This window comes from Anas acuta, chromosome 1 (genome assembly GCF_963932015.1).
Source record: "Anas acuta chromosome 1, bAnaAcu1.1, whole genome shotgun sequence".
In the NCBI taxonomy this organism is placed as follows: domain Eukaryota; kingdom Metazoa; phylum Chordata; class Aves; order Anseriformes; family Anatidae; genus Anas; species Anas acuta.
This window is the reverse complement of record NC_088979.1, coordinates 113,505,620-113,577,708: the sequence shown is the minus strand read 5'-3', so window position 1 is coordinate 113,577,708 and position 72,089 is coordinate 113,505,620. Positions and strand designations below refer to the sequence as shown.

Below are 72,089 nucleotides of genomic sequence, written 5' to 3'. Positions count from 1 at the left end.
GCTGTACCCGTGCAAATTTACAGCCCGGTTACTGTGGTGAGTGCTATTGAATCACTAATGTCTTTTGTTACACATCCTTTAGCAACAGCCTCAGTTGTCCTGATGTCACCCATGCTCTTCTATTTCTTGTTTTGTGCTTCATTTTACAGCAATCTTTTCTGTCTTTTTTATTTTTTTTTTTTTCAGGTGTTTATGGAACAATCAAGGATTGCATTTGCTTCTTTACCTTGTTAACATGCTTAACAAGGACTTTTCTTGTACTTATTAATTAAAAACAAATAAATGAAAACCCCTACCAAACACAAAAACACCTGAGCTGTTAGTTTACGTCACAGCTTAAAAGGGGATCAAGAATTTGCTTGTGCAAGTCCATCTTTTCCAAACTGGAGCTCTGCTTTCTAGTACCATTTGCAATTGTTGTAATTTCTTTTTTATTGTCTATTAGCTGTCTCAGGACTGTCTGGCATTTTGTTCCTTAAATGGACTTTTGTGTTGCAGCTGTACAGCACGTATGGTTGCATTTGATGTCACATAATCAAACGTTGACCTTTGCTCTCTGGTATTACAAGCATAAGCCTCGGTCTGCTGGCCACATCCAGATCACACGTGACTCACCGAACCTCAGTGTGCACTGTGCTTCACGTACTGGATGGGCATATTCCCGACTGGTTGCAAGCATCCTGCCCACTTCTTGATCCAGAAAGTAGTCATATTCCACGTCTAAACCCCACGTAGGGGTTAGGAATGATCCCTTCACCTTCAAGAGGGAATAGACTTGCATGTTTTAGCATGACAGAGATTTAACTAAGAGGACTTATGTGGGATCTCAGTAATCAATTTCCCAAGAAAGAAGCTGTGAGATGGCCATCAAGCGATCAGAGCCTGTCAGAAATTTCTTTTGCAGTTCCATCTTAGTGTGGCTCAGAGATCTTAGCGTGACTTTCTAAAAGTTAATAAACAAATGATAAGCTTCATTGCCAAGTTGGATGCATGCACAAATTCCTGTCAGCCAGCTCGCCACCCCTTTGTACATTTGGCAAAACTGCCAGTAAGGCATATGCTGTAGCTCCCAAACACTGAAACCCCACAACCCCCACAAGAGAAATATCGCTCCTGTCCTTACCACAGACAAACAGCCAAAAGCAGCACTGACACCTCCTCCCTGACTGCCAGAGAGAAGGAATCCCAGGACAAAAGACTTATTTTCTCCTTCCCAAAGGCACCCCAGCCTCTGAGTGCGCTTTGGAGGAGGCAGGTATAGCTGGAGAAGCAGGGGGTGTGATGGCCTTCACCTGTACCCCACCCACAGCCAGTGAAGCTCTGATGAAAATGGCTCCAGCATGTCTGCTGCTCCTGCCTTCTGCCCTCTTCCCAGCCACAGGTGGCTTTTGGGGGTGCACAAGGTCAGCAGTCCTCCGCATTCCCACTGAGATTTTACCACCCTCCTTCCTCCTGTTTCTCACGCTTAGCTTGGAGCAACTTGTCTGCTGCAGGAGCATAAAGATGCCATGAGACACACCAAATGCTCACACTGCCACTTAGCTGGTTGCTTTCCTCTTGGAAGAGCTTTTCTCAGTTCCTGGCCTGTGCTTCAGGACTTCTGAGACTTGCAGAAATGCAGGGAATTCCTATCTGATCAAACACTACATCCTGCTCTTACAGAGGGAGCCATCAGAACAAGTTTGCTCTGACTGTACGCCGCTACCTACAGCACAGCTTAAGAGGCAGCTGGGCACCACTTGTTTTCCAGCCCGTTACTTCCATCACAAGCAGAGGAAATATCAACTTCAATTACAGCAGCAAAAAGAAGAAAGGCTTTGTGACTGCTCCAGTTGGCAATCCATAATTTAGTCATTAGATTTCTGCCAGTACAGAAATTCAGCCATAATGTGAGTCATTGCTAAGTGCAGAGAGGGATTCAATTTTCCTTTTATTCCACTGTAAGTCAGGAGGGAATCTGGGAGAATGGTGCAAAGCTGTAATAGGTGAAGGGACTCATGTTCAAAAACGTTTGTTCTCAGTAATTTTCTGCAATAACAAGGTAATTATTATTTTACAATTAACATATTTCATACTTCTAAGCTTGGTATAGACATCCACAATTGAGTGCCACCTATATGACAGTCAGTCCCACACATTTTATGGAATAGTAATTAATTATAAATCTCTATTTCTGGAGAATACTTGCCGTGGAATCAAAGTTTGGAAACTGGGTAATAGCATTGCTTTTCATTGCAGTAAGGACAAAGATCAAAGGCTCCATTTAAAAAAAGTTGTTCAATTTGCAGTGAATCCAGGTATGTTATAGTGCGATATTCAGGGAACAAACCCCCCCCCTTTTTTTTTTTTTTTTGTGTGCGTGCAGAGAGAACTTCTGTCTTGAATGTTAAATGAAGTTCTGTAATGAATTAAAAGGTCCACTTTCAAGCAATTATGATATTTTCTTAGAGAAATACAAACACGCATCAAACCAAGGATGCTGGGTAAAAAGCTGGATAGCTATTCTTAAACCACTTTGAGCAAAATACTTGGTGCTAATTTTATTTTGTAAGTACATAATTCAACAGCACACAATTAAAAATAAGGAGCTAAAACATTTTGGGTCTCTTCCCCAATTTCTCAAGCTAAGTATTATTTCAAATTTGAGAGTGTCTCTGTGACACTCTCAAGGCCAGGGGGGCCTTTCATAATGTCTTTGGCCTCTATGTATGACCTACCAGCCTTTGAAATACATTCTTTGTACTTGAATTGCCCTACATAGCCTCTGTTACATCACCAAGGTCAGAATGACTCTTGAATACTATACCGGTACTACCACCATATATTTTGAGACAAAGGAAGGGTCTTAAGTAGTAAGCAACAAACTACTAAAGCTAAATGGGTTTAAGTCAGCTGATAAATTCATCCCTTTCAGGCCTTACACAAGGCCATCTTGCTATACACTGTGAATACAAAACATTGACTTGAAAAATAGACACAGCTACTTCATGGAAATTTCTCAGACATGCTTGGGGCACAAAGACACCGCATTCAAAAGATTTCTTCTTTAAATCAGTGTATTAGTGCAACACTGTCTTAACGATCTTGCTCTGCCGGAGTCAGAAGTATGTTCCCCATTTTATATCCTAACCTTTCTACAGTTACCCCGAATGGCTTCATAGGTTGGCTATAGTTGTAAGCTCCAGATTTACAGGGAAGTGCAGATACTTTCTGGTCTGATAAGCACCATTTACTCTTCATGTAGCCTACCAGGCTGCCCATTTTATCTGTATATCTGTAGAAATGAACATGGACCACAAAATGAAATATAATTTCATATAGAGCAAAGAAGAGCAATAGAGCAGAAAACAATTTGTACAGTCACAAAACAGCTAAGGGTTCTCAATATCTTTTCATGTCTTATCCTTGCTTTTTAAAAAACGATGTTCAATTATACTCCAAAAAGTAATGCAGGTAAGCACTAGGGCACACATTAAAGAGGACATGCACATCCATGGCTTGAAATTGTCCTGTACTTTTGCTTTTGGAAAATAAACCTAAACCATTGGTCTCCTAAGACCATTCAGGAGAAGACTTAAACTTCTGTTTATATTTCATACATATACACTGGTTGGAGGAAGAACTCTGTGACACAGAATGTGGTGGGTAGCTCTTCACACATTGTTAGAGAACTCCTAAATTTAGAACTCCTAAAATTTAGCACTTTATTGTGCTATATCTTTCTTCTTAGGCCCCCAGAAGCCACTGAAGCAACTACTGAATACTGAGCTAATTGTTTTAGCTCAGTTCAGCATAGACAAGTCAAACATTTAAATGTCCTAAATAAAGCAGGATCATTTGAACACTTGTTCCTTGGTTTTGGGCTTATTCTGACAACAAATATTACAATTATTGGCAAAGCATAGAGTCTCAAAGAGTCTCTCAGAGGTCTCATAAATTCCAAGTAGTCAGCAGTATTAACTAAGTTGAAGACAGTACCTCTTACATTTGGTGAACACTTCATTTTTTAAAAATATTTTTTATTTTTTGGTCACCGGTCCACTGTAATTCCAAGCATTTCAATTTTCAGACTGAACAGCTTCCAACAAATAAGTGGTCTTGGGGATTAATGAGGTTTAGATGACTTGCACTAGTTCTTCTCTTCTCAACTTGCACTGGTTGCAAAGGGTCGTGTGTGATGCCCTGAACTGGAGGATTTTCCATGTTTAATATGCTAGTATAGGGTGTCTTCCTTAGAAACATGCTGTATTCTTACTGCAGCCATGCCAACCATCACACAGGTACTGCTTACAGGTAACTCTTCTGGATTGCTAAAACCTGGAAACAAATGGAAAAAGTTCTATAGTCTAAGCTCTTGAAGGAAAACAAAACAAGAAACAAGCAAACCATTAGAGCATGGTACTCAGTTATGTACTGGACCATAAAATCTTGTTTCAACAGGAAGGACAGAGTTACTTAGTGAGCTGCAATTGAAACAGAAAGTTTCACAAACAACAAAACCAGAACCTTTATATCACTTATGTTTTTCCTCACACCAAGACGCATCAGCTATACTTCACTGTGGTTTATCACACCAGTGCAAACATTTTAAAAACACAAGTTTTGATCAGCAGATTTTCTTTGCCTGCAGACTACTTTATGGAATCCATCTGAGAGATGGATTTGCTGATGCAGCTAGCTCATTCAATGTCTAAATGAAACATGATCTCCCTCAGGCTAGAGGTTGGTTGAAAATTATTTACCTACAGATGGGTTATATCCGTGGGCTTATTTCATTACTCTGCCGTTGTTCATTACAGTCCTCCCATCTCCTGTTCAATGTGGTATATGTAAACATTAAGAATAATAGGTTGTCTGGAAAGACTTCTTGATTTTTCACAGGATCTATAACATTAAAAAATAGGTATTAAATCTAAACAAGATTTTAAAGAATGGAGAAAGAATGTAATAGCTGATTAAAAAAACTTGCCTAATGTTTTGTCTGAAAAGCATTTCGCCTTTCACTTCCTTTCAAGGAAGAGAACAATTTTAGAATGAAGGAAATAATTTGCTATGAAACGAATGCAAGTCAGGAATAAAAGATCTAGAAATAAGCTTCACTGATTCCCCAACAAAGGCTGTCGAATGATTTCTTTAGGAGAAATGTGATTGGTGGTGGCAGGAGAGAATCTATCAACATTTACGTAAAGTGGCTTGATGGCATCTGCATTTGTGTGCGACCTGTTAATCTCAAGAAACTAGGGATTGTCAGTAGGTGGAAGTCTTTCTTTTGAAATGAACCTTTATCCTAGTGGTGTTTGAGACAGAATTAATGAGTTAGTCACATTGCACTATTCTGCACATACACAATCTTCTGTCTGTTAGTTACATATTTATAGCCCATCAGGAGAACTCATAACATGTAGGCAGGTAGATTTGGTGATTTCTGGACAGTAAAGCACTGCTTTCCAGTGTGAGCGGGGTGTTTCTTCCTGGAAGACCTGCCGTGTTTTTCACAGTAAGCAGGATCTTGACAGGTAAGGACTGGTATGAATCTCATCTGGCAGAGCGCTGTAATACATCCTTACCTTCAACGATGCAAATACCCTTGCTGAGTTCACTATATACATGCAAGACAAAACATATGCAAAACTAAGTGCCTTGCTGAATCCTAACCAGAATGCACAAAAACTGCAGGATTACCTCAGGCAAGATTATTATTTTTTTTTTTCCCCTCTCCATTGTATTCAGTGCTTCTACTGATGTTTATGGGAGTATCATTTTTAGGGTCATTACAGGCTGCAAAGTGTAACCCTTTACTCCAAGAAGTTAAGCAATTTAAAATTTCAACAGATGGTATATTGCATGTTTTGTCACTATGGGATGTATATAGAACCTGTGTTTAAAGAAAGGAGAATTTTACATTTTACAGCAAGGATCCTGGAAATAAAACTGTTTTACATGACCTGGATACTCTTCTAACTTTGCTGGGTAGAGGCGAATGTCAGTTTAAAAAAGACAGTGCAGATTAGATTAAGCAAATAGCGTGCTGATGGAATCTAACCCACATACGGTCATCTCTTCCCTATCACATAACCCTAACAAATCTTAAAAAAGGGAGGGAGATCAGCTAAAGAAGAGTCAATATACTGCAGGACATAATTTACAATTAGAATAAATCTTTGTTCTTTAGGAAGCCAGAGAAGTCTGCCCCAAATGATGACTGGAATTCATATCATAAATGCCATAGCCATCTATGAGAAGGCCCAAATGAGGAGCCAGGAGTCCCTTAGTCTTACTTCAGTCTCTGGGAACACCCCCATCCCTGGAAGTGTTCGAAGCCAGGTTGGATGGGGCTTTAAGCAACCTGGCTGGTGGAAGGTGTGCCTGCTTATGGCAGGGGGATTGGAATTAGATGATCTTTAAGATCCCTTCCAACACAATCTATTCTATGGTTCAGTGAAAGTAATCAAGAGTCCTCCTAGAAACCATTCTAAACCAAATCAAGCAGGTGACTGAGTGAAGCCAACGTGGGTTTACCAAAGGCACATCATGCCTGATTCACCTGATCACCCCTTCTACAACAAAATAACATTTTCTGTTGACTTGGGAAAGTAGTGGATATTTTTACCTGAACTTCAGCAAAGTGCTTGATGTTGTTTCCTACAACCTTCTCCTAGGTGAACAGGCAAGGTACAGGTTGGATAACTGGTCTTGCAAGATGGATAGGCTGGTTATTTCAAGCCCACAATCCTCAAAACATACTCTCATATCTCACTGAACCTATAAAGGTCTGAGGTTTCTCCCACAGCATTTCTTGAAAACAAAAAAGACAAACAAAAAACAACTTGAAAAATCTAAATTCACCCCCATCTTCTCATACACTCGCTGTATTGAGATGTGAGGTATAGGAAGGATGAACTCAGGCTTTGAAGACATTTGTTAATTGTGGGATGAGCAGACGACTATTCTTTGTTTCAGTTTCTGTCTATAAAATGGAAGTACTGGCTCTTCTCTGTGTCGTAGGAATACATGTAACTATATATGCACTTTAAGATCTGGATACCACAGTGCAAGTAGACCACGCAGAGTCCTTGGTATGTGTAAAACCACAGGAATTGTGAGGTAACCTGCTTCATGCATGTACTGTATCCTGTCCTTTTTACCCAGTTTGAAGAGCAGCTCCTGCCCTGGCTCTGAGCCATCTCCTTCACTTTCGGGAGTGGGACAGGACCCATTTCCAGTTAAGTCATACTTTCATAGCAGTTTATATAAAAGTAACATGTGAAACATAAAACACACGTCTTCTGATCAGCTTGCCTGTATATAGTAGGCAGAGGCTGCTCAAAGTCCGTACCAGCTTATTACTTTTTCTCCTTGATTTAGTAAAATGTGGGATGTATTAGTCTTCAGCTGGTTATGTTTCACTTGCTCTTACCTACACTCCCAAATCATCTTTCTACTTATCATGCATATAAAATAGAGCAAACCGATCTCTTCTGAATTAGAAATAACCTCTCTGTTAGCCTCACTTTTAAAAAAGCTATCATTTTCAACAACAGCTTTTTATGGCCTCAAACAGCCTGATACTGCATTTCAGTCTTCAGGGAATGTGCATATTTTTTCCTGTTGCATAGCTATGAGTCTTATGCTTTCTCCATTTCCAGACTTCAGATAAATAAAAATAATGTAGATATATATTTAATAGGAAACACTGACATTTTCTTCATGATCTTGACCAGACATTCAGGTTTGTAAGAGAGATGTGAAAATTTGGAATCTTTCCATAGTTTCACATACTAAAACAAGACTTCTTAGGGGCTTTAGGGTCTATTTAATAGTGTTCAGCTGGACTTTTGGTCTGTCTGCCTCTGAGGTAGAAGAAATACTTATTAAAACTGAATTCTGGATAAGAGTGCCTCCTTCAGGTCACTGCAGATGATAGTTTTGCTTGGTGAACCTCCAAGCTATTTCAGAGAATCTTAACAAGCTTCAAGAATTCTGACCACTTTGAAACACATTTTTCATAGTGTTTAACAGCTGCCCTTCCCACTTGTCATTTACTGTTCTCTAGTTCAGGAGAGCATTGTTATTCCATATCGGACTGATGCAGTGCAGTAGAGGAAGCCAAACACCAGAAATAGTAAATGATTTACAGACTACCAATGGGATGCAGATTCTTTCTTAACACCTAGGAAAATAAATGTTGACTTTTTTTTTTTTCTTTTCTTTTACAAGCTGTTTGCAACACCAGAGAAAATCCATGGCTTATAAGTCACAGCAAATGTTTATCAGCTCTTGGAACATCAAGTATTAGCTGTCTTCAGACACAGCACTTCAGTAATTAAAAACTTCATTTACTGGTTCAAAAGGTAATAAGGCATCACAAACTTCTATGACATAATTGCATACTGTATCCTTAACTGCTATGACAGGCCATACATTGTGTCAAATCTTTTAAGAACTCCATTTACACCCTATTCCAATAATGAGAATAAAACGCATTCAGATTTAAACCTGAGAGTCCAAGAGCTGGGAATCTTGGGCTAGATCTAAAGCTTTTATACTTCATTTCCTTCCCTGGAAGCAAGGCAATTTCTGTACACTTCAAATACTCACCAAGTACATCGTTTCTAGGGCACTGATTCAGTTCTGTCATAACATCTAAAATTATAGTTACAAGTTACATTCCAGATTTCATGTGAGAGTTTTTAAATTTGTGATGAATGCTTAACTCTATTTCACCAGCTTGTTTTTCAGAAAGAAAGGGAAGCAAAACCTTCTGCAACACTCCTCCTCAGGCACTCACAACAAAGTAATTTTCAGACATCTATAATAAGGGAGCATGGAAACAAAAAGCAATTGCAAACCAGCTGCTTTCCATAGAAGCCGAAACATTCAGACCCCTAACTTAAAAATCATTTTTCATTCATTGCAGTGATTACTCCAGATACTTCTGCAAAAAGACTTATTTCAGTCCCTTTATTTGGTTTTACATTCTCCCAACACACCCAAATTAGTCACCTCTAAGAGGAGGGATATCAGACACTTTTGTTGTCTCTCAACCTCTGGTGAAGAAATCTTTAGTTAGTTTTGACTAAAAAATATGCAGAAAAGGCACAGTTTTCTTGAATCAAGCAACTAGTAAGGATAGGACAGTTTTCAGCTGTAATATTTGAGCAGTTGAACGTGAATTTAAATTTTCAAAAATATTCAAGAGCTTAAGGAGCACAAGGATGTTTTCCTGATATAAAGTATCTCACAATACCTCAGGTGGCAAAAACCTCTCTGAACTAGTACTTGGAAGCACCCTTTGCAGCTCCACATTACATTTGGGAAACCATTAACTTACTTTGAAAATAATTCACTATAAAACCTCCTAGCCCTCAGATAGCTTGGAAAAATGCAATACTTCCCTCAGCATCCAGAGAAGCCAGGAAACATTCAAAGGACTTTCCCACAAAGATGCTCACTTGGAGTGAGGTCTCTCAAATCCTTCTCTAATATTAATCCAAACAGAGTAGTAATTTGTAATTTTATTATCTCATTATGATGAGCACATGTGTAACATCCCTCTGAGGCGTGACCATGAAGGTGGCAGCTGCTGCTTTGCCTGCAATTGTCAGTGCTAGTGGAAGTACTCCAAAAACCATCAAGTACTACTGCACTTGACTCTATGAAAAGGCAAGTTACACAATCTTCCTTCAATGGATGGAGCACAGAAAATGACTTTGAGTATCCAGCTCTGGTGTTTAATCTATATCAACTTCAATCCATTTCTGAATGTGGAAGGTTTAGTTTTTGTTACACTAGTTGTTGCTGTACAACAGTTGGACAACTATTTAACCTCAGTCTGCTCTCAGGTGGCTCTTGAGGCAGACAAGTGCTACACAATATTAATAGTGCTGCTTCCCCCATCCTAATAAGCAGGCTTCTAATCACAGCTATTTTAAAGCCACTAGAGAGTAACACTAGTGAGTGATGACACCAGGATATAAATGATGCTCTAACCTACGATGAAAACTTAGGACAATGAAACAGTATCTGAAGAGCTATAAAATCAGCATAACAACAAACCTGGACCTTTTAAGTGATATGTGCTTTGTATTTCTACAGACTATATGACAACACAGGCATTTCCCAGCACAGCCTATGTTAAATATGGTACATCTGCAATGCTTGCTTTATGTTTGATTTCATGTCTCCCTTTGAGGTCGAATTTGACATCTACTGGAACACGTTAAACAACATCTAGGAGAAACTAACCTTGTCACCTGAGCACATGCAGGCTGGCACTAAACACAACATATCCAATAGTAATGGGAAGTAAAGTCTGAAAGCAATCTTCTGAGTGGTGGGGTCTTCTTGGAAGTGAAGAATCCTCAGCCAAGGAAAAGGGCACTTCATGCTTGCCAGGTAGCACACCTAAAATCACCTTCATATCTGGAAGCAAACCACAATTACATATATGATAGGATTTTGCTAACCTCCATTTACAAGCTTTTCTCCTCAATATACAGTTAAAAAACAGGATGTTTACACAAGATGAAAAAAAAACAACAATTATTTGGCATCCAATGAATAAAAGCTAAATTCACCATAATATTAAATCTTCAAACTTGCAGGAGTAGCAATGCAAGTTTGAAATCCTGAAATACTGAAAACCTGTTTATCCACAGGCTGACACTCAGTGTGACCATGAATAATTCCCGAGTTTGCCCACATTCCCGTACAACTTTCCTGTTTTGGCACAAAGGTGTCCTCTAGTCATGGGTTTATAGCAGGTAGAAACTTTGCAGCTGCCGGAAGTCTTGCCACTGGCAGAGTTGTGAATAGACCATGTATTTCACATATCAGTTCACTGAAAGTAACTTCTTATTTACCAAAATAGCACAAGTTTACGTCTTGGAAAAAAAGTCCTATATTCCCTGCCACACTTGTGCTATACAGCTGGCAGGCGATGGTTGTACATGTACGGCTATGGGCTTAGAGTTCGCAAAGGTGTCCTAAGCCCTGGCAACACCTTTCCTTTTTAGTACTATAAGATTTTAGCAAGGTGCTCTGAAACAAAAACAAAAAACAAACAAAAAGACTTACAAAGAAAAAGTGCTTACAGTTGCTGCTTAGAGGTGTTGATTTTTTTGTAACATTTTTAACAAAGATGTGCATTTTCACTTCCTTCCCAAACTGTGGGTCTGATTTGCCACAAAGAAACCTTCCAACTGCTCTTTCTCTTTCCTCTCTGGTAACCTGGGTTTGTGTTCTGCTTGTAACTGGAGTCATAGCCTTCAGCTGCATCTGAATTTTCAGAAGTTCAGTTAGTTCACACAAGAATCTTTATTTTGGAAAATCTCTTAATACAGGTGTGATTTACAGGTATAGGTTTGCTGGTTTGGAGTTAGGCAGCTAGGAAACTCTTTATAGTTTGCATCTGAAAGGAACATTGTACTGCTTCAATGTGTTTCCCTCCACTAAAGGACAATTGACCTAGTCAGCTGGAAAAGAAGAGGATGGTACAAGTCACGAGACAGAAAAGATGTGGACTCAAATATAAATCATATTCCTATGCTGACATTGTTGTCTTGAGTGCAACTCATTTTTCTCTGTCTCAGTTTCCTATGTGGAATGGGAGGCAAATGCTATGTAGATACTTTGAGCTACACAAATATAGTCATTAGAATAAAAAGAAAAACGGCAAAACCCCAAAAGTTATTGGATGCACAGGATGCTTACCAGAAAATTCTGCTGCAAAGGAGTTCCGAGGAGGAGGGGCTCTGAGGTAACAGAAGTACCCCACAACCTCCTTGTTCTTAATAATTAAGTTGTAGGACACCTTGAAAAAGAGAGATATGCAATCAGAATCACATTATTTTAAAAAATATTCAAATTGCAGAGCCCAGATAGGCACCTTTCTTAGTTTAGCTGAGAAAGAAAGATCAAAATACTGAGAAAAGCAGAAATTCATAAGAACTTTCATGCAAGATGATACTGAAATCAAAGTCTCCGGTGGATTTAATACCACTGGGAGAATCTTCCCAAGTCTAAAACAGACACATCTGAGTGATGGCCATTATGAAGATGACTAGAGGCATTACATTCCTGGCTTCTTGTCAGACTTCCAGTGCTTTATACTTCTCTTCACCTCCGCTCCCCCCCACCTCCCTCATACTTCCAACAGTTCAAAAGCATTTATTTGGCTTTTGTTATTGTGCCAGCTACTTATTCATGGTGTTATCTAATAGGATTAGGAGGACACGAAAGGTGGAGATGCACTGCTCCTGTAATACTCTGTGAGAATCAATATTTTCTGTGTAACACCTTAGTGTTTTATTTCATTTTTACACCAATTTATAATGGAATGATTCCTCCTCTCCTTTCCTTCCTCACTTCCCCCTATGTCTAAAGAGCTGCATGTCACCTTGAAAAACAGAGTGTGGGATCTGACTGAGACAAGCAAGAGAGAAAAGCTTTCAGGAGCAGATTTGTGGTCACTGTGGGAATCAAAAGCATAAATCTGAAAAGCACAGGATTAACTACAGTCTCAGATTCTAATGTGAGAACTAATACAACTGTATGCTTTTCTAAATTCTTGTTAAAAGTAAAGCTAATTTTCTTCTTCAAAGTGGCAAAAATATCAGGTATTTATCATCGCATCTCAGAAACAATTTAAAACGAGCCTGGTATCTTTGCAAGAGTCTTGCAGTTCAAGTAGCTACTTCATTAATTCTAACAGTAAATAGTTCCTAAAAAGTTGAGTAGTCAGATACTTAAAAAAAAAAAAAAAAGCAAAAAAAAACAAAAACAAAACACAAAACAATGAAGCAACAACTAACAACAACACACAACACAAAAGACTGCACTGCCTTCTAGTTCATTAGAAACATCCCATGACAGAAACATACAGATCTATCTACACAACCCCCTAAAGAAATTAAGTCGTATTACCTAATAATGCTGTGACAGCCTTATTGATGTTCCCAAATGCAAACAAAATGACAATAGATATAAACTAGTGTTCTGGCTGAGTACACACCTTTACAACAGATAGGTCTGAAAGCCTTCATCCCTTCCCCCCCCAAGAGGATTTGGACACAGAACATTTGGAGGACAAGAAAAAGCAGGGAGTGTAATATTTTAAGAGATGCAAAGGTAATGGCAGGTGTGCTTCACAGGAGGCATTACTTACTTGATTTTTTTCTCAGCTGCTTTCAGATATAAAGCAGAGTACGTTGACTTAGGCAAGTGGCCAGGATTCAGTTGGCTTTTGCTCAGAGTAGCAACTAAATAGGCTTGACCTGATGTACTCAGGAGTCTCTTCCTGTCATACTTAACTACTCACACATGACACAAGTCAGTGCTATCAGGAGGCAGCCTTAGTCCCATGCTGCAGATATGTGCCAAGAGCTCTTAGAGAAGTGAAACCAAACTCCAGGTGCTCAGTCAGGGGAGTTCCAGCTTCAGGCTGTGGTTGAGAAGACTTAACTCACTAATTCACTGGGTCTGTTAACGTGCACGTGGATTACCATGAGACAGAAAGAGCAGCTTTCACTTATATTGGCTGGTTTGCATCTTAGCTTTAAATGTATCCTCCCGAGGCTTTTATGAATTCTGGCTTTTTCACCCTTTCCCATTCTCTACTCTGTTTTAAATCTCTTTTCACAGGTGCATGTTGCTGGATTTTCATCTCCTACTTTCCCAGCTATAATTTTGACCTACATACAGGGAAATGCAACGGTCAAGATGAGCAGCTAGTGAAATGCACAAGCTGCTAGAATAAGCTGAATTACACAAACTGAGTTAGGTAAGAAACCTGCCTTTTGCCTACTTAGTCTGGCAGCTCCCACATCAAACAGCTCAATTTTCTATCTGTAGTAAGATGCTTAGCATTGTTCTGAAGTAGATATTCCCATCCATCCTCCTCCCCCATTCTTTGGGAACAGTCGGCTTGAAAGAGTGATAACATCCTGCATCCATCTCCCTCAGCCTCTCCATTATGCCATTTTATTAGCATCTGTGATGTGACTGAAACATTCAGGGTTTCATTCATAACCTGTACAAAACCCAACTACAGACGTTGTTGATAAATGAAGCTCCAAGTTCTACTTGAAACATTATTACATAATACATCAGTTTTATGTCAAAGGTACTGATGTTTTTATGGCCTCTCCATTCAGAGTAATGGGTCTGTACTCACAAGGGCTTCATAATTTGAAATGCAAGCATCTCTTAGATTGACAAAGTCATTTATAAAACCTGCACCATGAGTCAAGGCTAGTTATGCAAATTGGAAGTTTTTCTTGAAGTGAGAATTGTTGTCGCTTTCCTTTGACAATTTGTGGTCTGTATGTTCTCTGGAGATACGCCTAATCCCTAACAGTATCATCAAAACAAAATTATGCTAACTATGGCATTTTTGATTTGTAATCCTACCAATTAAATTTGAGCAATGGCTTTTTGCATATGGACACATGTAGCTTAATTTCCTGAGCATTTCCTTTCTCATGTCTTAGCCAATATGAGATCCCACAAATTCTGAGGCACAGCACCTGCAACAGCTGTTCTGGGTTGTGCTTTAATGCAAGTTCCTTACTTGGCCCAAAATATTCTGAGAAAAAAGGATGAAATGATGTGAAGAGTCTTCAAATAGTATTTTTAAACCCCTCTAGTGCACCTGAACAACACTTTCTTAAGCTAAAGAAAATAAGTTAAATACTACTAAGGAGTAGGTTTTTTTTTGTTTTGTTTTTGTTTTTGTTTTTTTTTTTTGATCCAAAATGTGTTTTTAAATGTTTCTTATATAAATCTCTCTGGCAGGTAAAAAAATAAGGAACATTTTTCTAATTCATGAAGGTGACTGGTTGCAAGCAATGCAGGATTTGATGAATTAACTCAGACTCTGTATAAGTCCAGTTCCTGCTTCAGGTTCCTTCTTTTCTTCTGAATTTGTTTCTATTCTTGTCCTGTTGCTTTGCCAAAGTCCTAATAATCTGAACAAAGAGGCACCCTGGCAATGTTTATACCAGACATAATGCTGCTTTTTCTATTTCTGTCCTTGTTACCTAAATAATATAGAAGTACACTACAAAGTTAAAGTTGTGTCTTAAAAATTCAGTGTGAAAAAAGTGTTTTGCAATGCCATTCTGATCCTGAAAATGGGGAAAAACAGTTCAGACAGTTTATCAATATAAAACACTTGACCCTAAACCATTGGGCAGTACATTGCCTCCAGTTTCTCTATGATTCAGTTTTATCTTGTTAATCCTGTTATTCCAGTGTGCCACCAAAAGATGAAATAGAATTTTAAGACATTTCTAGAAAAATGGTTGGAAAGCTCTGAGTCCATCTGAAATCTTAAAATATCTGAATAAGAATGTTTCTGCTAATGATGAAAATAGGGAATAGATTCTCTTTTGACATGAAACTACTTGGAATGGCTCCAAATCAACCTTTCCTTCCTATCACTGAAGTGTGGAGGGTCTTACTAACAACACCTACAAAACTCAGCGTGCTCCCCTCCAAGTCTAATGCAATTTCTGGTCTATTAATGAGAGGAGCAACTTTCCATTATTTAAGCTTTTACCCTATTAAGTAGTATGTTTTGATCTTCTTTTACATGCAAAGGGAAGGAAGGTGAGCTTTCAAAATGCTTAGAGCTTTTATATTATCAGAAGATATTATCTAAGAAAAGTGGCTATAAGATTCAAACAACATCAAATGGCCATTTAGAGATTTAAGCACTTTTAGTGTTTTAATATTATTTGACTGTTGTAGAACTTGTTCAGTAGCCATGAGAATCCAGAAGACACGGTAAGAAGGTTATTAAGAGAATTCTAGTAGGCTGATGGAGATAAACTACTTACAACTTTCATTTGAGCATTTGAGTGTTTTATCTTGAGCTGATAGTTGCTTGCTAATGACACTATTCCACAGCATTTGCATTTTAAGTACTGGAAAGGGAAAGGAAAAGAAACCCACATCACCTTAAATGAAAAGGTTTTGACATTAGTATTTTCAAACTTTAAGAAAGGGTTAAAAGAGAAAACAAACAAATAAACAAACAAAACCCCTTTAACAAATTTTAAAGGGGGGGTGGGGGGGGGGGGGGGGAGGAGGGAAGGTACCATTTATAGTCTAGGTAGATGTGCTGCTGAAGAAGACAATGATAACTAAAGATACTTTAGCTTAGTGTTTTCCCAAAGAAGATGACCTGAAAATGGCTTAATAGATATTGTTTATGATCTCCACAATCCCCAAACCTTTACATACTAGAGGAACACAACACACAGGACCTATCAATTTTCAGTTTATTTTGAGCTCTACCTACCCTGTGTCTGACACTTTGCAACCACAGATAAGTAAACCTTCCTCCTCCAAGACGCTGTCTACCTTCAGACAAAGGAGACTACTGGGCAGGAAAAGCAATCAAATGCAACAAAGATCTTACTTAAATATAACAGTAGTTGTACATGTAAACAACTGAGTTACTTTGGGAGCTTGACAGGGAGAATCACAGTGCAAAGTATGTGTGTGTGTGTATATATATATATATGTATGTATGCATACACACACACATATGCATATAAGGAAACGTATACCAGTCCAAAACACTAAATGAAAAATAGTCACATAGGTACACTGTGTAATATTTAGACTACTCAAGATTCTTGTCCTTTATTCTTATTTCCATGCTTTTGGACTAATGTTTGGCAAACACTCTAATACTTAGATACAGCATCTATTTTTTAAAACAGCACTCCTATTTCTGGTGTCCTGGAAAATTCAACACCCTTGCCTAAACTTTGTATGTAATGACTTAGTTACAATAAAATCTTATTTCAGTTCTTTTAAGGTGTATCTTTGCCACTGCAAGTACAAGATTACACCCTAAATAACTTGATGTTTCCTAAAAATTATTTCCAGCTTCAAATAAAATCTCCATCTGGTAGATCACATTCACAGCCATCAAGAGATTTCTTGATATATGTGGAAATGAATTTTGCAGGACTGAGTAACATGAAGGAAAGATAAATGATCTTGAACTATAAAAGTCATAATATTCTCCTACTTTTCTTGTTCCTTACCAGGAAAGTTACAGATCTACTGCACTTTGTATGGAAAAACAAAACAAAACAACCCCCCCTTAATGATTTAACATTGCATACAAGTAGTGCAAGTCTTAGAATTTAATTTTGTATAGCAAGTTGCAAGCCAGGCTCAGAGTAAGTAACACAGTTCAGTTTCCTAGAATTAAGCTGGTGCCCAGGTCTTACAGATATAAAGGGAACAGTTATTTAACTGCAAAGGTTGACCTCCTTAAAAATATTATGTAGATTTCAGGCTGCTTTTGTTCTTTGTCCTCAACAAAGAAGTTGCCTTTCCTTTTAATTTTTCTAATGCTAAATAATCTTAACAAGCCATCAACATTTTTTTATATATTTTTTGTTTGTTTCAATCAAAATAACAAAATTCCAAGATGAACCCCCCAAACAACGCAAATGCAAATATGGCCTGCACACTGCACTGACCAGCCAGCTGACCCTGGCAGTAATTTTCAGAGCAGCATATATTTTTTTGACCTACCATCCAGGTCAAGTACTAGCTGGAGTTTTGCCTTCAAGTATGCCTCCATTCCTTAACATGTTTGATTAGATGCCCCATTCTTTTCCATTTGACTTCCAACAATATATAGTAGCTTTTTGAATTATTACTGCTGTTAGAGAGAGCTAAAAAGCAAGAGAAATACTCAGCAGTTACAGACCAAACTTAGCTCCTCTCAGGACAACCTATTAATATGTAACAGTCACTGAGCACCACAAATCACTGCTTTTCCTTTCCCCTTCTCTTAATAGAATGTGTTGTTATTTACTTGCACCAGAAATAACTACCAACTCCTATAATTCCTATTAGTTTCACATCAGCCAGCATTCATAAAAGTAGTCAGGAACCGGTGTAATTTACCTGGACTCAGTGGATTTACTCTGCATATTCCAAGGTACACGGGCTGTGCTTTGAACTATCATCTTCCATGCAAGTTTGCATTTGGATGTGACAGTACAATCGTCATTTCTCAGTCACTTGACTGGAGTCTTGACAGGCTAGACACGTTGCGCACCATCTAGCATGATAACAGCTAATTGACCAAGAAATTGAAAATTCTTGTGGATCTGTTTAATTTCTGTTCCTAAAATGAAGCAGAAATTGTGTCCCCTTTGGAAGGATTTAAAGTTAACACATAAAACAATTTACTGTTGCTAGCATGAGCAACCTACTGAAAAGTTAGCTGCAAATGGAATTTTTACTGCATTCTAAAAATTTGTTATTCAGGATAGGAAGACCTTCAGAAAACTCAAGGAGAACCAAAAACTCTAAGCAAATAAGAGAAAAAGTTTTTGTTTGTTAGTCCACAGAAGCTTCCCCAAAAACATTAATAAACTTCTAGTCCAAGGTAACAAAAACTTTGAAATAAATCAGTTTTGCACCAAGCTTTAAAACTTGAGTAAGAGTATGGATGTTGCTGGTATCTCCTCAACCATTAGTTAAGATTAGTACCCACCAGTCAACTCCCTAAATTTATGGAGCTCCTTGGTAACAAGTCTGAGCTTGCTTTACTCAGAGCTCTCACAGTTTTCTTCCTGACCTTCAGAGGTGGGTGGACTGCTCAGTTTCTTCCCTGGCTTAAATTACTCTTAGAAAGACTAAAGTGCAAGATAGTGGCTAAAGAGTTCTTAATGTGGGGCCTGTTCCACACAGGAACCATGCTGCCAAGATGGTTATTTTTCCAATACACTCTTATCTTCAGCCACACACTGCTTTCAGCATCAAAAGGACAGCTCAGGTAGTGTTACAAGCAGTCTGCACAACACGGATAGCTAGCTTTTAATTTGTGCAGGAAACTTATAGTCTTCAGCCTCACTCATGTCTAATAGGCATTAAATAGGGGAGAGGTGTACAGGATCAAATTAAGATTTGAAGAGGGTATGGTGAATCATACAAGCTAGAAGTACGATGGTTTAAATGGGTTTATGAGCTGGTCAGGCAACCAGGATCAAGAGACTAAATTATTCACTGTATAGCAGTGCTGTGAACAAGGGTTGGATATCTTGAAAGGCCAATGACCTTTCCTCATTCTTTTAGCATTTATCTTCTTAACCATCGTCTAAATCCTCCAAATTGCCTAGCTGTATTCAACACATTGCACAAACTCCAGGCTCACAGATCTCTGCCACACTTCTGAGACACTGCTTTCACCACTGGGAGCCCCAGAGCTGATCTTGGGAAGTTGACCACCAGTCCCATTATCTAGTGCCTTAGTAAAGGTGCTTTCCACCAGAGTACTCCAACACTTGTTAGGAAATATGAACAGGCAGAGATAGGCAGCATTTTAACCATATTTTATGAGGGAGGAGGAGAAAACTGACACCAGTTCACTGAAGTCTTCAGCAAATTCATTAATATCTCAGCAGGGGCTGACCAGCTATTTCTACAGCACATGCTACCTACATGCAGAAGTTAAGAAAAGGAAATGGTCCAGCCCCTTGAGAGCTAAGCCTGCTAAAAGCAACACCAGAATATTTATTTTTTATTTCTTCCACCCTCCACCTTCATTTTCTATTTAATTCACCAGACTTCTCTTTTTCCATATCTCTTCACATCTCATTTCAATAGCAATATGTATATGAATCTGTTTCCCTTATTTCAACAGCAATACGAATCTGTTTCCCTTTAGCTTTGAGTACTCCTCTTTTTTTTTTTTTTTTTTTTTTTTTTTTTTTTTTTTTTAAATAGAAGTGTCCCCTTTCATCCAGGTGACTTTGGTGCTATTGACTCTTCCGCTACATATCTTTCATTACCTAATTACTGACCATTGCCACATATTTTCCTACTTAGCTTACATTTATTTAGCATCTCAATTTCATAGCCTCCTGTCTCTTAAGTCCTTGTTCCTCTTAGCTTATTCATTTTTCCCTGGAGTTCCACTCCAAGCAATAAATACCTGTTTTTAGTCAATCAGAAAAATACTTGTTTCCTTTGTGCCCGTCCTTCTGCTAAAACCAGATTAAACAACTGTGGCAGTAGCAGCCAGAGGGCGCCACTGAAACGTGGGTTTCTGTTGTGCTCAGCATTGTAAAGACGTGTCAGCCTGACTAGTTGTACTTCCAACACACTTGTCCTTTGAAGAAAAAAGCACGGACCAAAAAGGTGACAAAAAGTCAACCATTTAAAAAGAGTTTCTGAAGAGTAAAATTTATCCACAGCAGTTGAGGGAAGAAATATTTCCAAATGGTGTTGCAACAAGGGAATCTTCAATAACTATTTGATCAAGCGTTTCCAAAAACAAAATGTCAAAGCCGTTTTTAATGAAAAGTTTAGTTTTTATTTGAAGTGACCTTTTGATGAAAAACTCTTACAGTAAATGTTGTTACAGACTCTAATTGTGAGCTTTCAAGGCAGGTTACTCAAACAGAAAAAAGTGTGTTATTTTCTTTCGCATTGTCATTGTGTAAATACTGAATTGAGAGAAAGAAGTGCCAAGGTCAGCTGGGCAACCCTACACCAGAGCCCGGTGCTGAACAGTATTTATCCTGAGTCTGATAATGATCAGCAGCTAACTTCAGATGCAGACATTTCATCTCTTCTTCTTGTGCCGGGGCCTCTGCCATTTCTGTCACCACCTCCTTTATGCCTGTGTATACAGAGCAGGGATACAAATAAAGAGTCAGGTCTTCCACAAACTTCATGCATGTCAGCAACCAGGAATTCTTAAAGAAAGTGCTCATGTTATCTGGATTGATTTTTTTGACCATAGATATAAATGCAAATATCCATAAAAGTTGCCAATAAATAAGTGAGTAACATTCAAACCAAGTCAACACATGAAGTCTCGCTATCTTACTTGTGCCCATAGCTTGGCAGGACCAGACTTACAATACAACAGAAGCATTTTTTTTCAGACAACTCATGTTTCAAGACACTGTTTTAAGATTTGTAGGCTGATGCGTGTAGAACAGAAGAAAAATACACAGCTACACTTTTGTATTTCTGATTAACTTTGTGTTATATCTTCTGTTTCAGTTCAAGAACAAACCCCAAAATTCTACCAAAAAAAGTGTCACGAAGCAGACTATTTTGCACTGCTGTGCCTAAAGCATAATCTCTGCTGTGAGACCTGCTTGAGCTTCACATTTAAAGAAGAAAGACAACCTTCAAACAGAGAGCAGAAAACCCCAAACATGTCTTTTTTTTTTTTAAATCTACCCACATTTGTTAGAATAATGAAAAAGTATTTAAATTAAACCATATAATGATTTTCTGCCAGTCACTGTGCAAAGACACAATAGTCACATTATTCATTGCAAAAAAAAATACAATACTAATCAGAAACTTTTCTATCCAATGTATAGAAAAGTTTCTAATCCTAAAAATATTTTATTGTAAAATGTTGAGCTTTTCTAGCAACGGAGTTTCTCACTAATTCTCTACTTGATTTCCTTTACTGGACAATATAGTTACTATGATCAAATTGTTTAGTATGAAAGAAAGAAGCAACAATGCCTTCTTTCAATACACTTACTAAATGGAGAGGAAATTGAAATGAAGTCTTAAAATGAAATAAGAAAATAGCCTAGATAGAGCATAGAAAAAAGAACAGAGGTCTTTGTCCGGCAGACTTTGCCACTGTCAGATAACTGACAAACTTGGACATTTTACACAGTTCTATCTCTGCACTTCCCCAGTACTGGATAAAAACCAAAGGATGTGATGATAGCCAAAAACAGGTCCAAAGAGAGAACTATATAACCCTAAAGGCTGTTCCATAATAAGCTTTTAACTATCTTTTGGACATCCTTCCATTCACCCTGCAGTAAAAAGAGTCAGTGTTTTCATCAGCTTGATAGATTGCTATTACTAGGCTCAAGGTACATGTATGTAGGCCCTAGTCCCTCACTGACATGTGACTGCTCTGCATGCAAGTGAGATGAGCCTTTGTTTTCCCTCTGCCCAATCCCAAAGATTTTGTTGTCTTTCTGCAGCTGCCACCCCTCTACACTGCTGTTTTCTACTGTACACAGGTACCAGGGCAAGGAGGGTTTTGGAGAGGACAATGAAGATCATTCATGCTCATTTGCAATCAAAATTTTTGGACATTGGCCAAATATCTAGAACCTTGTGTGCCACAACGACCACTTTCCACTTCCTAGCTTTATATAGCAGAGCTCCATTAAAGTGATCTGTGCGCAGTCTTTCAGTCTTGCTTTGGGGGACAGCTCTTTGCAAGGAAGCATTAGCAGATCAGTATTTGGACAAGAAGCAACCACCAAATGCTATCTGTGACAATGAAGGAAACATCTTGAGCGTGTATTCAAAGTGTCATTTTTAAATATGTAAGGCAACAGAGTTGTCGCCTGGTATAAGGTTATGATGCACAAAAATCTTGCAAGCTTCCTTCTGCTCATGTTTGGTTTTGAGAACCAGTAAGGAGTAGTTTCATTTGTTTCTTACATTCCCCTGACATCCAAAAGAACATATTGAGAATAGCTGAATGGTTCAGACTAGCTTTGTTTCTGTCTTTTCCCCCTTTCCTCCTAGGAAAGGAGGAGCTTGATATTGTTATGATTCTAGATCTAGATTTTTTCCCTAGTTAAGGGAATCACAAATAAATATAAGCAGTAAAAAAAAAAAAGAAAACAAAACAGTTTCTCTCTCCAAGTTCCTCTCTTGTGAAACATCTGCACTAAACTGAACCCAAAAGACTGGCCTTGTTCTGTAAAACAGGGTTTGTAAGAGGAAAATCCCCATGACTAAATGAGCTAACTGGTAGAGGGGAAAAAACTACAAGCATGTAGCATTTTACTATCTAAAAGTTGAAGAAAAGAAGTTAACTCCCCCTCTCCCCCCCTAATATTTTCTTTTCCTTGATCATCTTCTGACTTTATTCAGCCTGTGCATATGAATTAGAGTTCACAGAAACGTAGAGAACACCCAGAATCCTTAAATTTTAACTGTGACATTTGCTGAATCCATAACTTTGGTAGTTACTGGCTGATGGCTGGCAAAAGGTGGCCAAGAAATGATTCTTATCCTAGATTCCAGTGCATAAACTGCATACTTGACAGATGTACTGCTACAGTAGGAATTGCTGCTGCAAGCTGTGTAAGTTCAAGAGAAAAAAAAAAAAAAAGGAGAGAAGAAAAAAATAGTTGGGAGATCCCACAAACTAACGTGTAACAGAAATACTTAAACAAACAAACAAACAAAAACCTTGGGCTTCACTTAGAAATTGAATACCATGATGTATAAACTTATTTTTCCATTAGTGACCTCTGACACATCTCAGCACTAAGTGGTGCTGGTGTACAACAAAAGAGGCAGACTTGTATTTCTGTAAAATTGGAAGCTAGGCAAAGCTCCTCGTTCACATATCATCAGGCAGTAACAGGATAGAAAAGTTAAAATGGATGAGACCCAAGTAGTTGTGAAGGTCTCATTGTTAGTCTCCAAACTGACTTAAGGTAAGCTTCTAAGTCAGAAAGATTAAGGAAGCATCTAGAATCTTCAAATGTGATTTATTTTTTTTTTAATTATTTAAAGATCAAAGGTGATGTGCTCACCCTTATCCCCTCCAAAAAGAGTACTCAAGCAAATGCTTTTAATTCACTAATTATGGATTCTGAAAAATTACATTTCATGCCTATTCTGGCACTGAACAAAAGCACTTATGATAGAGAATCAGAGATGGAGACCCAATGCTGAAAATACTTCTCCAAATACAGATACTCCTTCAAAACAGAGGGTGTCAGGTCAGGCTGACCTACAGCCAGCAAAGTGAAGAGTACCCTAAGAACACTTTCCTCCTTTAAAGACAACGCTAAATTTCTAAGATGAACACAGCGTGGTCTGTCTGGGAGCTGACAACAAGAATACCCTCGTGATCCATTCCCACACACAGCAAACCATGTCAGTATTAAGTCCCGGAGGTCTGTGGAGTGTTTCCAGCATGAAGCACATAAAGCTGTTGGGTAAGGTTATTACAAACCACTCAGCTTTCAGTCAGGGGGCTGAGTGGAGCTGGCACTGGAAAGGACCCGTGACAGTCCATGGAAGCTTGACAGCCTGTTCTAAGCTGGTACTGAAATAAACTACTATATTCAGCAGGCATATCAATGCACATTATGGATGTTACCTATGCCCCTTCTTCGCTGGCATCACTGAGGGACAGAATAGACTGATAAACTGATAAAACACACAATATTATCTATCAGCGTCTTTAGCAAGGGTAGTTAATAAATAAACCATATTGTTACTGACAAGCAAAATCCAGATTAAGACCCACATTCAGAAAACCAGCAATGGTTTTACTATGGAGAAGGAAAAGAAAGAAAAAAGTATAACAATCGTTCATTTTCTTCTGCATCAGTAGATGGTGCTCTTTATATTAGGTATCACAGGCTGCTTCTGAGAAACAGTGCTTGCTTGCCTTAGGGAGAAAACTCTAAGTGCTTTTTCCATAGGCCCCTCTTAATCTCCTTAAATTGCCAGACCTTCTTCCCTCTAAAATGGCTAGACAATAATTATATTAGCTCTCAGTGTGTTCAACCAGGATCTTCAGATTAATCTCTTCCAGTAAATAACCAAACAAGCCAAAAACCATGCAGGATTTCTACGCCTCCCTGGAAGGCTACCACTCAGTAAATACTAAAGTGATCCTTCCTTTGAAAGCGCCACAAAAGCCATCTCACCATACTTCTGTCTATGGTTGCCTTGGTAGGAATGTGCTGAGCAGCAGAGTGACACCAGATCTGACAACGCCCAAACACAGTACATGTTGGTGCAGACCATGTTTAGAGTCAGTGTGTAAGTTTGACACATCTCAGACACAGCAAAAACACCTTGCATGTTCCTGTAACATCACTTTCTCCTATTAGACTACCAGAATCCCAAACACCCCAATCACGTTTACATTGAGATAAAATGTCCAAGTGAAGAAAGCTGAGAAACCCACACAAATACCAGCCTCTTTTACTGATTCCAGAACAGAGGAATTCATGGTCCAGACTGTGGCAGAACCAGATGTCCTCACATCCACAGCCAGGCACATAAGTCCTTGTCCTCTGGAAATGGAGTGTTTGGACATCTGTTCCAGCATAACTCAGGAAGGTAACAGAATATCATGCAACCTTTAAACAGCCTCAGAGCCACCACAAAACAGAACCTGATTCTGGGATAATAGGAGGAAAATAAGTCTAAGTATACACACACACATAAATCAAGCCAGTTGGCACACTTACATAAAAGCGACGCAGTACTGTGCAGGACTCTTTGTCCTTTCCTAGTTGCCTTTTAAGTCTATAGATTTCTACAACTGGCATTAATTTTTTCATGTCTTCTTACTAAGTCTGGCACTACAGGCTGCTTTGAAGTTAATGTGTTATATGAAGTGACCTGGATTTATAAAAAAAAGAAATTAACCCATACCACAAAATACATCCAACCCACGACAATAACGGCAAGCCCACAAACCGCAAACAGTGCCACTGACAGCACTAAAACAGCAAAAAAAAAAAAAAAAAAAAGAATAAAAGAAGAAAAAAAAGAGTGCTTTTCAAGCTATGTCTGCCATCAGAAAATAAAAATAACAAGGTTATGCCTTTTGCACTACTGACTTCTTAATTCCTTATCAAACTTTGTTGGGGCCTTATTCTCCAGAGGTCAGAGATCAAGTTCCTTCATCTCTGGTGGGGGAGTTAACCCACAACGAATGGGGGAGAACAAAGGCTTCCTCAAGAATTGGCTCCTGCACAGCTGATACCTATTTAAACTTAGAAAAACTCCCCTATTTCTTTTGTTCTGAGTCTTCTGCTCATGTGTACAGACTCTTTGCCCTTCTCAGGAGGTGGAGTATTTCCCCAGAGCAGGCGAGGGAGAGAAGCAAGTAGCTGGATGTGAGGCTATTTAAGCTTCAACACTTTCATAGATTTTTCCAGATAAATGGACAGGCCTTATTTGTCCATTGTCCACTTCCAAGTCCCTGGTCCCCCAGCAGGCCCCCTAGAGATTTTGAGGAGGACATATTAGCTCCACCATCCAAAGCTGTATCCCTCTGGCTATTTTAAAGAAACATACCACACTTTAGGAACCTTCACTATCTGTCCTTTATAGAAACAATTTCAGTTCTGCCCTATGTCTTTCTCCCATATCTCTTCTTTATTTCTTATCTTTTCTTCATCTTAAATCTTCCCTCTGTTTGCCCAGCAGTATCCCCCAGTTGCCCTTTCTAGCAAGGCCTATGCTCCCATTCAACTTTTGATGTAGTAGGCTCATTGTTAAACTCAAACACCAATAAACTGAGGAATTTCTTGAGAGCAAAGGAATTCATCTCCAAAATGTCCTGTTGAAAAGCATACATAGAGACTTACAAACTCACTGTCTCTGTCTATATTTTCACCAATTCTTTCTTAGTGGGAATATTCACCTTAAGATAGCACCTAATACTGCATAAATAAACAGCTTTGACACCCAGTCCTTTCAACTTCTTTTGTTTGTCATTCTAATGAAAAAACATAACCCCCCAGTACTTTTCTTCCAACATAAACCATGTTTCTGAATGGTGTTTAAGGTACAGAAAAGGATATTACATTTGTGCTGTCTTGGAAATGCCACTCTGCTGTGGTAAACTGAATTATATATCTTGACCTGACATTTTTGAAATGTGTATATGGACTTGTTTTCACTCTGTGCTCTGTTCTCTCAACATAAGCCACCCTTTGAACATAGGAGGAGGAAAGGGAGACAAAAGAGGATGAGAAAAATTCATTGGCACTGCGACAAGCCTCTAGCTCCTGCTGACTGCACAGTGCTTAGTTCTGTGCTTAAAGCAGAAAGATGAGAACAGCAAAACAGAGTTGGCCCCAAAAGAAAGCATCACTTGAAGAGCTCTCCAAATTAATACAGGTGTCTGCTGAAAGGATCTGAAGTTCTGGCTACTGAGCTTATCATTACAAGAAAGTCTTCACACACAACAGATGGATGCATCAACTGTTTTAAAATCCTCTAATTAAATAGTAGTTTGGGTTAAAATAGCAGAAAAGTCCTAATGTTTGCCAGAAACCAGACATTGGAAGAAAAGCAGCAGCTATTGATCCCCCTCCAGGATAACAAACATCTTCATCTCTGAGCTGCACAAGGCAGCTGCCAATTAACTGGCAGCCTTGGTGAGAGGAATATGGCTGATCTGTAAAAATAAACCCCACAGCTCAGTAATATGGGATCACAGGACCTCTCTGACCACTGAAGAAGCCAATTTGCTCTAAGGAGGGTTAATGGCATGGGTAACATCTCAATACTTGCATTTTCTAAGTCTTAAGGATTTGCATACCCTTCCCTCCACCTCCTAAAAGGAGGCATCGGTGACATGCTACTAAAGTCTGGTGTGCTTGGACAAGCCTCTGGTTTTAGCCTTGGTGCTGTCAGGTCTCTCACATAGAGAAGAACAACCTGACCCAACTTTCCCCCATCACTTGCTGCACAGCTTATACCTTGTGAGCTTAACCTCATGAAGTAATGCAGAAGAGAGGCTCCAGGCCCACACAGGAGGCAGGACAGACCAGGGAAGACAGTGCTCAGGACATAGGCTGCCAGTAGCAAACTACTAACTGTGTGTAAGCCCAGGGCAGGAATCCTTCACTCACCTCACAGCCAGGATGGTGGAAACAGGAGGAGTCACATCAGGAAAGCAGAGATGTAGAAGGATGGTACTGTAAGTACTGCATGGGATGCATCAGTTAAGTTCATGTTAATAGTTTTCTGCTTCCATCCTTTGCTGTTTCAAACTTGAAATGAAACTTCTTCTACTATAAAAATACTGGCATCAAAGGGACTAGCACAGGTAGTATCTCATACTTTGTCAGGCTCTCCACAAACATGGGGTAGTGTTGCTGAGTTGATACATTAGTCATGTTATAAAACACAAGCCTGATAGGTAGGGTAGAAACTCCCTTGCTCCAGGAATTTTGGAAATACTAGTACAATGCCCCTTCCTGAAAACCTGGACACATTTAGCTTTTAAATGCATTAAATTACCAGATTTCTCCTGTGCTTAAATTAGATGTGAATTAGTGCTTTCAGCAAGTCATTTAGGGCCTGAACTTGCAAATATAGTAAAGCTCAGGGGAAATACAGGCCCAAGACTCTGAGCATACAACACTTCAAAGGTAGTATAGGTTCACAAAAAGAGAAAAAATTACTCCAGCATATGGAGGAAATTGTGTGTTATTACCCTCTAATCAGGAGTAGCTAGTCTGCATTTCTCATTTGATGGCATCCTTCCATCATGGCCTTAAACAATCTCACAGGGCTGCTGCTGAATAAGAGAGAGATTCTATATCAGAACTGACTGCAGTTCTGAGTTGGGTGTACAATCGTGTTGTTCATGATGGCACACAGCATTCATTGATTTCAGTTTATGAAGTATTTTTATTGGTTTCAAGGATAGACACTACAGTCCTGCAAGAAGTCTTCTATATGATGCCTTAAAAAGGAGTTGAGTACAGATTCCATTCTGTATAGCTTTCCTCTGGATTTCAGCATTGCCTAAGCTGAAAGCATGGGCGCATTAAAATACAGAATTCCATTATATTATAGCAGCAAAAAAAAAGTTAGTACCAAGTCACAGCATTAGTGTATGAATCATGCATGCAATTATACATGCTTAAGCAGTGAAATAAAAATCTTCTGTGAGCTACAAATGACCTCAGAGGTTCTTTTCTCTCAATTAAAAAAAAAAGAAAAAAAAGAAAAAAAATATCAACAGCTTCTTTAAAAGAACTTCCTTAGCCTCTAGCTATAGAGAAAAAAAACTCTGGTGTTTGCATGTCAATCAAATGCTGCACTTTTGTTCATAAGCATATTCAGTGCAAACTTTTGATGTACTCTGAAAGTCAATAATTTTAAAAGAAAAGCAGTCTTCCATACATATGAAGAAAATTCCAGCTTTTCTTCAGACTCCTCAGTCTTGTTACTGCTAATGAGTTGTAACAGAACTCCAGGAAAGCTGCTTGTCAGGAAAATCAGAACCTGACATCTCTGTCTCACAAAAAATGACCCTCTGTAACTGTTCCACGATGTAAAGCCATGATGTGCACTTTTCAAACACTAAATAAAAGCACTCAGTAGGAGAAAGCCGCAAACCAGAATGGTCAGCCTTTACCACATTTGTTTTTTTCTTTCACCACGTAGCTGCATCACCCAGATTGTGACTGTTCAGCTGAAATAGGTAAGTGTTTCCAAGGATTACAGAAAACTATTTGTGCCCTCCTCTCCATTTTAGCGTGGTGCCATCCTCCTAAAATACTGCTTCACTTCAGGTAGAGTGAGGTATAAAACTGATGCTTTATCCAAGATGCTATAGCTCACAGCAAAGATGAACTTTTTCAAGAATATATTTAGTCTTCTATTAAGAAGGAAATAAAGCTTAGTGCACAAAGATTAAATAGTAATACCATTTCCTTGCTTGCCTCACTTCATTTTTAAGCTTCAGGGGTGCTTTTTTTCCCCCACTGTCATGTGTATTTCAGGTGTACAGCATATAAACTACCCCAGTATACCTCTCCATCCCCTGTACTACTTAATAATATGCCCGCTCTGCATCAGGGAGGTTCAGGTAAGGTTAGAAAATGGCTTGCTCTACCTGCCTCCTTGTCTTGTAGGAAATGTTGTCAAGTTTCTGAATTCTATTTATGAATGCCTTTCTTTCCAGCAGCTGCAGAGCATGGCCTAAAGCATTATTCTATGAGTTACTTAGTTTTAAAACACTTTTTGCTAAAACCTCACAGAGTTTTAAAGACAGAAATTTTATATATTTCTGCAGTGCTCATACAGAGGTATAGTGTGTCTGGCTGAAACTGAGCCCCATCACAGTATCTTTGCTCTATATGGTCACATCAGCTCTCTGATAGAGAGCTGAACCTAAATATATACATCAATGGTGAAGTAGAAGGATGTGAGGTTTTTATTTATCAGTTAAATCAGCATCTGAACAGAAGTTTCTAAATAGCAATAAAATCATATGTTGCCTGTCACCTTTAAATACTATGCAATTTTGTTCTTTAGATTACAAAAGGAGAAGAGCAACTCATACAAACATTTCCTACATCCTTGAACAGTACTACAAATAAAGTACTAAACCACACAACAATAAGTTGTTGGCATCAATAATCGCCCATAGGGTAAGTCTTTCCTAAGCATCAACTATGGAAAAAGGAGCAGCACACATACAAAAAGTTGGAAAAATACTTATAAGTAGCATCTTTTCAAGAAAGAGAAAAGCACTTAACTAGTCAAATAGATTCAACAGAAGAGGTACTAAGCACTAAACATGAATAGAAAGACTGCAGTACCCTAGATTAGAAACTAAGCCAAAACCAAAATCATAGGATTATTCTTGATTGATAGGATATAAATCTGAATTGAAAAGCACAGAGCTTGCTTAAAGCTGATCAGTTTTCCAGCAATGCCATACTTCTGAAATGCAATTACCCTGTTAGACATGGACCTTAGTGGAATGCGTCATGACACTTTTCTTGGGAAAGTTTGCTTCCACTGAGGACACAACCTTTGTTTGTGACAGGACAAGGCTGCCAACACCACCTAACTAGTGCCCATGACTACACTTTTCAGTTGTCACATAGAGACATGCTCAAGTCCACATCCTGACTACTTCATCCAAGAACTTTAACCCAAGACTCAAAGAAAACACCTTAAACATATAATACTTTCTCTGGCCTCTGAGAAACGCTAAAACGTGTGTGTCAAATATAGAACAATCACTCTACAGCCTTACAACGCTTTGTGGGATGAGAGAAACATTTTCTGCACACCTGTGCTCTTACTTTTTGCAAACGCTAACAAGTCCCTAGCAGTTTTTGCTATGAGAAAACTAGCACGCATTACTCTGTAGCCAAATCCACTGCTGAGCAGGAAGTAGTAAGAAAACAATGTTTTTAACAGGCGTGTACATGGTGAGACAAGTGGTTTTATCTGCTTACCAGATACTACTTTAAACAGAAAGATGGAACCACAACGTTGTTAAGCTGAAAGCTTTAGAAGTTAAGTGATTCAGACCAAGCTCACTACTCCAATGCATCACTGACCACTTTTAAAGAATTATCTTTATAACCACTATTTCAGGTCTTCATCAGAATTTACACGCACATGGGTTGGATCTAAGATGTCTCACAAATGCTCAGCTGCACTGCAGAGTAGTTGGCTTATTGGCAAACGTGTAACCACAAAGATTAAGTTGAGGCAGGCTCATGCTTTTTTTTTTTTTTTTTTTTTTCCTTCTAAATTATTTCCTCCTTAATGCCTCTGACTTTACAGACTTAGGTCCATGAACATGCCCCTTGACTCCCAATGCTGTGGTACTCCTACTGCCCTCCAGCAACTGTGTCATAACAGGGGAACAGCATCTCTCAAGGATAAAAAGCAGGTAGGATATTAGAGGAGAAAACAAGGGGGCTCAAATGCTTTTACCTGCATTGTCATGGCAAGGAGAGGTGGGAGAAGCAGCGTATACAGTGGAGTCTGACTTCTAAAACATACCCCCAACCAGACAGCCTACCTTAGGTCTCCAGCAGCTTTTAAAGAGCTCAGAAGTTTTGCTGTGTCCAAAAGAGGGATTAGGCCAAAGCCCAGTTAAGAGCCAACATTAGTCATGCTGTGATAACAAAAGGTTGTATGTCAAGGGAGAATTACAAAAATCCTAAAACCAGGTAAGTGGATTATAGCAACTTTACTAGGAAATTCGTTCTTCTTGTGCCTATTGAAAGAAACACCACCAGAGATTACATCTCTCTCAGAATACAGCAGCTGTCTGAGCAGAAAATAAAATCCACTGAATTCAGTGAAAAGGCCACACTTCTGCGGGTTTTGGATGAAGGGGCATCTGTTCTATTTGCTCTGAGCTAGTCATGCAGAGACTCTGCTCAGCAATTTCACATCACGCAACACAAAAAACCCCACCCAAAGCTGCACAAGTGTGCAGTGTTAGCTTTCAATGGAAATTTTGACAGTGCAGGATTACCAAGATAAGAAGTTTTCTCTTGCTACCTCTCTTAACAGTCTTTGATAATAAGGTTTTGTAACATTCGGAAAAAATAACCTGTGGTTTCCCCACAGGAAACCCATGATATTGCTCGTAATAGGAGCCATAATTTCAGGGGCTATTAATGGGGTAACATTGAGCTTAACATTGGTTTAAGATAAAACAACGAAATTCACAACACAATCTACAATGCACAAAAGACAGTGATTAACTTTACTGTAAGTACAAAATTCACAGTCAGAATCACTCTCTGAAGCATTTGAGGGTGGATTCAAAATTCTCCCTCTCCTCTCTCACGTTGTTGCTATTTTATATTTACTACAGATGCAGCACCAGGTCTGCACCTGCAACCTAAGCAAAGGGCCACGTGCTAAGGTTAAAAGAATAGTTCTACTTCCTTGATATGTTCATGAGATTAGTGTCGGAGTAGACACCACTTTAGCATGAGATCATCTCAAAGCATTTGCTATAGTTGCTTTCCCCAGCGAGTCAGACAAGATTTACGATTAAAAACATATTCCCACTTCAAACAGAAAGGTCATTTACATCTTGCATTTTTTAAGACTACAACCAGTCTCTCTGTCTTCTCTTCCTTACAAAGGGGTTTTCCACGATACCATCTAGGATCATAAATGACATAATTTCTAAAAGAAAGGCTTTAATATGAGTAGCGATAGAGAAAGTAGGTATTTGAGGCCTGATTCTATTGTCAGCTGTGCAGTTTATCTTGTCTTCAGGAAGCTAGAATAAGTATGCATTCTGAGGTCTTAGAAAAGTACAACTTGCTGGTGACATGCATATATTGCAAAAATGTACTGAACTGAATGAGTTCTTAAGTAAATAAGAGATGTTGGTTTATCAAGTCAAATACATTAGAACCTTGTGCTAACTGCGTTTTAAATTCTTGTTTTCTCTGACTACACTTGAAAAATTTTATATTCTTTTTTAACACCCATTTTCTAAGAAACTGATAAGGCAGTCCCCAGAAGTCTTATTTTAGAGGTAGAGCAAAGACTTTTTCACTTGAAAACAAGGAGGAAAGAATCAAGGTGGCTTTTTGATTTCTTGGGGAGGAGGAAAGGGGAAATACAGACTGTGAAATGACTTTCAGATTGGTAAGGCTGAAAACTCTTTTTCTTTGAAGTTTTCAGTTGCAATGAGCAAATTCCAGGCTTGGAAGAGACTGCTAGGAACTACTATGGATTTCAGCCACAGTAAAAAGTTCCATCCTGCCACAGTTCATCCAGAATCAGAAAAGTACTTTAAACATATATATTCCAGTAATGGTCTTGCTTTTGGAAACTTGCTGACATCCGCTAGGTCTCTGCAGTCTTTCCTTGGTCAGCCATTGCCTTAGCTCCAATGTTTGTGGCAACATACAGTGACCTCATCATAGAAATTGGATATATATATATATATATATATACACCATGTTTAGCAGCTGTCCCATATCTCCTTCTCCAAAACTGTTTACTATACAAGTTAAACAAACTTCACAGTAAGTGTGTTACCATTCCCTATAACATGAGTACTTAAAAGACAGGTACTGCAATGACTTCTAATTATTCCATTCTGTAGATTGCACCACATATTTTCAAGACAAAAATGAACAAAGAAAAAGATTTGTAACATATTACTTACTGTTTTGTTTTGTTTCTACACTAATGTCAAACTTAGAAAGACTCAGTTAAGCCCAAAGAAAGAAATTTAAGATCAACCCTCTCCCTTCCCAAGTATGGCTTCCCTTCCAAACATCATCTTTCATAGCTACTTTGGGATTCTCCTGCCTGCCTTTCCCTAAAACAGCCAACAAAATAATATTTTGTAAGCTTTTCATTATTTTTTCAACTGCTCTATCACTCTGATTCACTTGATCATTCAAGTCTTCTGCCAAACCGTACTGTTTGTCTGACTCTATTTGAGCACAGATTTACTCCTTCTTATATGCCTGTGCATAACCGTATTTAATAGTACTGTATTTACCATTTCCAAGAACTTGTATAGCAAGAACCATTCCCAAACTAGTCAGTTGTCTATGTGATATAGAATTGCATCTTGGAGACACCAGCAGCATATGCTTACCAAAGATCAAATAAGTATGTAAGTGGTCAGAGATACTTCCCCAGAATATGCCCCCAGCAATTTACAACTCAGGGACTTTCAAAAACAGAGGAAACATCTTTGTACACAATAAATGTGCATAGAGTGACATTACTTTATGTCATGTCTTTCTAAAATTAGGCACAATTTATCCTTATCTTTATTATCCTGAATAACAAAAATTTAAGCAGACGGCTGGTTCTCTCACTCTCTCTCTCTTTTTTTTTTTTTTTTTAAACCTTAACACAGGTATAAAAGACAAGAAAGAGAAGAAGTCATATTCACAATGGACTTTAGGGTCTGCAATGAAGAATTTCTTGCTGTTTAACAGATCTTGCAGTCTGTTGCAGGCTGTCCAGAAAAGCACATCAAACTCGTGTCTAATCCAATAGACTTCACTCCTGTGACCAAAGATGCTACTGCACAACAATGATTTGCTCTTGGAGAACAGATGTATTAAAATGCTACCAGGGCTATGAACCTAGAAATTCCCTACTGTATTCTCACTGTTCACCTACCCATTATGGCTCTAATTATCTCCAAAGGATTTTATTACTTGTAAGCTTCTTGTTCAGGCTGGTAAACATTTTATTCTGAATCCTCAGCAGATCTCAGTTTTACTCCTCACACTCAGCTGAGAAATTAAGCAACTGTCTCCATTTATTAAATATGTATTTCCCACTCTCATCAGCTTGTTCCTCAAATAAAGATTTTCTTTCATCACAAGAGGTCTCTTTCTGAGTTGCATACTCGGATCATGTGGCTTCACAGCACTTCTGTTCACTTGAGCCTACGACATGGAACTACTAAATGCAGTTGTTATAACTAGTTCAGTTCTTTTACTTCCCTAAGCTCGTGACAAACCCTTTACTTTCAAAGGTATCAATTGTGGTCACCATTTCATAAAAAATGTATCTTTTTCCCTGCTGAAAGCCAAGGTTTAAACCACAGATCATAGGATGTTTCACTTTCTGAACGGAACTTTCACTGAAAAATGGAATATAGAACTAAATGGGATCGACCTATGCTTTTTGCTTTAGCACTGATAAAATATATATCTGTGATTTTGATTCTACCAACATTTATAAGTAAGGTGTCTAAACTCAGTTGCTGGCAAACTCCAAAGCTATAACCATTAAAAAATATCTTGATGAAAAATTGCATGAAAAATGACAATTATAACCTCAAAAAACATTTTAATCATTTATATATATTAGTGTCTCATAATCAATGCACCTCATTCTGATAAAGCTCTGAGTAGATACGGGTCTTTCTTGCCTTCGGATTAAAATGGAAGAGTATGTCATATTAATTAAGGCTAACCTGCACCTACCTGCACATTCAAAGAAGATGCTAAACCAGTAAATTATTTCTTAAGCATTAATCTAAGGCAGTTAATATAAAAATAATATCCTGAAGTAATAACATCCCAAATAAACGTATACAGCCAAGATTGTTTCCTCCTATAAGAGCCTTTCTCAAAGAGAAACATTCTACATTGCTCCTTAGATTATTATAGTGAGGACATTTTCAATTTGTGTATTCCAAAAACACAAACAGTCACGTAATTCACCTCTTTTTCTTAACCAACGCTACCCACTTCTACATTATGCGTAATTGGAGATAAAACCATTTGCTCTGAAAACAAAGAAAAAAGCACACAAACCCTCAAAAGTTAAAAGAAAGCCTCTTCAACAGTGATCTACATGCATGCTTCCTCTGGTAGAAGCTATGGCAATTCTGAGAATAAAATGTCTTTTCTAGCCAAACACAGGCATGTTTTGCTAAATTAAAAGAAAGAAAAAAAAGACAAAACACACACAGTAAGACACATGCTGATTTACCCTATTTTTCCACAACTGTTTTGAGTTGTAAGCCCAGATTCACAGACTTTAAAGAACAGAGGGAGCATATTATAATATCTTAACCTGACCTTCCAAATCTGGCAATGGTGTAATTTCTGTATCATGCCTCTGTGTCGTCTTACTGACTAAACTGTAGGCTCTCTCGGCGATGGACTTCCAGACTTGGTTTAGAAACCTCAAGAAGGAAAGAGTCAAATAGCACTCCTATGTAAAACATTTCTGTAATTGAGTTTAACAGGCATCCAAAATACTTTTGTTAAAAAAACAAACAAACAAACAAACAAACAAAAAAAAAACATAGCACAAATAGGAAGCCTTACAGTATGGGTCTCATATGAATATTACCATGGTAGGTTTGTATCATATAAAATTGAACTAATAGTCCTGTACATGCTTTTCTGTCGCAAGACAAGTGGCTATTGTATGCAAGTGCACATATGAATATTTTATTCCCTCTCAGAGGCGTACACTCAAGGAGACCGTCAGTTTGCTAGTAAAGTTGTAAAAGCCTGAACCACATTTCCTGTCTGTAAGAATGCAGGGGAAGAAAAAACTAGAGACTTTTAAGACTGATGGCAACTCTGGAGATAGATTTATGCTGTCAGATCTGAAATAAAAGCACTTCCAAGGTCTGCCAACATAACATAACTTGATTTCCAGTTGGATAAAGAGGTGGGGAGTGTTCCTAAAAACAACAAAACGAGGTGAGTCTTTTCTTTCAAGTATTATAAATTTTGAAAAAAAAAACAAAAAACAAAAAACGAAACAGTAGAAGTATACTTTGGTTGATTACCAGTCCTTCAAGAAGGTTGCCCTTTGTGCTGAAGTCAAATTATTAATAATAAACATAATGATGAGGATGAGTCACCATCAACAGCTTAAACCTTCATTAATCTTCAGCTAAGTAGGCAAAAGCACTAAGGCTTGTTAATCAAGACTAAGCATTGACATCAATTTTATTCTGAAAATATTTACTGAGCTAGGGACTTCTTATTTTATGGTGTGCTTCTTTCCTTCTGAATTATGAAGTTGATATCTTACAAAGCAATTAGTTATGTATTAATTAATTACATCTTAACAAATCCTTTCCAGAGAATTAATCCTGTCTTAAAAGCTCACACAGGTGGAAGCATTATTAATGTTAATTTAACATTCATCAGTCTCTTAATGGGTTTCTTTTGGGTAGGGGTCATTGGTACAAAATAATATTTACCTCACCATTTAATATGAGAGGGAAAAAATAATTTTGTTTAATCTTTGACAAATTTACAGACAGAAACAATGAGAAAAAGTGTTTTGTGCTCCAGCTTATCTTCTAAAATTTGGTAGCGATCAAAGTAATTAATCTGCTTACATGAATAATGAGTTGATATAATAGATGGCAAGACAGCTCTTGCTAGATAGGTATGTATAATCTCCACCTCTTGTTCCTTTTCTGTAGGAAAGTATAGTAGAAGGATGATATACTCCTGTTACGCTTAGTGACAGATTCTCTGAATAAAATACATTAGAACAGGAAGTAACAGAGCTTAATACTTCTACCATTTACACACACACTACTAGGAGAAAACAAATCTCTTTCTAGCCCCAAATTGCTGAATCTGGCCCATTCCACCAAAAGGTAAGTACATGATTAGGAGAGGATGATTATGTTAATTCCTTCAAGTTGCAGTAATTGCAGAATTCATCCAGGAAAAGCTAGGGTGTTTTAATTTTGACTGTTCTTTTTTGTCATTTATCCCCACCGTAATTACAGTAGAATGGACTCTGCAAACCTAGGAAAAAGTTAACAAATGTTTATTTAGTCCCGTGTCCTGTATTTTTTGGTGCAGAAAGTCATCAAGAGATTTAAAAGGGAGAAAAAGCACAAATAACTATGTATTTGGAAATAGTTTTGTTTCCCTGTATTTTGTTGAGTGAATTTACTAAAAAGAGTTGGGTAACCCCATCCCTAAAGTCACAAAAGTAGAAATAAATAAATAAATAAATAATCCAGGCAGAGTAAATAATTACCTGAGGCAGATACTCTGCTTGGATGGACATCCAAGTTTGATGCCGTTTCCAAACTAGAATGAAAGAACAGCAGAATAAGAATGTACCAATAATACTAGAGAGATTCTGGTATTAGGTATTTGAAATACTGGCATCTTTGTAATGATTAACTGTAGTACCGCCTCCCAAGTACCACCTCCCAAATGATTAAATGTAGTACCCACCTCCCAAGTTCTCCTGAATTAAAACTAGAATTGTCGTCCTCATGAAACCTTTGGCTATACGATGAACTCTTCTTTCAATGGAGCACATCACTTTAAGAACAGCTTCAGTATGAGCAAGTTACTATTGCTCTTAGGCTTAGACAATTACAGAAAACTCTGATGGAAATTAGGCTTATCCTGTTAGAATAGTAGTGTACTGTCCCTAGGGATCTATTTTTTCCCCAGGACATTTTTCCGAAAGATATATATATATATATATATATACATATATATATATATATATATTTTTTTTTTTTTTTAAATCAGTTTAAAGGTAGTTGAGTGGAAACGTTCTGAAAACTCTTCTAAGGGTTCTTAAAAATAAATATATAATTTCAAAACGGTAAATCTAGTTTTGCTACATTTGACAATAGATGATTTAGAATTAAAATTAGAGAATAGAATAAAACTATTTCAGAACACTCTAAACTATAATTAAACTTATCTTGCTGTCTATCTATGTCTCCATCTGCACTTGCCTTACCTTTTTTTGCCAGTTAGCTGTCACAGATTGCATCTGCTATCATAATGTAAAGAGAGAGCAGCATAGTTACCTGAGGAGACAAACTGCTCTTCAAAAAAGTATTAGCTTTCCTTCTACCACTGCAGTTGTCAAAGTAGTAAATATTAAATAATGCAATTATAAATGTAAATAGCTAGCATATTGGCAACAAATATAAGAGTAGCAAAAGAACAGCTGGGGGAAAGTTGGGAGTTGTATATCTGTAAATCTGAGATATAAAAAACAAATCTCTTATATTTTGTATTTGAAAATTAAAATTAACTTGAAACTGACGTTAGAAAACCATCGGCCAAACACAGAGACACTCCTGTGTGTCTGATCAAGGCCTTTACTATGGTTTTATGGGGTAACTGAAGATTGATTTTATTTCTGAAATATAAGTAGGGTTGTCTGAAAAACAAGTAGCTCATATTGCAAAGGTAAGAGAAAAAAAATAAAAAAAAGACATTTACGTCACATACATGTTTGTGTATGTATATAGGTTAAGTCACATATATTCTACTGAAATACAACAGATGTTTAAATCAGCATTTTGGGCAATCAACTTGAAAATAAATTAAATAATGATAATTTAAACTGTTGTTTCCTATCTTTCCCCAAACCTATGTAAGTTTCCAAAGTAAGTATAAGAAAGACCTGTAGTTTGTAAGATTTAAAACATTGGTACATTTAATTAGAAATAAAAGTTGTTTTGCTAGAGTATTTCAAAAGTTCTAGAGAAGTAGAATTGCCCAAATACTGTAGATTTTAAACTTAAAACTGAAAAGGAAAACAACTTTTTTTTTTTTTTTTTTCCAACATCAACTATTTTCCAGTCAGTGATTCAAATATAACTCAGAAGTTGAAATATGAAAAAAAAGCTTTTCCACAAAAATTTGGTTACCTCTTCCACATCAATTAAGAATTCTCCGTTTTCTCTAGAAACACCAAGGGAAAATAGAATTCCTGAAACAGACAAATAAATGATAGCCTTCAATACCTAGAAAAAGGTACACATTCAGATCCAAGCTGTATATTTGTTATCTACTCCCTGTTTTTATTCCAATGAATCACAGGGTTTTTGTTACTATCACAGGTACACATGTCCTTCTCTCAGGCTACAATACTGTTTTTGCTCGCTGAACAAAATACAGTCTTAGGAAAAGCAGTAATAAATAAACATAAGAAAAATGGAAGGCAATCACTTCACAAGAGATAGAACAGAAGAAGAAGGAAGGATGATTATTGAGTTAGACTACATTGAGACTTAAAATTTCCTGTCTTTGGCATAGACTTCTTATAGTTTTGGGCAGGCTGCATAGGATGCAATTTTTTTCTAGTGACTCATTATAGAGTAACCCGGTTCCAAATACTGGTTACTCATGATGTTATTACATATTCTTGGGGTGAAATCTCCCTTTTTCTTAATTCCTCCTCTGGAAAATTATATATAGTTATCTCATGGGGTTTTCTCTCTTGTAATGAATACCTCAATCATGTATCTCATTGCAAAAAAGTGTCTTTCAACATGAAAAGCGTAATTGCGGTAAAGGAGAGCCCTCAAATAACTTTTCTAGAACTAAACTAGGAGAAAATAAAGGAATGGGAATGGGATATTTAGTTTGAAAGAATGGAATAAATGGCCACTGGAAGGACTATGTGGAATAAACAGTTACAAAGCTGTCAGGAATTCACAGGTTATTTGTTCTGCTTTGTTCCTTAAAAAAAGAGAGAGAAGGTAAGTGCTTCATAGTGCTTCAAGAGAGGAAGGAAAAGTGCTACAGAAGTCTACGTGACACAGTTTCTTACTAACAAGGATTATCTTATCTTGTTTAATCATCATAACATCTGTGGATTGGAATTAAACAAAACTAAAAGAGCTTTTCAACATTCAACTCTTTATGTAATCAGGGAACAAAAACCAGAAGGGGCAATTTTGAAGGTGAGCTGATGTCAGTGAGCCAAGGAACAACGCTTTGTCTTCTCAATAGGATTAAATGCACTGTTGCCTCTGCAACATGTGAATGTATAGTGATGCATTCCTTTACTCAGCTTTCCTTTAAAAAGTAGGCAAAACATTAAGCCCCTGAAGGAATTCAGCTATGTCAAAGCCAAATAAGGATATTATGGACCTGATTGAATCTCACTCTGCCAGTGTCATCTAACCTCTGCTCCAGCTACTTTTTTTTTTTTTTAATTTATTTGTTTTAAAGGCAATTAGAAAAACACTTTCAAAGCTATTTATTTTATTTTATTTTATTTTATTTTATTTTATTTTATTTTATTTTATTTTATTTAAAGCAATTTGTGATTTTTACTCCATTTTACAGGCAAACTAGTACCCCAGCTTTTGGCTGATTTACTGAAACCACAGCTCTGGTAATAGTTCATGGATGTTGTCTTTTTCGCATCTGGTTTTGATATTAATTATATAGCTCATAAAGCAATGGCTGCCACAGAATAAACAACAAAAGGCTTGAATTACAGAAAGCAAAAATCAACCAAACACAAAGAATACAGTGTAATTGTTAGACAATACGTAATATAAAATGATTTTCCTTCAGTTACAGAAATGGAATGCCACCCTTCTGTCTGGGGAGTTTTGGTCTTTCTGAGTCTGGCTCTGATTGTTTCATTGATACTGAATATTTCACACTATATGAAAAAGAAGCAAGAAAGTAAGTAATGTTGTCTCTGTAAGGAAAGGAATTTGACTGTTTAAAAGCACCTTGAGAGAAACCCATCATTTCTGGGAGATGTCAAGCCAAAAGATTTATTCTTTTGAGTCTTAAAGTTATTCTTTGACAAGAACGATTCTAGCTGTCAGGATGTAACTTTTAAAATTTTTAGGAGAATCAGGTAAGATTACAGAGTGATAATTACCTGCCCAACCCACTGCTAAAAACCACTATGCAAACTTGTCCTCTGATGACAAATCAACAGAAAATATAGGGTGAAAATATACAGGGTGAAAAAATTATTTCTGCCTAATGTTTTATTTGTATAGTGTATTTTTAAAGTCATTAATTCATATTTTTTTTAAAGTACATTTAATGTAACTTATTTATCAACTGTACTTTAAATTAAAAAATATTTTAAGTAGCTGTACTAACACAAAATACATCTGAGAAAATTTTATCCTCCCCAAATTTCTGAATGCTTATTTGAATGTTGGATTTCATAATTAGATTAATATTGATATTAAGATTTAATATTAATATTTCATAATTAATCAGTTTAATCTGTTTACTTTCAAAACAAACCAACTTGCATTTCATCATGGGATTCTATCTCTTAAACCAAAGCATCACTGACAATAATGAACTCATTTGTTTTATTTTTGTTAGAGGATGACTACACTCATACTCTGTTTTTAGTTAAAATTAAAAAAAAAAAAAAGTTAATGTGATCGACTATGACAGTACAACCAATCTTCTGCATATAATTCTATAATCAGTTGTACAATCCTACTACAACCCTTCAGGAAAACCTGTCTTTACAGGGGAAAATTGTACCTTGTGCTGTATGAATATGAACGGGCAGGCAAACACTTATATCGAACTACTTTAAACACTTACATGCATACGTAATCCACATAAGCAGAAGGCTCATATTTATAAATTGTAATCACCAATAAGAGAATTGGTATGACTACAGGTTATTAAAAGAGGTGCTGGAGTGTTCTGGGAGGGGAAGGAGGGTGTCACTTCTTTGTTTTGTCTTGATTTTTAGTGTTATTAGGTAGATATGATGAAAAATCACAGTCATTTACGAAACTAACCTTGAGCAAGGTTGCAGTCAGATTGGCTGACGCTATAGTGTTCTGGTATCAAAGCCTTACCATGGTAAATTCTGGAGTCCTGGAGCACGAGATAGAAAGTCAGGCATTCCTAAGTTATTAATCAAGCTCTAGCAATAAATCTCTTAGTGGCTATTGCCTCTCTGCTTCAGTTTCTTCATCCGTGGATCACAGGATATCTCTCTTTCAGAGACAGAAGCAACTAGTAAAAAAACAAACGAACCCTCCATCTTCTGATATAAACACGATGCACCTCCCTAGGCATAGAAAAAGATATGTTAGAAGTAGGAGGAGGAGGAAGAAAGAAATGAATCCCATGCGTTATAGTACATTTTTGGGAGAAGGGATTATATATAATACACATATATGTTGCTTAAAAAAATAGAGCCTGGAAGACCTGCTTCTGTACAGTGAAATCAAAATCGTGTCAGTTCGGACAATTATCTGAAGCACTCTTAAATAACATATTTCATTCTTTCTTTTTTTTTTTTGTTGTTAAAAAAATTTCTAGCTAAAATGTATAACGACTATGAAGACAACAGTCCAAGGTAAGTTGGATAAAAAATTTCTTTCTGAGAAGGGCAAAATAAGCAATAAATTATGGCAGATGGCTTTAGACGGAAGACATGGGGGAAATCCATTATCTCACGTGGCCTGCCTGGCAGTACTGGAGAGCAGCAGAGTTACGGGAAAAAAAAAAAGTTCTGTAAAGGGAGAGGGAAATAATTTCACACAGGAGGGACGTACTCCAGTCATTTTATCAACAATAAATAACTGCATGCTGATATGATTATTTTATGTATTGAAGTAAGTGCAAGACATTGAGTCAAAACACTATCACTCCAATTCAATGAATCTACTATAATTAAAGAGAACTCAGAAAATAATGAGAAATTACAGTCTGATATTTAATACTTGGGGAACAGTAACTTGTGTGTATTTACTTTTCATAACCTCCTTTTGCACATTGCACTCAAAAGCCCTAAGTCAGTCTGTTTGCATCGGTTCCAGATGCTGGACAGCTCCTGATCTCTCCCCAGTTTATTCCATATCAATGAAATTACTTTAGAAAACAGAGATAGAAGGCACCTCAACACAAATATAAGATGCCTTTGAAACAAAAATACAAAAGCTGTTGTCCTTCTCCTCAAACCAATCCTCAATGACGTGCTTACTTGAAATTGGGAAGTCCCTCTGTTCATTACTGTCTGTTCAGCTGATTATACCACTGAAAAAAGCAGTCTAAGATTGCATCACTACATCCTCTTTACAAGTGACAGTATAGGGATGCAATGGGAACAGGATCACACTGTGCTTCACTCTAATGATTCTCGTTTTTACAAACATGCTTAAAAACATTCTCAAGAAACACCAGGTAATGGAATACAGAATACCATTAAATAGCCAAAGCTGAACTTTGTTCTGGTCTTGTCTAGGTGCATTGACATAAGAATTTTAGTTCAATCAGGAGTGCACTTTTTTAAGAACATCCTCCCCAAAAGCACCATTTAGTTCCTTAGATCGTATTGCAAAGTGGTCTTGGAGGATGTGAATAGGGTTCCCTTCATATAGAACCAAACTAAGAGCCACGCTCCAGGATTGTACCTCACACTCTAATTGTTAATTGGATTTCAGTGAATCAAACCAGGCTTGAGCTAAATAGAATTTATCCCTCCTTCCCAACCACATGCAGGTTTATCTACTCCTTAGAAACAATTGTTTGACTCTAAAGGTGCACTCCTGTTGTGCCACACTACTATATTGGGCCTCTTTGACCTTCACCTGCTTCCCCCAGACTTGTCAAATTTAGCTTGCAAAGTAGAGGTTCAGACAGATTAAGCAACCTCTGCACATGAAGTTATCATCTGAAAGGGAGCACATTTCTGTAGGTTAAAGAACTTTAGCTTGAGGATGAAGGCGTGTAACTCAACAGCGAATGAATTTTATTTTGGTCTTTATCACAGCAGTCTCTATAAATATGAGTAGCAGAATTAGAAAAGTTTGACGTAGTTCTCAAATGATTATATGGTATGTGAGCCAATAAAGCAAGAGATTGGTTACATTTACCCATGAAGTCCTTTTTGGGCCACTTCTCACAGTTATCTCACTGTTACTAAGAGATCATTAATATTTTTAGAACTCCATCAACCAGTAGCTTAGTAGTCTTGAGACTGCCTTTATACTTACTTAAGTTACAAGAAAGAAGAGTTCTATCCTTGGCTAGATAATAAATTTCTCTTCAGAATATTGACAGTGCCTTTTCTTCCCCTCCTGCAAATACAGTGTTATTACCTCCCATCGCCCCAGATATTCTTCGTGTTGTTTTTTAGGTCATACACAATCTTTTACTGTAGATTTGTGTAAAATGTTCGAAGTAGAATAGCGTGGTCTTAAATAAAGCTTATTATGTGATTTTAAAATATCTTTCCATTCCCATTCTAGCTATGATGACCATTACACAGAAGATGACCCAGTTTACGGCAATCTCACTCAAGAAGTTTTAGGTAAGCCTCACATAAAAAACGTGTCTATTTGGTGGTTATAAGAAATGTGAAATTGAAAGCAAAATGACCAACACATTCTGTGTCTCTCAGAAAACCTGAGAATCCTTTCCTCTTTTAATTGCTGTACTGATATCTACTTGGGGTAGAACAGCAAACCAAAATACTGCACTGTTTATAAGACCAGGTCATCTACTGAACAGATGACCTCTACTGCCAAATACTTTGATATATGAAGTTACCCTCATATGTTCTAGCAGTCTAAAATGATGTCCCTTTAGTGAATAAATAGAAGCTTACTATCCACATGAATAGAACATTATTTTCCATTTTAGAGTATCTGTGCCTGAATTTCTAAGCTACTCTGTAAGCAGAGTAAGAGACTTGTATGTCACTTCAAAACAAGATAAGCTTCTATCAAAGTAAATTGGTGGGGGTAAAGGGGTGGGGTTACTTCTGTCAGGGGGATTTGTTAATTGGATTTTTAATCCTCAGTAGGATGTCTTTAATAACTAAAACATTTTTCTACTTTGGTAAATTACAGAGGAATGTTGTTATGAGCAGATGAAGTCCCAGCCTCAAATGCCAGTTAACCAGCTACAGGTATCTTCATTTTTAAATTTGGATATCCAAATGAGGGTAACAAGGTCTGTTTCAGACTTTTTGTGGTAATCCCATGACAATAATGAACTCAAATTCTTACACTGCTCATCACAAAAGTTACCATGCTTGAGTGTTTCAGTTCATCAGGAAATTTAAGCACTGACTTGACACTTAGTTTAGTCTAGGCCATTAGTAAAGGAAGCAGGAGAATTACGGACTGCTCATTTCTATCCATATGGCATAATAAAGCTCAGTCACAGGAATGTAGATCAGGCTCAATTAAGCATGCATCTACTGCCATGGTTTACATGAAGAATTGTATTTGTTTTGGACATCAACCAAATGAAAACATAAACTGCATCACATGATAATCGTGAGTTTGGCTGACTCACTCCTGCCCAGCACAAAAATCTATGCCTTAACAAATGAAAGACAACTGATTTTCTATTGATTTTTATCTTGTTGTTACTTGGATACCTAAAAGCATACAAGCTTCTATTGAAATTTTTCTGTAATTGAAGCATTCCTAGTATCAATTTTTGAATTGATTTCCAGGTATTTCATAAGGAGTTATTTCCAGCCTCTCTCTCTCTCTCAGGATGCTTCCAGGGGGAAGACACATCCTTTCTTATCTAAAGATCTGTTAACATAAACTTCACAGAAACAGAATCATCTATGAAAATTCCAATGCCAAAAGCACTTAACAATTTGACTTGAAAAACATATAGAAAGTAACAGTGGATACACACATACACACAACATACATTTTGCACTGGCTATCAGATGAGGTATAGAACAAAGAATCGCCCAGCTTTTGTTTTCCACACAAAGCCTGCAAAAACCGTTGTCGCGAACAGTGGCATTCTAACAGATCAAATGGGGGAAGAAAAACAGATCCAACAATGCCTTGCATCCCAAAAAACTTGGGCTGATTATATAAGCTATCCATATTCCCATAGAGGGAAAAATACCTTAATTATTTTTTTCCTTACTGCCATTATTTCAAGAACATGAGTCGTTTACCATTAGGTTCTGTTGGTCTGTTTTCTGTGCTGCCATAGCTTAATCATCTGTACTTTCAATTAGTTCATTTACAGTTAGTTTGTGTAAGCTTCAGCCCCAACCACAACAACAATACAGACATACTGGAAGCCTTAGACATAATTCTAAATCAAGCATGACTACAGAAAGTTAAATGCAAAGTGAATTTCCTTCTAGGTGGAGCCTGACCATCAGATGTGTTATGCCTCACTCGATCACAGTGTCAAGGGAAAACGCAGAAAACCAAGGAGAAAAAAAGACCCTTCAGTAGAGGATGAAGAAAGATCATCCAAACCCACCATTATCACTTCAAAAGTTAGCATTTACCTCAACAGTGATCAGCTGGCTGCTGAAAACACAGTAAACGTAGAAGCCATTCATGACGATCCCATAAGACTAATGGGTTTGATTCATACATCAGATGGAGAGGACATTTGAAGTAGCTTCATGAACCAAATATGCAATCACAAAGTGAGATCTGCTTTGGTCGTTCTGGAGGAACGGTGAACAATTAAAGATTGTATCCTGTCAAACTGACATACCAAATATAGGTGTAAAACAGGTAAGTGAAATGTTCCAAATTGTCTTCCAAGCAAATCCACGGACTAAGCAAGAACTAACTATAGGTCCAGACTGCCATTTTAAAGGGCCTGTCCTCCTGAAGAAGTTTTGAAAGGGAATTGTAGGAGCAGTATCACAGCATTCACATGGTATTCAAGTCAAAATTAAACCTTCGTTTAAAACAACCATCAACCTTCAAACAGTAACAAAAGACCTACTCATTTCTGTCTAAGAACTCCTGCACAGTATGACTGTTCCTCTGTATAGGTTTTCACAATACTTTTGGAAAGAAATGGTGTTTTGCACAAGTACACTTAACGATTTAGTTGTTTTCCCAGTTAAACGCTGATCTGCTATTCAACATTGTGTACTTCCCCACTGTCAGCAGCCTATGGTATTAAAATATACTTAAAGCTAATTGCAGAATAATTTAACAACTTGTTTTAAGTAGTACCTGTACATCTAGGCAGATTTAAAAAAAAAAAACTGATATCTTCAGTTTCCTTCTGTGAACAATATCAACATACGTATCAAATCTTCATTCCTCTATTAACAGTATTTTATTCACCTGTATTCAAGAATAAGATATTGACAAATGATCTGTACCAATAAATCTCCTGTAGAGGATTTTTTCCTTCTAAAATTATATTTGATATTTAAATTCCTACAGGGTTTTACAGTGCATTTATCTTTTTTTTTTTTTTTTTTAATAGAAAGTTTTTTATTTCCTAAGTTATTTACATACTGGTTGCACTCATAAGATAGCAAGAATTTATAGTAAGGATTTCTTTTTGTAGCACATTCTGGGAGCCATTAAATAGTAGTAGCAGAAAACAAGACATGCTGATGTACCATGCCTACCTCTAGATGTCAGAAAGTTCTGCCTTCTCAAAAAAAATATTAGTGCCTTTAAAATCTATGCAGAGCACAGTGCTGAGGAACTTGAAATGCTCAAGGACATCAGAAGCCTGACAGCATCTCAGGTCCTGAAGGAGACAGCAGCCTTGAAAGCAGTTAGAAAAAACAAACAACTTATAGTACTAAGAGCCAACACCTCTGGAAAAAGCAGAAGTGGCTGCCTCTGTCAAGAGATGCAACAAATTTATGAAGAAAAACAAATGTAAAAGTTGTTTGACAGCCTGGCCCACATTTAGTTTAGTTTAGTTAACAGATCTCTCTCACATGCCTTAACTTCTATGCTAGACCAAGATGAATGACCCAACCCCTGCAGACCAAGCTGCTCAGTGTCTTGTACTAGCATGGAGTTTTATGTGCAGAGATCAAATCAATATGTTTGACCATTAGATCCCAGACACAAGGCAGACTCAGTAGCATTAAACTGATTGTTATCATGGCCATTGACCGATTAACATTGGAGAAACAGGAATAAATATTTGTGAAGAATCAATTAAAAACACACGCACACCATCACTGTAATGGAGCATCATATTAAATGATGATGCTGACTGAAATCCCAAGGAGGGGAAAAAAACACAACAAAAGTCAAATCCAAAATCCAAAGCTAAACAGTAAGATTATAGAGCACAAAGTACTACCTTAATTTGATCGGGTTGGAAAGAGCACCTTGTTTTTTAGCAGGAGCAAAGGAAGAATAAACAAGCTATTTACAAGCTCTTGCATAGCTTCATATATCAAAATAGTTTGACTAGCATTAACGATATGTAAAATATTTCAATTTAACTGACACCAATCAGACGCAATACTCAGCCCTGCGAAGCAATCAGAAGTGAAAACTTTCTTAAACAGCCTTCTTAACAAGCTTTCTTAAACAGTATATAAGGAGAGTCCCATGGAGCTTATTGTCATTGTTTTTCCAACACATATACGAAAAAAGGGATGCTATTATTTTCAGTTAATACAATTTGTGTAAACTTTGTACAGGAGTTGCTATTTCCCAATTTTCTCTCAGTGTTTTCACTCTTGATTACATGTATGCCTTCACTCTCAAAATTCCAAGATCAAAGAACTTCTGAGACTGATCATTAGAAAAAATATCAATAGAAACGAAGCATACACTTCTCATTGAGTATACACATAATAAGCCCACTGCATAATGTTTTGGTACATTTAGTTTCCTCTGTATACTTAGCTTTCATTGGTCAGTCCAGCTATTTATTTACTAAAATATTCATCTGCTGCTTTTCCCTACAACTTTGTTTCCTAAAAGAACGGAGTTCTTTTGTAAATATCCTCCTTCAATATACACTTTCTTTCCGATTTAATCACTGTTATCAATAAATTATTCATTGCTGCTCTCACAGCATCAACTTCAGGATCATCTTTTGTCAGGCTTATCAATCCAAGGCATTACTACTGCTGCTACATGTCCAGATTCAGTTTTATTCCCCCAGATCTCTACCTTCTGTTTGCTTAAATAAGGCACTAACCCTTCCCCTCCCCCCCCTTTTTTTTGCATGGATTGTTTTTAAGTGACTACTAATTTTTAAATGAAAGAGCATGTTCAATATTGCTCCATCTTCAAGCCATTGACAAAGACTTATGTAAGCTACCATGCATTTCTTAAATTCATTCTGTATAGTTTCTTTAAATCCATTCTGTATAAAGAGTTTCAGAAGTAATTAAAGCAAAATCAGAAAAGGAGATCCTAGGTCTTGTTTTGTACTATCTCAGTACCTTAACCTGTTTTTATAGCATTCTTTACAAATATTTTGAAGCAGACAGATGCAGTTTGAAGCTGTCGTTATAACAGTAAGCTTAGCATTTGACTCAAGTATCAGTTTGGTAGAAATGTGAAAAAATAAGCCTAATAGGAATACGGTGGCAGAAGGAGAAGACTGCTTGGAATTCAAGAATAGATATGAAAACAGAGTATCAAGTAGCACCATTAAATTTTCAGAGGTCTAGAACAGGTATCCTTCAGCAGTCATGTCAGACCCTTGGTGAAATCACACTTTTAAGAATCAGAAGACAAACAAGTGGATGTGTTCAAATTCCAAAAATAGTTGTGTAACTTTCTCCCATTCCTTGCTACTGTTGGAACCAAAAAAGTTGCACCGGGATGAGCTTATCTTCCAACACCAGGAGTTTTTCCAAGAACTACCTCTTAAAATTCTAAGCCCTTTCCATAGGTGGAATGAATTATTGCTAAATTCTTTAAAATAAACTTTTTTTCCTACCCTGGTTCCCTGTTTTTTTTTTTTCCTACCTGTGTAGAAATCATATTTAGACATGTCCAGAAGTGATTCCAGTTTAGAGTTACTTCAGAACAGAAAACAGTGCAATTTTGCAGTCTCTTTGCAGTGGTATCTCAAGAAATACTGGGAAATAATTACCTCAATAAATCTCCCCCCCCAAAAAAAGAGGTAGTTAATAATGCGTTTCCCTAGTGTCCATTCATACCTGGGGCCAGAAGTGAGCCACCACAAAAGCATAAAGCATCTCTAAAAGACTGTTGTTGAAGACCCTAACATAGGAACAATGAGGGAGGGAACGTGTGCATATGCGTTGCAGAAGCCACCCACTGAAGTTTATTGTCTTACCCTAGAGTAAGCATTACTGAAGTTGACTTCTTGTTCCATTCAACACCACTTAAAAGTAACAAAAAAACTGGTTTTAAGTGCTATAATAATGTAAAAACAAAGAAATAAGCAAGCAAAACACAAACAGCAGAACACCAAAACACAATAAAAAAAAAAAAAACATGCCCAGAAAGGAAGTCAAGGAAAACTATTTTTCCTTTTCTGAAGCCTGGAAAGCTGACATTGGGCAATGCTGATAAGAGAGTGCATTTGACCTAACGCTTACCACTAAAAAAACACCCCCTTGCCAAGAAGGAGCACAGCAATGAAAGCCTGTGGGATCCTGCCACATCGTTCTCATGTATTTGTTGTAGGGTTTGTAAACTTGTCCTGAGAATTTATACCTAAAATAAAATTCTGAAAACAGGTATTAGTTCAGAGTATGTATTTATTTAAAATATATGGTATGTCAGGTATGTCAGAACATAGAGATCAAATCTAATATTGTATGAAATTTTATTGTACAATCAAATCTGGTGAGCTACTTAGAAGATTACACAGTAAAACTGCATAGAAGGCACATGAAAAGTTACAGTGTATAATACTGCATTTGGACCACCCAGCCCAGTTTAGATTTCTTTCATGCATCTAGTACTGACACATCAATAAAGCAGGAAGGGGGTGGGTGGGAATTAAGCAGACACAAAACTTAAAATTGCAGTATTAATAGATAAAAAAGCAAAGATCCTCAGCAGATAAAAAGATAATACAAATCATGTTCTATTATTAAAAACAATACCATATATAAAATTTAAATTAACTGAGACATAGAAAGGAATATTGATTCTTTGCAATACCTGATGAAGCCCAAGGAGTAGAGCATACACTGTCAGAAGGGAGGAACCAGCTTCTGAGAATTTTATATTTATATTACAGGGAAGTACAAATCAGGACTAATTGTATATTACAATAATGTTCTTCCATACTATGGATCTTGTACTTAAAATATTTAAATTATTAATAGATCTGTGATTCTTGGAAAAAAATAAACACAAATCAAAGATTATAAAACAATATTTTCTCTGTAACAGTCCATGAAGGTTCCTTGATGACTTTTGACCAGGACATCATCCAAAGGATTACTAGGATTTTGGTCTTTTCCATTGGCGTAACTTAGTTTTCTTGATACCCTGTAAAAAATATTTGTTTAGAGCATAAAATAAATTACACAAAAATACTATATTTGCTGACTATATGATGAACAGAATGAAAGTGAAACAACACACTAATGCAAGATACATGAACACCTTGATTGTGAACAGTAGCAGGACTCCTTGCCTGCATTCCTATGCGTGTTCAGCTGAAGAGGAAGCTTTTCATCCTATGTCAATTTCAATATCTCAGTCAAGCTATGATATTAACCTAAATTACGTTAATGTAACTATGTATTAAATTTTCAGATGCAAACACTGAATGTATTCAGAAGTAGCTAAAAATTAAAGATACAAGTAAATACAATCGTTTCTTTGCTAGTTACTTAAGAAATGGCATTTAATTTTTTAAGATCTATTTTAAACTAATTTGGTGTACATTTACAATTAAGTATAGCAGTGTAGTTGTAGAACAGCATACCCATATATTTCCTTTTCTGAAAAAGGTCTTTTCCATAATCAGCTTCTAGATACAGGCAGTAGAGTTCTAGACAGGAAAAGTCTCCTTTCCTTTTCCTTTCCCAGAAGTGTGTCTTCCTCTCCTCTCCACAAATAGTTATTACAACAAACAGCATTTTGCCACCTGGCTTAGGCATAAAACTTTTGAGGGTTCTGAAGCCATTAAAGAGCTTCAGTCCTGGCAAGTGTATTTCAACCATAGAAGGCTAAGAATATCACACCACAGGCCTAAGGAATCTCGCCAGCTGACAGACCATTTTGGCTACATATCAGCAAACGTGTGTTTGTGTAATTAAGGAACAGAGCAATAGATTTTCTTCCAGATGGCTTGGCAAGAAAGCACACAGTGACATTCTGATTTCCTACACTTCCTCAAACTTCTCTTCTTGCATGCATTAATGAAAGGAAAACCTTTTCCTTCTTGAGAACAATTACTAATTGAATAGGGAGGACAATTTAGTGTGGACTTGGGGAAAAAAGTAAGGAAATAAAGGAATTAAAAACAGAGCAGAAATGCACTCAGCTAAGTGGGTATATTCAAGATCACTTAAACATCCTTTTATAGTCACCAACACACCTCCATCTTCCACTGTATCAGAAATAATGCCAATAAAGATTGCATTTGGATTATCATACACTCGTAATGCAAGCTTTTAAGTTTTAATACCATCTTTGCTTAAATGGAGACTTTTTTGATATACAATACAGCCTCTTTCAGATTAAGTTCTCCATACAAGTAGTTCAAAAGCGCACTCAGGCTTCCTTAGAAAATCAAAATTTTAATTTGAGCACTGTCATTTTTATTCTATTTATTTATTTATTTTTAGTATTAGCTGTATGATCACCTTAAGCGTAGTGAAAGCATTTATTGACTTTTAGTTCAGGAAGGCAGTGTATCTGATGGTGCCAAAACAGACTTTTTGGCAAAAAGAATGTCAGAAATGTTTCATAAAATAAAACTGTTTAAAGAACTTGTAATATTTTTTAATCCTGCTATCTACTGAATTAGTTACTAATTGAAAACCGAAGAGATAGAAACTTTTGCAGAAGTCATATTTTCTAAGGAAAATGGATGTAGTAGGCCATTTTCCAGGGTGCTGAAAGGAGTTTTCTCCATCCAGAGATGTCAATACATTGCCAATAGTAATAACAGAACAGGAGGCAAGGATCTCTGATACCTTCCAAACATACCCATTGCTTGTTTACACAGAGCCAAAATGCACATAACCATGACCAACTGCACAGAAGCTGGCTTTTGGAAGTCCATCTAAATGGCAATATACTACGCTCTCCAGAGCTTAAGGATCTGAGAAAACTTGTCAGCTCAAGCACACAGCCAGAATCAAAACAACTATATAGTCACATAGTGGCTGAAATAATAAATATCCCTATAATGAACACAAAATAAGAACTGGAGTAGCTGATCCCTTAGGCCCATCTTGTATTCAGTGCCACCCATGTTGGTCTCTGGCTAGTTTTGTCCACACTTGCCTCCTAAAGTTCAAGCGTGTAGTCTTAAGCTTGCGTTCTCTCAAGCATCCATGCTCATTTTCATTATATATGCACTCATTTAAGCAACAAACCCCCTACATTTAATATAAATGTAGCACACTACGAATTTCCTCTGAAATTTCTTTTCTCCAAAGGCACTTACTTTTGATGATGTTTCTGTGCACTTCCAGGACAGCTGTAATTGTGTGTTGTCCTATGCCAGCTAGAGGCATCAGCAGTCCCAGATTCTGGTGATGAAAGACAGTATCAAAGGGGTAAGAATGATGCTACGTAGCACAAAGAATACAATACACTGTAAAAATACTAGCCTGTTAAGACACTGGTAATAATCACCACTTCAGTCAGAAAATTCTCTTCTGGCAAAACTTAATTTCAAAAACAGTTTATACCCTTTATTCAAAAGCCTCAAATATATTTACATACAAGCTAACTTTTTTCCAAATACTTATTATTTAATGACCATTAGAAAAAGGTACGAGGAGGAGAAATAGTTATTTCCAGAAAGAAAATGTGACAGAGTATGAGGAATTAAAATTTGAGTAAGGCAAAATAAGACAGATCAGATGCATCTCAAATAATATGTCACCTCAAATAATCCAATTCTTTGTAAAAATTATTTATTGGTAATGAAAATGCAGCAAGGCAAGAACCATACAAACAAGTTCATTTCTTCTGCCATTTTCTCTTTGTATATCAGTTAACAACTTTTTAAGTAATCTTCTTCAGTATTTTCCCTTGCATGTTAATTAGTTATTTGATGACCCAACTCATAAAAATGAGGTATAGAAAAGAAATTTAATCAATTTTGACTAAGCTGGAAAAAAAGTTACATCATGTTAAAAACATACTTTAACCAAAATCAGATTATTGAAGGAAAATTATAAAATTAGCATCTAGAATCTTAAACTAATTTTACTGGTCTTTCAGTCCAGAGTTAATCAAGTGATACTGTCCTGACTCAGCAAAAGTGGTCTTTTTCAGATCAACAATCTGATTCACCTAAGCAAGTAACAATAGGCGTGCAACAATGCAATTGCACATTTTTGTAAAGCTTAAGAATCCATGCATTTGATTATTCAAGTGCAGGATTAACAAACTATCCATTTCTTACAGAACATTTATATATGGAAAAGTAAAGTTAGAAAAAAAAGGAAAGAAAACTAACAGATAATAAGCAATAGTTTAGTAGGAAAATTCCTACAGAAAAAGTTTCTTAAATTACTGTTGTGAGATTCAGGAAACCATTTTCTACTTAGACTCCTTACTTATTAAAGAAAAACAAACATCTAATTATTAAAGAGGAAAAAGATCCGTCACCTAGACAGGGGTCTATAGAGAAGATCTACAGATCTACCCTTTAAAGAAATGACTGGTAAAATAATAATTCACAAAGCTTCTGAAACTAACCTTTCAGGGAAATAACAGGACTAACAAGAAAAGTTCTATCTGAAGAAGCGTGAAAACCAGAGTCCTGAAAATAAAGCATAAACATACCACATCAATGAAAACACTCTATTATTATTTCTCAGCTTGCCTTAGAAGAAACAACTTGAAACTTGGAAATAAGGGCCTGATTTAAACAAGTCTGGTAATTCCAAAAGAGTTTTTTTTTTTGGGTCTCACCTTGCTAGTGTATATAATGAATTAAAAAAAAATAGTTTCAGAAGGATAATCTGTTAATTAACAGTCACTGTATGAGAGTATTTTAACCAGTGACTGAGTATTAAAAGTAAGAAAAAATCCTTTGCTGAGCATTTTAAAACCACTTTCCGTGTCAATAAATTCAGCGAGCTTCCTCACAGGATCCGGGAGACCTGACACAACTTGTATTTTGTTTAGCAAATAAAATCCTCCCAAGCTCACAAAACAACTCCACCCAAATAGCACGGGAAATAAATACGTGGTCACTAAAGACCGAATCCGTCTAAAGGCTTGAATCCATTTCTAAAGTATTTCTCTAAATATCAGCAAACAGTACACAATCACTTTTTATAATGTCCCACAATACCTGATTCTGACAGTTGTGACTGTTAAAAAAGCTGGTGCTACTGCCATTGTATGGGCTCAAAAAACCCACATCAACTGTTTGAAGATTTGCGTTTTTCCTGTGAGAAATTTGCTGATGTTTTGTTGGAAAAAAATAAGGTTCAGGTATATTTTTCAGTCTCTTTACTGGTGAACAAAGAAGATCATTTTGAAAATTTCCTAGTCTTTTAACTCTGGGAATTGCAGATAAAGATCGAACAGGTGAGTTAACAAGAGCATTTACAGTTTCAGACACCTGTATTCCTTCATATTTCCTTAAATTTGAAGCTCTCTGAAAACCAGGAAGTTTTGAAACTGCCTCACTAGACAATTGCTCATAAATCTTCTCAAATGCTCTGTCATACTGTATATTGGACCTCACAGACCCACTGAAATTATACTTCATTAATCGTCCTCTCTCTTCAGGCTTCTGTGAGTTTGAAAGTGGTTTTGTCATTGTCAAAGGCTTTTGGATTTCTTTGGAACACATTTTGTAGTAGAGTTTTTCAAATGCATCTTCATATTTCTTGGGCATCTTTGAAGGACTGTGCTTCATAGACAACGAGGAAAATGAGTGTCTGCGCTGGAAAGAAATCTCTCTTTCAGAAATTTTTATCTGAGGATTTATGACAAATGTATTTGATGCTCTTGCAAGAGAATGATTTGTGACAGGTGCAAAAGTGCTACTATTGTCATTGAAATAGCAAGTAGATGAACAAAATCCTGAAGTATTACCAGAAGGGCAATCAATTTTCTGAGTTTCACTCTCTTTTACCAGAGTAAGCGCTGTTGAGTCTGAACTGGCAGTAGATGTTAAAAAAGGGTATTCCAAAGAACATTTGTAAGCCAAGTTACCACTTGGGTTGCATTTCAAATTATTCAGTGAGACAGTAGTCGGTAATGGATCTTCAACTACAAATGTCTCTCCCATTCTAGCCAAAACATTAGGAAAAACAGTCCATTCAGGAACGTTTTGTCCCTTTCCAAATAACAAATGATGATCTACACTTGAATTAGAGCAGTCCGTTTCCATTCCACTACTGTCTAGGTAAGAATATGGTACCAGACCAGATAAATTATTAATAGAACAGTGATCATCACAAGGTCCACTATTCACATTTACATTATTTCCTGAAGTTTGATTCTGGATGTCTTTACTACCACTGCATATGCCGGGTAGTGCTTTCTTCAGTTTAAGTGGTCTGAACCTCCTTATTTTGTCTACAGTGACATTGAGCTTTGATCTTCTAGGACACCATCTTTTGTTCCTACCGTGTCCAAACATGTATTTAAATGCTTTTCTCTGAATCTGCTTTGTCATGAGCTTTATCAGTGTCTCTACCATTGCAGGGTACAAGTCTGCAAGAGTTATATTGCTCCAGGAACATTCCTCATCTGCAGACTGGTATTCTTCCAAGACACTGTCATAGCAAGTTTTATTAATTTCTTGAAAAGGTTGAAGTCTGCGTACAGTTATTGTATCTGGTGAAATGGGGACACCAGCAAATTGGAACTGGTAAGGCCTGGATGAAGAACATGCATTTGTCAGCTCTACTTTCTTTCCGAAAACACTGGCTTGGTTGCCTATCCAAAAAACAAACAAACAAACAGAAAACTTAAATCGCAAAAGAAAAATCAGAAAAAAAAATTAGGACATTTCAGTAACATGTTACATGACAAACAATTGCAAGTGGTACATATATTCTTTATGTGCTAACAGATTTCATTAAACTTTTCTGCCAAGCTAAACGGATGATAACATACAATTAAGGAAAATTAAAATATCTTTTTAACCACATTGAATTAACAGATTAAAGATGATGGAAATTAAGTATTTCTATGGAATTTCTGTGGAAATTAAACATTTCCAAATATTGAAAAAAATATTTTAAAATAATATAAAGATAGAAAACATCTTAATTGTAGAGGCAGATTGTTTCACCCTCTAATTCCTAACCAGGAGGAACAGATTCTACAGATTTTGTTAATCTATTTCCATATTACTTGAAAGCTTGGTACTTAATTAGTACCAGTGCAGCTTCCCTTGAAGTAAAGCATGAGGAGGGTAATGTTTTTTGTAGTCTTTAGGCTTAAAATATTTACACCAAAATTCTACCTAAGGTTTGCTGGGGCATGTTTGGAGATTTGAAGAAAGAAAGCTTGCTAGTGAAGTAGTTCTTCGTCTACCAGAAAACAGCAGACCCAAAGCAATTCCTCAAATTTAAAGTAAATAGTACCAAAAAGTCATGCTTCCATTTAACCGAACTTAATTCTGCTGAATTTTGTAACTACGCATTTTTCTGGGGTTGTTTAACAAAAGCTGCTTTTATGCATACACGCTATTTATTTTCTGTTTTTCAATTACAGTGTGCCATAAGCAAAATCATATCTAACTTCTTGGCAAGAAATCTGCCTATAGAACTGGTCTGTTGGTTAATTAGTCCCTGTGTTTTCAATAAATTAAATACTTATTTCTAATCAATTTCAATTAAAAAAATCATAACTATCATATTCGACCCACAGACAAGAGATTTAGTTGTACCTGTCATTACTTGCATTGGTGAAACTAAGTGAAGATCTTCTAACAGTCCTTGAGGTGCTGCCTGAAAAATAAGTGAAATAAAAACCAAAATACATGAATCCTGAATTCATCCTTGATTTTTGCATGTCAAAGGTAATATAAAAATCTTATTTGTGAATCCTTCTACCCTCTCGTTACTATGCTTGGTCCTGTGAAGTAAAATTAAAAAGAAGTAAACAAAAAAAGAAATCTAGTCTAAGATTCCAGTAAGAATTCTTGAGAATGACAAGTTTAGTCTTGGAAAGCTATTATAATCTTTGCAAATTCTACATTGTATATAATATTTTATTCATTTTTCTTAAATATTCGATTGTATGCATATGTATATTTATGTATATATATAAAACTATATATTATATATTATGTATATTATATATATATATATATATATATATATATATATAATATGAATAATTCACATATCTCTGGCAACTTGAGTAGGAAATAGATGCTGTAGTATGTAATGTAAAGAAAATAAATTTAAAAGCTCAATTATTTCCCCCCCCTCTACAAACCTCAATATTTAGGCATTTCAGAAGACTTACTGAAATGAAACCCAACTCACACATCAGGGTAAAAAGAACAAAGCATAGAACTCGAAAAAGAAGCATTTGCATATTGTCTGCTCTTTTTCTTATAATTGTTGCTGCCATAGATCTGAAATACTGTGATATTTATGTAGACAGCAAGCAGAAGAATTGCAATAATGAGAGCAGCAAGTTATATTATGATTCATTGTACTGCGCATAGTTAGAGAGTCATTATGTTATTCTAATTAGCAAATAACTTCTAACAGAACAGGAGAAATATGTTACCGTAATCCACTTGGGAATTCTTCTTGAATCATCCTGTACTATCACATCCACTTGAACTTTAACTTCTTCTGGTATTTTCACATTATCTACATCCAGATTCTTGTGGCGGGAGGGAAGGATTAAAACACATAAAAGGTATTGATACAGAAGAACACAGACGCATTACTTAGATATGCTTCAAACTGGTGTTATTTGATAAAGATTTCCTGCCTGCATAAAATTTATTTATTTAATGTACATTTCACATCCAAACAAAAAAACACTCAAGAAGGAACTATGGCAGAAAACAAAGATAACTAGCTAGTTAATTGATCCAAGGAAAAGCACATGCTACCTCTTTAAGGTCAAAGACATGAAAACGCCTGGAACTAACTTTTGTTTTTTGCTAAACAAAACAGGAAAGTAAATATTTTTACAAACTGAATACAGGATTAGAATGGCTTCACACACAAAGCATATATTGTACTTTTCTTCACCACTGTAACCTGTTTGGGTAGTCCTAATACCCATAGTCTAGCTTTGGCAAACAACAGCAGAATATTCCATTCTGCTTTTGTTATGATGGTCATTATTTAAGGTTTGCTTTTTAAAATCATGTTGCTCTGTTCTCCTGAGAGAATCTACGATAAAGAATCATATTTAAAGTGTCTTCACATTGTGATTATTTCTGGTTATTCTTTTTGCATACCCATAATAAATTTTATCAGAAGTGCCTGTTCTGTGCAATGAATTGATGTTTTGGGATTATAAGTATACTAGAGAAAACCATACATAATTACTTCATATCATTCTTCATGACATTATTTATTGAATGTCTCATTTGCTATATTGACAATAAACGTGCATTAAGATGCAGACTGCAGAGTCTTATACTGTCAGTGCATTAACTCTTCAGGCACATATACGCTGTTCGAATAGTTCAATTACTTCTATTGAACATGAACTTATTCCATTATATTAAACACCAGAAATTTTTACCTGGAAGTGGATGTCTTCAAATCTTTTTCTTACTGTAACTAGATCAGCATCACTTTCTACATCTGCAATTTGAACATAAACACTAAAAACGTAGTTTAACTCAAACAAAACCAAAATCAGTTTTTTTGGAAACAACTTCGAAACAACTAGTAACTCAAGTGGTTTCATTTCAGAAAAGTGTTTTCTACTATAAGGCTTTTTATCTGTATTGCATTCCTTTTAAAATCAAATTGAAAAAACATGATTTATTGACTCATAAATAATTTTGTGAGGGCAACAAAGAAAAATTAAGATAACTTGTCTGTAACCAGTTCAAGACATATGCTAGCCATTTCAGAAGGTAAAATATTTTCAAAACACTGCTCTTCAGGAATATTCACGCATCATTCCCACTTTCATCCTTCTACATTTCTACTTATTCCAGCAACAACAATAAGTTACAACAGTGTTACATGCTTGCACCCATGGATCCTTTTCTTAGTTTCTTATTATCAAGACAGCCTTAGAATTGTCTAAAACTTCTAACTCACTTTTTAGATATTCTACAAGTATTTTTGGAAATGATTTTGCTAGAGGTAGCCAGATGTTTCCATTAATTACTAGCCTCAGTCTTCCATGATAACAGAACATTTGACTGTATTGTAAACCCTGATTTCTCAATTTCCTTCGCTGTTATGTATTTGTCCCATGATTATGTTTACTTCAGGAAAAGAAAGAAGAGGGAAGAATAACCCTAAAAGGGAAAATAATTACTGAAAAAAAAGTCTTGTTTATGATATTGAGCACATAATTGGCCCTTCATACTTTTTTTAAACCACTTAAACCAAAATGAAAATCTTTTCCATATAATCCCATAATCCTTTTACATTCCCTGTCATTGCAGTCATCACCTAAAGCTCTGTGGGCTGCTGCCATCATAAAGCTAGGATAAAGATTCATACGAAATAAACTGTTTTTAGAGGAGCTACATGATTTTGTATCCACTGGTGTAAATGTTGATCAGTCAGAGGGCTGGCTTTGACAGTCTAACCTGGGTTGAACTATTTCATTAGAATGGAAACCCATACCTGCCAGGTTGCCAGTTTCTACCCACATGACTAATAGAAGACATAGTTGTGGGCATTTTATCCACAGTAAATCAGTTACTAAGCATCCATTTTAGAGAAATTAGTAAGAACTTTAATATTTTAGTTTGGAAAAGTTTTGCCCACCTATTCCTTTGTAACAGATGATACTCTTTTTCTACTATATAGTCTTCTTCCCCAGTAGTTAAGCACAAAATTGGCAGACTGCTCTCTAAACAGTCACTGAAATGACCAGACTAGACTACTACAAGTATAGGATAATCTGTGAGATAAAGGTAACAGTTCTAGTGTCCAAGAATGTTTCATTCCATCATGCCAATCACTGAACATTAGAAAAGAGTTTGCATCATAGAATGAGCTGGTCTGTAAACTAATTCAATACTCTACTAGAAACGAAATCTCAAAAAAAATGTGATTTTGGTACATCTTCACTGTATTCACAATCAAATCAAAAAAGTCAAAGCACTGGAACATTATCAGTAGAGAACCATGGTACAGCACAGAATGGAAGGAAGTGAAATATTTGCTCCAGGGCATCTGAAGGTGTTTAAGGGCCAAGAGGGGGCCAAGAGGGAAGTCAGGCAACACCTTTGTTCCTCAAATGCAGAAGCAAATTAAAACAAAAACGCCCATTTCTCTCTGGAAAATTTGTCTTATAATACAGGAACTTATTTCACTGTAAATGCACATGTAATATATTAATATTACCTAAAAGATCTATCATACTGAAGAGATGAACATTTCAGTGAGGGGCTTACTGCCAAATTTAAGTTTTGACTTTGATATGATCCTCTGTTTATCTGAGTGTATTATAGCTTAGATAATTCGTATTCAACTTCCCCCTTTCTCTCCAAACAACATGATTTTTCTGTGATCCTAACAGATGCAACAGGTTTTTCAAGTATCACTATGCTTTGCTATGCTACTTCCTGTGAAACCAAAGGAGGTAGGTCCTAATCATTTTCCCTATCAAGGGTAGACCAATACTTACAGCTGTAGGTGAGAGCTGTTTTACTTTGTACTTGCTGCTGTTGACAGCTTTTGTAAACTTTTAGAATAAGAATAACGTATAACGTCAGAAGAATCACTGCCTTTACTTAGGAGTGTGAAGCATCCCATAAGAATATTAAAGATGAAAAAAACAACACCAAAAAAGTTTTAGCTAAAGTAGCTAAACTGCTCTTTAAATCATTAAATGCAGAGTACACCTAGTTCTAATTTAATTTATGGAAAACAGTATGTTTTTACACGAATGAGAATCAAAAAGTTATTGTGCAGTAAAATATTGAAGTATTTTTAAAACAGTTGAAGATTGTTATTACAATCAAGTAATTATTTGGGAATACAAGATTAAAAACACTAAAGCTTTGCAGACAGGCCACAAGACTGTTACTGAAACTTACAAATGTTAAATAAAATATAGCCAGCCTCCTGAAGACATAGTGGCAGTTGAATTTAGTATTCTTGTTAACTGGGCCAGTAGAAACTAATGTCCTGTTTCCACTCATGCAAAACTCCTGATGTCACCGTTCCTTTCAATTTATTAAGAAAATGCAATTGAACATCTTCTACATTGGATTTTCAGCATATCAGGTATTCAGGACTGAGATTTAAAGAGAAATGTGGACATTCATAGCATTAGAAGTACTTCGGGCTCCTGTTATTCTCTACTTTGTGAACATGGATGAAAATTACTTTTACTGTATCATAGAATTATACAGAGTAATTATTTATAATCTTTTGTTCAAAAAACTATTAAAAAGTAAATTACAAAACTTACCTGCGTCAGATACATCCACAGAAGAATTCTCAGGAAAATCCTTAAAAGCAGATGAAAACAATTTTAAGACTAAGCAGTTAAGCATAAGCTATATTAACTAGCCTGTAGAATTCCCTGCTTGTTACCTGGGAAAAAAAAACAAAACAGTTGCATTCCAGAAACTATGTCCAAATGACACTATCTTTATCAACAAACCTATACACAAATCTGTCTTACTTCACATCTGATTATACAATGGGGAAAACTACTTTCTTATCAGCCCTTCTATATTCAGATGAGTAATGTAAAAAAATAAGAAGCTATTATGCAACAAGAACAAAGAAGAATTGACAAATTAATTTTAATTACCAAAACTTTACCAGGAAGTACTCAGGGTTCTCTCTGTTTCCATGTAATTTGCCCACTCAAAGCAGTTCTCTATATAACGATTCTTTTTTTTTTTTTTTTTGCATAAATACTTATTTAGAACGGAAGAAACTTTTTCAAAATGCTTACAACCCACATCTCAACAGAATTCGCCAGAATTTTGTTTTAAAAAAAGTGAATGACCAATCAGTCTCTTTATAACACTCTTCAAATCCTGACTATTTTCTCCTTAAAACCACGCATCTGAAGAAGTTACTCTAGACACTTAGAGTTTACAAGTACTAACAAAAAAAGCTAGCCACGCACTGCCTAACTAAGAAGGCATCTGATAGCTTAAAGCTTATGTCTAAATGCTATCTTCTACTTTAAATAAACCTGAAACAGGAATTCAGCTAAAATCCATGGCTTATATCAGAGTTGATATTTGATACTCCTAATATCACAATGCGACATGTAATTCTATGAAACATACATAAAAACTACTAAAACCAACACGTGTTACTCACCAAAAATTGAACAAAAATAAAACTGTTAACTTTTAGTAGAAATAAAGAATGTTATTAGTATACTACTACATGGATTCTGCTCAAAAACAAACTATCCTATCTCACTGCAGTTTTAGACAAGTACAAATACTGGTCTTTCAATCTTCTTTGAGACCTCCATCAAAACGAAAAGAAAAACTAATCACAAAACAGGCTATTTCTGTCCAACTATGGGCTCCTTCAAAATATTAGAGCTAGATTTTCTTCCTGCATCAACCGCAAATAATAATTGAGGCACCCAAAATATTACTGGGGTAAGCATGGAAGGATTATATTCTGAACAAACAGGGACATAGGAAACAACAAAATGCAAATTCACCATCACAATATGCATTAATTCAGCAATTAGTAAGTCCTCTAAATATAGTTTCATAGACCAATAATTTTTTAGCTTTCTTCTAAACACAGTTTCATAGATCAATAATTTCTTAGCTTTTAGCTTGTGACTATGAAATTGTTTTTCCTAACAAGGCTTTAAAAAAAGTAGATGAAATAGAGCACCCATACTTGATGTACTGTCGAATGTCCATCTTCAAAATCACCAGCATGTTGCTTTGACATTTCTTAGTGTGCATATGGAAGAAAAAATACACACCCATTAGATAGTTGACAGATCAATATTGCACATGAACTCATGAATTCTCCTTTTATACATAAAACACATATTTTGAACATATTTAACTCAAACATTTAACAAATGGAGAACCGAAGCAAAGAACAGACAAGTGACAGAACAACATTATCATCAAACAAAGTAGAGTAATTCTGATCACAGTCATACATCTAAAATACTATCCATTTTCTTCTTAACCTATGAAGTGACACAGAAAAAGAAATTCGTCCCTTTTGGTATGACTTGCAAAAAAGAAAGACAACTACAACTTTTTTTGCGCACTTTCATGGCATATGTTGAGAAGAGAGAAAGAGACTAATTAGTCCTGAAAAATGGGGGTAGAATCCCCAGTCTTTTATTCTATGATTCTATTTCACCATCAAGGGAAGTTCAGATTGATATTAGGAAAAGATTCTTCACTGAGAGGGTGGTCGGGCACTGGAACAGGCTCCCCAGCAAAGTGGTCACTGCACCAAGCCTGACAGAGTTTAAAAAGCATTTGGACAAAGCTCTCAGACACAGGGTCTGATTTTTGGGTGGTCCTGTGTGGAGCCAGGAGTTGGACTCAGTGATCCTTTTTGGCAAGTAAGCCTTCTAAAACTGTTATGCCTGCCTTGTGTTACAGATAGGCCCACCAGCGATCTATTTTTATTTTCTCCATTTATTTCATAAGAAGAAATATAAAGAACAGTCTAAGATGTTCCATATTTCACTAAAAATCATTAAGCTGATTTCCCCTTTTGACATTTCAATCTATATATTATTCTACATTAACTATAACAATACAAGTACTCAAGCTGATTTCAATAAAATCAAAACATTAGACCCACAGAGAAGCAGCTGTCTTCAAACAAATCTTACTTATGCATAAGCTAATTTTACAATTAGCCTCTAAGTCAGATATTGTTGTTACTAAAATTATTCAAGACTGAAAACTGTTTTGACAGTGCTGAAAAAAGTTACATTTCTAACTGTGATCTTGTTAGATTTAAAAAGGGGATCCACAAGCTACAATGCCGGAGTCTGTATACAGACCATATGATTATGACATGCACCTAAGAATTACTGCCTACATCTAGTTAATGTTCATAACACACAAGTTACAGAAACGGGATCTTCCCCAAAAGACAGGATCTGTATCTTCAAGTACAAGACATGCTTATACTAAGACTGTAGCAGGGACTTATCATGGATGGACGGATGGACGTGATATATCATTTACATTAACTCTGAGCCTATGTGCTTTAGCAGATATGCTTATACTACTCAAGATGGTCATCAAAGAAATTTCTGCTCAATGTAGAATTTATTATTCTTGTTTCCTCTATATTTGTTTCCAGATGAATTGACGGCAAATAGCACAAGGAATTTACGTTTTTTTCTACCCTCCCTCTCTAGGTGGCAATGAGATGTATTTAACATCTAACTGAAGCACATGGATATTATTTACTTTTGTAAATACTTCAATTTATTTAATAGTGTTAGGCAGATATCTAAAGATTTCCCGTTTCCTAAAAGCTTCAAGTGTATGAAGAGGAACCTAAACATGCCATCTACTCGTTCTGCCCTTCAGGAGAACAACTACAGCAGGAACAACTATCATAGAATCATATGCCTAACTTGTCTCTAGAAGTTTAACCCATTAAGAGCAACTCCATAATCTCTAAGAAACATCTGTCATGGCTTTCTTTTATTTACGTTTGGAAAGCTTTTCTAATATGTTTAACCTAGGGATTCTCTTGTCTTTTTTTTTTTTTAATTCCTTTTTTTTTTTTTCTTCTTTTTCTGACTCCGTCCAGTTAGCCAAAACACTATGCAAACATAATGGGACAAAAAATTGATCTCCACTATTTTACACATAAAAACTCCAGTAAAGCATCCTTCATAATACATTAGCAATATGTTTTTAAAAGCTGAATAAAGCATTTTTCTGATGTGTCTGAGCTAGGAACACAGAAAATCAAGATAACACGATAATGACCCATTAAAATCCCTGCTGAGCAAGAAGTATGAAACGCCACAGAGGGTGTTCTGTTTTACAAAGTTCTCTGCTCAAGGAAAGAACGAGTTTTATATCAATAATACATTACCAAAATATTGCTTTTCCTGTACGTTGAAATTTAACATAGAAGGTTCTCCCATACTCAGAACAGCCATACAAAAACCACTCAAAGGATTGTCACGCGAGCATGTAAAATTTCATAGGGCTACCAGGCTGTTTATCTGAATAGTGAAAATCAGTCTAGCAAAACTCAGAATTGAGAACTGAAGAAACAACACTAATAATACAAAAAGGGCAGAGGGGGCATCATAAATATTTGGATACTATAACAATGCTTTATATGTCCACACTTCACATTTAAGTAACCTATTTGAAAACACATGGTCAGGAAAATCTAAGAATACAGAATAAGATGAGGTAAATTGTGCATGCTTAGCTTCAATAATCCATAGCCAGAACCTGTTGGTGATATTTTTAACACCAACCACAACAAGCCAGTTCAAATGCTTACAGCGTGTACTTCTGTGTTGAAATAGAAAGGTCAGTGCAAGACATGGCTTGCATTAAGTAGAACAAAATCAACGAGATTCTTTAAGAGCATATAGAAATATGCATATATAAATAACAATGTGTAAGAAGAGGTTTTTCCGTATGCCAACCACTGCTAACACCTCTGTTATTTCTCCACCTTCAGTATTTATATATTTCTTCTCTATGACAACTAAAGCATAACTAATCACAGAATCACAGAATTTCTAGGTTAATATATAACAACTAAATAATAAATACTGCTGAGTTGTATTGAAAGCTGTTAAAAGTATTTAGGCTATCAAACTTCTGTTCCTCTACCTCATATAGTGTTCTGTATTATAAATATACAATTAATTAGAGCTGGTTTTTGTAGCACTAAGAATCCTCCAAGAGGTAAAGTGCTCTAATAAGAACTTCAACACCATTCAGACCTTAGGTCAAAAATGAACACTAACATTCTCTAGAAGAATTCAGGTACTTTTCTTTTAAAAAACTACCTGCTAGATGCTCTTGCTTTCTGAGACTGTAGTAAGAAAATGACTGGCTCGTCAGAACCATCAGCACACATTTCCTAAAAATTTCGGTCAAAAGTCTGGACCGTGTTTTTGAAGCAGCACCTTATTTCCCAGCTCAACATTTAAATTCTGTAGGCTGATTCAAAATATACATACACGAACCCTGTATAGACAAATTTCTGGTAGGATTGTAGAGGAGGGAGGGAGGCACACATTGCATTTTGTTTTGTCTCCAAATATTTAGCATAAAAGACTCTTGGCTGAATACAATAAAATAAACAACAGATCCTTAACATCTTAATAAAACAAAGCCCAACATACTTTTACTGCATATCATGTCTCCCCCATCATTTATCCCAGTAAAAAAACATTTATTTTGTTGGAACAGAGAATTTCTTTTCAGAACAAAGGAAAAGGGAGAAGCATAATCTTCAGATGTTAAGTAGTATCAGAACTACACTTCCTGTGCAATCTTGATTTAATTTCCATCATGACACTTAATCTCTAATTAAACATCTACTTTTTCTGCAGGTAGTCCGATTCATTCAGCGTACAGAACAATCTGCTAAATTTGTGATCACTCACTATGCAACTTCACGGGATTCTTTCAACACGTATTTTTGAATATGTCTACTTGCCTTGCCTAGTTATTTTCAGAAAGCTAGCAAATTATAAATTCTTCTGTATGTACACCCAGGTAACTCAGGGTAGGATTTTTAGATTCAAAGAACGTCTGACAAAAGCTAAAAATACAAGATAGAAAACTGTCTGTACAATTGATAAGGGGAGATAATTTTAAATCAAGTTGTGATGATATCAACACCAATTATAAATTACTTATTTTAAAGATTTGTGGCTACATTTCAGAATCCTTATGCACCTAAGTGTTGATGTGTTCATTTGTTTGCTTGTTGTTTGTTTTTTAAAACCAGTGAGTATCCTAAGGAATTTGACATAAAAACGTTATATTTTCTATGAAATCAAGACTCTTTTGGATAATTCATAGCACTTTTTTTTTCAAACACTTTACCTGTATTCCTTTGACTTCCTGTTTGATTCTGCAATTATAAACAGAGGAAAAAAAAAACATCAGGAGAACCTTAGAATACTAACTGAAGCATTTTTCTTTGGTATATCTTACAAGTTGTCACTTTGTAAATAACCATTCAGTTTGCTTCAGCTTTTGCATCATCTGACCAGAGAAGCAACAAATACTTGGTAAAACATACCTGTCATTCAATTCTTGCCATGCTGTTACTATTAAAAGCACTAGAAAAACATAAGCTGTAGTTGACTTCACACGCATGAGAGGCTACAACAGAATCCTTACAGTCCTTAATGGATTTAGACTGTAAAGTTGTGCAGCCACTTGTTGCAACGCTTAGAAGATGATGCACAAGATATTCCCAGAATTTCAAAAGGAGAGAAACACAACCACATTTGCCGCCATTAAATCCACTTACACCTCAAGACTGAATTTCACTCCTCACACCATGGGGTTCAGCACAGCCTCTGCGTTAACTAGTAAGGCACACTACTCAGCTTTACTTTCTTGACAGGTAACATAGGGAACAGAGCAGCTAGGTGACTTTTATATGGTTATTGAGAATCACGGTGCTTTTGACCAAATTCTCTGTTAAGCTCTTACGAAGGAGTTTAGGGAACAGATTAAGAAGTGACTGCTTGTTTAATATGAATACTTGGAAAAAGAGCATATAATAAACAGGCCCACAACACTACATATGGGAAATACTTCTCCAGGTTAACAAGTGGTATTAACCAATAATAAATACATCATCTATTTCTATCCATCTCATGTGATGTTCTTAAGCAACCTACCCTAAAACCTTATTTTAAGGTAGTTAGTGACTTCATTAATACCTCCTGCAAGTATTATATGGCATAGCAAGATTAGAATCTACTCCTATATAAAATACAGAAAAAAAAGAAAGAAATATTACTATATTTTGACTGCATAGTAGGACTATATTAGATACCTGAAGTAGTTTCTTCTTCCATTTTTTAAGACTCTTGTTTGATACCTCCCCCCATTGCTTTGGTCCTATAAATAACAAGAGATGTTTATTTAAACAGCTTTTCTTGTAACACTATATATCTATACTGAGTAGTACTCTAACAAACACATAGAAAGAACATATTACATAGTAACAAAACATTACCGAATCTAAACAATCTCCAATCCAATTGTTGAAACAAAAACTTATAGGAAAACAAAACAAGATAACATTGTAATTTCAAGTCATAATTGAGAAGCTGGTTAAAAAAAAAAGTAAAAGAGAATCAAATAAATCAGTCTAACAACACTCTGCTAAAACCTAAGAGCATTAACAACCCAGATATTATGAAGATAAAAAAAAATACAACATATATTGTTTTATCTGAAAAAAATAAGGTGTACTTAGCGCATGCAGGCTATATGGCATTTGAAGTTATTTAAAACCATAATCAAGGCTTTATGGACTAAGATCCATATTCACAGAAAGCATATACAGAAGTTACTAAATCAAAGCCATAACCAAGCCTTTTCAAATCCAAGACTTTATATTACACTGTTGTATCTATGCAGGAACCTCACCCCGCCCCCAGCCTTTGGTAAATATTTGGTACAACAATTACATTGGGCTTGACCCTGTGTTAGTACCTCTTGGGTATGTGTAGGAAGCTGTTCTTTAGGAGAATTGACATGGCAATTACACACTGTAATCCACACCTCACTAAGGATAAAAACTGGCAGAACATCTCATCTCGCAGTAACGCCACCCAACTACTAAGTCACAATTCCCGCTAAAACTCAGGGAAGTCAATTTTCAAAGTTTCTTTCCCCTCAATAAGCTCTTTGTAAGTATTATTCACTGTGTAACAGATTGACAGTTATAACCAAACACTAGAAAAATATGACATGGCATAACACCTTATAGATTTATGCTAACCACATGAACATTCAATGAAAAATTGAAGAAGACACTATCTACCCATTCCACCCTGACATTTGACGTGCTGGAAATTTATCATCTTACAGCAGCCTTCAGAATGCTAAGCAGACCTGAAACTACAGAATCCAATCATGCATATCAACTTCCTGCTAGTAGCTCTGTTCCTTTGCTTCCTCTCATTCTTCTCCATTTTTATTCTTTCATTCCAAGTTATTCAAACATTATCCATTGTTTTCCTGTACTTTGCTACTAATTCTTTTCCATTGCCTAAAACGGAGCACACGATGGACTAAAAAGTTGTGTGTGAACCATCTCTCCAGGTATTTCTAACCAAAGTTTGCAGATGAGATACCACTCCTTAGTGCAAAACACCCGATATTTGGTGAAATCTCATGTTATGTAAGTGCTTGCAGCTGTGTAATACGCAGTATGCTTCGCTAAGTCTAAACACGTAGCATAGCTTAAAGAGGTTCTTACCATCAGGGGTGTCAAAAGTGAGGGTTTCCATGGAAATAAGAAAATCATCTTCAAAAGGACGATTATACTAAACAAAAAGAACCACTCAAGGTTAGAACAAATGGTTAACGAGGCTTTTAACAGGCATTTTAAACAACTTTGTTTCAAGCCAGGCACGAAACTGACAGCGAGCTGCTGCCTTACTGGCATCAGCCGGGAGCCAGCGACCTGGAAACAGGAATTCCAAGAAAGATAAAGAGTTAAATAAATAAATAAATAAATATATATAATGTTTTATATATATACAGCAGCCCCACCCGTCCCGGTACCCAAGCACCCGGGCTGCCAGCAGGACGCCCGGTGCCGGCCGGCCGGGAGGCTGAGGGGAGGGGAGGGGAGGCCTCACCCACTCCAGGATGCGGTTGATGGAGGCGACGAAGCGGGCATTGCTCTGCCGCAGCCGCTCGCCCAGGTCGGCGGCCATGACGCGGGGCCAGGACACCCCCGCCCTGTCCCGCCCCGCGCCGATTCAAACTGCGCGCCGCCCGCAAAGCTGCTCGCTTTCCATTGGGTCTCGGTCGCGTCAGTCCCGGCCAGGCAGCCTATCGGAGCGCGCAGCGTCAGCCCTCCTGGCTCTGATTGGGTGGTACGGATGCCGAGCGCCCACCCGCTGTCGCGTCGCAGTCAACACGGCTCAAAATGCTGCCATCGGGCACTGCGCTCACGGCTGACAGCGGCCGAAAGTCGTTGTTCTACCTAGCAACAGACCCGCCGGGAGCTCCCATTGGCTGCGGTGTCAGCCGCGGGCTGCGCCGCCCACCCGCCCTCCGGCAAGAGGCAGAGCCGGGCCGTTCCGT

The 72,089-nt window shown here is 36.7% G+C and overlaps 2 protein-coding genes and 1 long non-coding RNA gene across 8 annotated transcripts; 1 reads left to right on the top strand and 2 right to left on the bottom strand.

Moving 5' to 3' along the window:
• Positions 1–3,957: 3,957 nt before the first annotated feature.
• LOC137862079 (uncharacterized) lies at positions 3,958–13,137 on the bottom strand. Of its 5 annotated transcripts, XR_011100054.1 has the most exons (5): positions 12,925–13,127; positions 11,713–11,812; positions 10,246–10,422; positions 4,743–4,884; positions 3,958–4,317 (listed from the first exon to the last, which is right to left on the bottom strand). It is a non-coding gene; the product is annotated as an uncharacterized lncRNA (long non-coding RNA). The 5 variants fall into 5 exon arrangements; XR_011100052.1 differs by lacking the exons at positions 3,958–4,317; positions 4,743–4,884 and adding an exon at positions 12,398–12,470 and having other exon boundaries at positions 8,316–10,422; positions 12,925–13,137; XR_011100053.1 differs by lacking the exons at positions 3,958–4,317; positions 4,743–4,884 and adding an exon at positions 12,398–12,470 and having other exon boundaries at positions 8,316–10,422; positions 13,013–13,136.
• A 23,410-nt stretch (positions 13,138–36,547) lies between these two features.
• On the top strand, positions 36,548–50,461 carry TRAT1 (T cell receptor associated transmembrane adaptor 1). Of its 2 annotated transcripts, XM_068693736.1 has the most exons (6): positions 36,548–36,746; positions 41,364–41,477; positions 43,110–43,146; positions 45,041–45,102; positions 45,644–45,702; positions 46,921–50,461. In XM_068693736.1, exons 2-6 carry the CDS (start codon positions 41,372–41,374, stop codon positions 47,179–47,181), a joined length of 525 nt encoding a protein of 174 aa, XP_068549837.1. In that variant the 5' UTR covers positions 36,548–36,746; positions 41,364–41,371; the 3' UTR covers positions 47,182–50,461. The 2 variants fall into 2 exon arrangements, with proteins under 2 accessions (XP_068549837.1, XP_068549842.1); XM_068693741.1 differs by lacking the exon at positions 36,548–36,746 and having other exon boundaries at positions 41,358–41,477.
• Positions 50,462–51,234: 773 nt separating this feature from the next.
• Positions 51,235–71,779, bottom strand: HJURP (Holliday junction recognition protein). Its single transcript, XM_068693721.1, has 13 exons — positions 71,639–71,779; positions 71,254–71,320; positions 69,820–69,884; positions 68,853–68,880; positions 64,669–64,724; positions 63,251–63,290; positions 60,386–60,447; positions 59,408–59,506; positions 58,554–58,614; positions 55,995–57,595; positions 55,394–55,457; positions 54,129–54,213; positions 51,235–51,994 (listed from the first exon to the last, which is right to left on the bottom strand). The coding sequence occupies exons 1-13, from the start codon at positions 71,714–71,716 to the stop codon at positions 51,868–51,870; spliced, it is 2,433 nt and encodes an 810-aa protein (XP_068549822.1). The 5' UTR covers positions 71,717–71,779; the 3' UTR covers positions 51,235–51,867.
• Between the last annotated feature and the right edge of the window lie 310 nt (positions 71,780–72,089).

Coding starts and splice junctions, on each gene's coding strand:
- TRAT1 (XM_068693736.1), top strand. CDS start 41,372: ATGGAATGCCACCCTTCTGTCTGGGGAGTTTTGGTCTTTCTGAGTCTG. Junction 43,147..45,040: donor TATGAAGACAACAGTCCAAG/GTAAGTTGGATA, acceptor TTCCCATTCTAG/CTATGATGACCATTACACAG. Junction 45,103..45,643: donor TCTCACTCAAGAAGTTTTAG/GTAAGCCTCACA, acceptor GGTAAATTACAG/AGGAATGTTGTTATGAGCAG.
- HJURP (XM_068693721.1), bottom strand. CDS start 71,716: ATGGCCGCCGACCTGGGCGAGCGGCTGCGGCAGAGCAATGCCCGCTTC. Junction 71,321..71,638: donor TCAACCGCATCCTGGAGTGG/GTGAGGCCTCCC, acceptor CTTTTTGTTTAG/TATAATCGTCCTTTTGAAGA. Junction 54,214..55,393: donor TCCTGTTATTTCCCTGAAAG/GTTAGTTTCAGA, acceptor TTTCATCACCAG/AATCTGGGACTGCTGATGCC.